This window comes from Phoenix dactylifera, chromosome 5 (assembly GCF_051530095.1).
Source record: "Phoenix dactylifera cultivar Ajwa chromosome 5, Ajwa_hap1_PhDact_Kaust_v1.1, whole genome shotgun sequence".
NCBI classification, from domain to species: Eukaryota; Viridiplantae; Streptophyta; class Magnoliopsida; order Arecales; family Arecaceae; genus Phoenix; species Phoenix dactylifera.
In genome coordinates, this window is record NC_143194.1 from 29,433,322 (window position 1) to 29,502,048 (window position 68,727).

The 68,727-nt window shown below is 42.5% G+C and overlaps 7 protein-coding genes across 21 annotated transcripts in view; 4 read left to right on the top strand and 3 right to left on the bottom strand.

Annotated features, from left to right (window-relative positions):
* Positions 1-1,250: 1,250 nt before the first annotated feature.
* On the top strand, positions 1,251-6,531 carry LOC103703381 (GDSL-like Lipase/Acylhydrolase superfamily protein). Its single transcript, XM_008786223.5, has 5 exons — positions 1,251-1,559; positions 3,591-3,721; positions 5,503-5,736; positions 5,820-6,066; positions 6,145-6,531. The coding sequence occupies exons 1-5, from the start codon at positions 1,295-1,297 to the stop codon at positions 6,333-6,335; spliced, it is 1,068 nt and encodes a 355-aa protein (XP_008784445.4). The 5' UTR covers positions 1,251-1,294; the 3' UTR covers positions 6,336-6,531.
* Positions 6,532-13,348: 6,817 nt separating this feature from the next.
* On the top strand, positions 13,349-15,887 carry LOC103703382 (rac-like GTP-binding protein 7). 2 transcript variants are annotated; one of them, XM_008786224.5, is made up of 7 exons: positions 13,349-13,594; positions 13,703-13,790; positions 14,264-14,373; positions 14,475-14,538; positions 14,951-15,015; positions 15,111-15,176; positions 15,611-15,887. In XM_008786224.5, the coding sequence occupies exons 1-7, from the start codon at positions 13,496-13,498 to the stop codon at positions 15,707-15,709; spliced, it is 591 nt and encodes a 196-aa protein (XP_008784446.1). In that variant the 5' UTR covers positions 13,349-13,495; the 3' UTR covers positions 15,710-15,887. The 2 variants fall into 2 exon arrangements, 1 of the variants encoding a protein (XP_008784446.1); XR_015987274.2 differs by having other exon boundaries at positions 14,951-15,186; positions 15,611-15,803.
* Positions 15,888-18,355: 2,468 nt separating this feature from the next.
* LOC103703429 (ras-related protein RABA1f-like) lies at positions 18,356-22,554 on the top strand. Its single transcript, XM_039129027.3, has 2 exons — positions 18,356-18,973; positions 21,749-22,554. Exons 1-2 carry the CDS (start codon positions 18,756-18,758, stop codon positions 22,179-22,181), a joined length of 651 nt encoding a protein of 216 aa, XP_038984955.1. The 5' UTR covers positions 18,356-18,755; the 3' UTR covers positions 22,182-22,554.
* A 40-nt stretch (positions 22,555-22,594) lies between these two features.
* LOC103703384 (putative E3 ubiquitin-protein ligase ZFP1) lies at positions 22,595-26,474 on the bottom strand. 2 transcript variants are annotated; one of them, XM_089930847.1, is made up of 4 exons: positions 26,270-26,474; positions 24,426-24,527; positions 23,929-24,090; positions 22,595-23,753 (listed from the first exon to the last, which is right to left on the bottom strand). In XM_089930847.1, exons 1-4 carry the CDS (start codon positions 26,357-26,359, stop codon positions 23,721-23,723), a joined length of 387 nt encoding a protein of 128 aa, XP_089786973.1. In that variant the 5' UTR covers positions 26,360-26,474; the 3' UTR covers positions 22,595-23,720. The 2 variants fall into 2 exon arrangements, with proteins under 2 accessions (XP_089786973.1, XP_088578338.1); XM_088722212.1 differs by having other exon boundaries at positions 22,595-23,828.
* Positions 26,475-48,254: 21,780 nt separating this feature from the next.
* LOC103703385 (acyl-coenzyme A oxidase 3, peroxisomal-like) lies at positions 48,255-54,503 on the top strand. Its single transcript, XM_008786229.6, has 13 exons — positions 48,255-50,188; positions 51,204-51,321; positions 51,415-51,522; positions 51,705-51,877; positions 51,967-52,066; positions 52,263-52,337; positions 52,438-52,568; positions 52,753-52,888; positions 52,969-53,088; positions 53,174-53,320; positions 53,392-53,496; positions 53,582-53,683; positions 53,925-54,503. Exons 1-13 carry the CDS (start codon positions 49,686-49,688, stop codon positions 54,174-54,176), a joined length of 2,070 nt encoding a protein of 689 aa, XP_008784451.2. The 5' UTR covers positions 48,255-49,685; the 3' UTR covers positions 54,177-54,503.
* LOC103703386 (uncharacterized) lies at positions 53,867-59,588 on the bottom strand. 12 transcript variants are annotated; one of them, XR_015987281.2, is made up of 8 exons: positions 58,983-59,588; positions 58,406-58,715; positions 58,008-58,289; positions 57,800-57,936; positions 55,882-56,002; positions 55,674-55,795; positions 55,097-55,564; positions 54,165-54,768 (listed from the first exon to the last, which is right to left on the bottom strand). XR_015987281.2 is itself a non-coding variant. In XM_088722213.1 (5 exons), the coding sequence occupies exons 1-5, from the start codon at positions 59,424-59,426 to the stop codon at positions 55,787-55,789; spliced, it is 1,032 nt and encodes a 343-aa protein (XP_088578339.1). In that variant the 5' UTR covers positions 59,427-59,588; the 3' UTR covers positions 55,672-55,786. The 12 variants fall into 12 exon arrangements, 1 of the variants encoding a protein (XP_088578339.1); XR_015987282.2 differs by lacking the exon at positions 57,800-57,936 and having other exon boundaries at positions 53,867-54,768; XR_015987277.2 differs by lacking the exon at positions 54,165-54,768 and having other exon boundaries at positions 54,851-55,564; positions 58,008-58,285; positions 58,505-58,715.
* A 1,819-nt stretch (positions 59,589-61,407) lies between these two features.
* Positions 61,408-68,727, bottom strand: part of LOC103703388 (transcription factor VOZ1-like) — an 8,516-nt gene continuing 1,196 nt past the window's right edge. Inside the window, exons 3-4 of one of the 2 annotated variants that reach the window (XM_008786231.5) lie at positions 62,848-63,373; positions 61,408-62,696 (exon numbers count right to left, since the gene is read on the bottom strand). In XM_008786231.5, coding sequence (XP_008784453.3) covers positions 62,095-62,696; positions 62,848-63,373 — 1,128 coding nt within the window. In that variant the 3' untranslated portion in view covers positions 61,408-62,094. The remainder of the gene's footprint in view (positions 62,697-62,847; positions 63,374-68,727) is intronic. The other variant, XM_008786232.5, reaches the window with a different exon arrangement.

Below are 68,727 nucleotides of genomic sequence, written 5' to 3' on the forward strand. Positions count from 1 at the left end.
CTAGAGTTCAAACTCAAGTAGTTGATCATCGATCATGTCGGAATGTTGAGCTCTCAACTGAAAAGAGTATGAAACATTTTAGCCAGGTCCTACCCAAATAAAGCTCCCACTGTTTCAAGCCAATCCAGTCACCGAGGTGTCAGATCCTACTTCGTGGCCAAAATATCCAATCCCATGTTTTACTGGATAGAACTTGGAAGCCCGCTGCCGGTCTCCTCTACTGCTTCTAGAAATACTTGCACAATATTTGCCAAAGAAGCTGGCTTATACATCCACCTTACTCCATTCAAGTGCTTCTTCCTCAAAAAGGGCAAGAAAAGTCTCCTTCTTTCACTCAAAAAGAAATGCTACCACCAGCACGTAATCATCTTAATAGTTTTTGGATTGGGGCTGTATCAACTATTAGCTCACCCTTGTGCAGGTCTCAAAGCATTCTGAACCTTCCTATTCATCCATCCATGTAGCTCTCGAAGTAGCTATTGCATGATCGAATAATTGATTCATGCAAATAAAGACGAGTTAGGAAGGATTAATCTTCCTTCGCACGAATCTATTATTGGATCGCACAATAGTTTTTCAAAATCTGTGCAGATAGCCGGATAAAGGAGTTTGGACTGCTTTGAGAGCTATGTATGTCGCGAAAGGAGATCAATATTTTTCTTTTTTTTGAGGGGGGAGGGTCAAAAAAAGGAGGGAGGAATTAACACCACCTGCGTAGCAGCCCCTACTGGGCCCCTCTTTTACCAGAAAATGTTCGATGCCGGTAGAAAATTTTTCATGCCCTTCTTACCAGCATGTGTGAATCCGCATGTGAAGTACGTCGTCCTAGCACCACCTCAGTACGAGAGGACTAATAGCGCTTCCAACGGGTAAATCAGGCGGGAGGCATCCGATCTTTACATTTAATCGACGTCCGCATATTTCAAACCTAGATTATTTTGTTGGAAACAAAGCCTTATTTTAACTGTGCTACCATCTTGGTGGTACCACAGCCCATAGTTTTCATGGTGCATGCATCCATTTTCTCTACTTCAGCGGCACTCATTGCAGCATTCGCGATTCTTCCATACTATATACACCTACGGAAGAATTAACTACACCCCAACTACTCGAAACAGTATTTCGTCCCATCCCAGTTGTCATCGGTCTATACCGGCAGCGAGGCCCACGACAGCCGTTTGGTAGTGCAAGCATTAAGTAGCACGGGCAGGGCTCCATATCCAGCCTGGGTTCTTTCTTATAAAGGCCAGCCATGGGGTAGCTTTTTCTTTTTTGGTCGAAGACGGAGTAAGAGATGATGACGAGGTCGGGAGCCATCGTGGCTGTGCTGCTGCTGGTGGCATTGCAGATGAGTGCAATGGCAGCGGGGCCGCAACCACCGAGGAGGCGGTGGAACACGACGTGCATTCTGGTGTTCGGAGACTCAACTGTGGATCCTGGAAACAACAACAGGCTGCCGACGGACTCCAAGGCCAACTTTCCGCCGTATGGCAAGGACTTCTTCCATGGCCAACCCACAGGGCGGTTCTGCGACGGCAGGCTCGCCACTGACTTCATTGGTAATTAACTTCTAGTTATATATATATATATATTTATAAGCTTCCAGCCCTCCCCCTCTCCTCATGCACCATTACCATTTTGTTTACAATATTTACGAATATCAATAATTAACATCAAGAAATTCTTATATTTGTAGAAATATCTTCTAACAAGTTTGTTAATATATATATATATATATATATATATATATATATATATATATATATATATATATATATATATTTATGCTACAATTTGAAAGTAATGTTAATATATAAATTTTTAATATATACTTTATAATTTTTGACATATCTTCAATATAAAATGTTGTTGGATTAATGATTGAGATCCATAGCCATAGTTGAGATCCCATAGCCATAATTAATCGATCCCGCACATCCTTATTTGGGATTAGAATTGAACACACAATTAATTAATGTATACTTTAAACCAGTATTTTTATTTTATTTTATAATATTTCTAACTTATTAGTGAGAAAAATAAATATAGGCTTCAGTATTAGTACTTGATTATTTATGATAAGTATTTAGTGAAGTGTTATTTCTCTCTATTTAAAAATATTAAAATAATATTGCATATTCTATGACAACGATGAGCTACAAAAACTAATACAAGCAATTTATTATGAATGCAACATAAATTTTTATTTCCCAAAAAATACTACTAAAAAAAATATTGTGCTGCAATAAAGACGGGCTATATATAGACTAATATTCAGAAATTTATTATAAATGCTGGACAAAATGTTATTTCCTGCTATTTTTTAAAAATATAATTAAAATAATATTGTGGATTCTATGATTTTTTGTAATGACCTCTTATATTAAAATGAAAAATCCAACTGAACAATAGGAAAAAAAAAAAAAGCAAAGAAAAGACCAAGACCTTTATATGCTTGGGTTTGGATTCAACGTCAATGTTTTGCTTCATGGTGGAAACTTGCTGTTTAAAAACCTTAAAGAAGAAGGGGGGGGGGGGGGGGGGGGACTACTCATGCATGAGATGTAACCGATGCATGGGACGCAATCACGACGGTCCTCGTAATGCATCATGACAGCATTTATTCTGGAAGTTAGAGTGTGGGACATGGCAATGCTAATTTTGTGCACAAATTAATGTGCTAACTAACTATGTGCAAGACGGATAGAGCGAAACATGTAGCAATTAATAAACCAATCTAACTCTTAGGACCACCTCACAATAGCTGTCACAACTCACAAGGCCCCTCATTGATGTTGATCTACTTCCCACCATCCTATCACCGGATCGCTGATAGTTAGGTGTGGCTTAACCATGTAGGACAAAAAGTCCACAAATAACAGTTCCTTAATTTCACGGCCTACATCAAGTATTAGTTAGCAGGAACTCAACATGTACTCTAACAAAAACATGAGTTTGGATCCTCTACGATGCATGATTTGTCCTGTGGAGAGCGATACAGCTCTGGATGACCGCCGCACTATTCAATCACACAAACAAATGCCTTATATGCCATACACCGTGCTCTATCTGATAGCCATCCATCTCTATGATTGGATGATGTGGTGGCCCTTCAGAGCTATAGCGCTCGCTATGATACAAAATATGGATCCAAGATCAAAATGTGGGGTGCCAAATTTTGTGGGCGTAAGGAAAACTCTTTGACATCTGGTGGTGGAGGCCGCCATGCCTTCTCAATTGTGGACATTACGGTGTAGCCGACAATTCACCAGTTGGTCAAATTTTTCTTAAGCCACAATGGCTCCTCATGGCAACCCGGAAAGAACATCATGGAAGGAAGGGAACGAAACATTGGGCACAGCATGAAAGCAGCCAGAAGAACGTAAATGAAAACCAGCCTCTACATTCCCATCAGCTCCTTCCGGGAGCTTCATTTTACTCTGTGAACAAGCAGGCAAACTCCCTTCCTCTCCAGCCAATCAAGAAAAACATATATAAGTGTAATTGCTTGATGTTCTTCCATTATAGGATTTAAGCTCACTCTGTACTTGTTCTCTGCAATGACAACTAGTGGATTTGCAATGTTGCAGCTGAGGCATTCGGCATTTCAAAGAGCGTTCCAGCTTTTTTGGACCCAAATCTCAGTCTAGAACAGCTCCAATATGGAGTTAGTTTTGCATCAGCTTCTTCCGGATATGATGAGTTTACCGCTACAACTGCAGTACGGTGCCCCACAAAAACTCTTTCCTTCTACATTTTATATGATAATATATATTACTTTTCCTTTTTTTTTGATAGAGAGATTGAGAGAGAGAGAGAGAGAGAGAGAGTCACCCTGTTCCCATTCACCGAAAATGAAGGAAACATGAGAACCCAGCTGAAGCTGAGGAACGTGAAAGTAATTATAGCTTGGGAAAATGTTTGATCAATCTTACCACAACTAGATATGAGATTGAATCCTTGACTAGCGAAATCGGTCGGATATGACATGGATATACTAAACCAAGTCATGAAAACACAAGAGCTAGGTAGTAAATTAGTAATGAGATTTTTTTTTGAGAAAAGCCAGCAATGAGAAACTCGAGATGATTTTATTACTTGTATATATTTTTAAACACATAGGTTCAATGCCAGGATCTACTTTTTGCAATAAAGATCTTTATGGTGAAATGTCCTATAAAATATTTTGAAGCTATTTCTCTAATCCATTTTCTGGATTGTAGTACCTTCAATAGTTTGAAGCTATTTCTCTAAATATTTTATCTTCTTAAAAGAAATATTTAAAGGTTTTCAAAATGATATAACAACCCGAAAATTTCACTCAAAATTTATCGCTCTTTTTGAATTGATCTCATGAAGTGCGCCACGTAACAAAGTTGAGTGAATGTTGAAAGCCACTTCAAGCGATTTTTACAAAGAGGATGGGAGTAGCTCTTCTGCATGGAAGACCATCAAGGTCTTTCTTGTACGTTGCCCGATTATATTTTGTTACACAAGATTTTGCATGATCATACAAGCTCACACTCAATCATACATCTCAAATTTTCTTCCAAGTATGATTGGATGGTCGTGCAAGCAAAAGACATTAATCGTCTTTCATACAAAAGATGGGCTAATCCCACTCCTCCATTGAGAGTCGCTCCATCTACACTAATACATAAATCTCATCCAAAATTATTTAGTTGGCTTGAACATGCACCTTTTACTTTGTCATTCAAATTTTGTTTAGATAGTTAGTATCTCTAAGCAGAGATCATAAATGGTGGCATCTCCACCATATTTCCAAAATAAAAGAGAGTAAAATAATCTTAGCTTAAAGTCGTAACTTGATTTGATAGAGATAATTTAAAAGCTTCTCTAGTGTTAACTTCTCCATTTACGTATTTATTTTCAAAAAAAGTATCATATTTATTCAATTATTCCTAATATAACCATCCAATGGTACTAACCTGCGAAACTCTTTCCTTACTACATATATGCACTTATCCTTAAACTATATAAAAGTGCCTTAATTTCTTAGTTTTTAAATTTCAAGAATAACCCTACAAAATTACTATTAAAATTTAAAATATTTCTATAACAACTCTAATGGATTTCTTTTAAAAGATTTGAAACATACTAGACTTCTCTCTCGGAAAAAAAAGGGTTTTCTAACATTAATGGACTTTGAGGAAAAATCCAATCCAATTTAATAAAAGTTTTAAGAAATATAAACTAATTAACTTCATGCCTTTTAGAATTATAAGATTTTAATTAAATTATTTAGCATTCATGCACATATAACTAAAATCAGGTTGCAGTGCGATATATCCAGAACCAAAGGGCTTAGGCTCCAATAAATTATTGCTCCTGCATAAGATGAAAAGAACAAGAAATTAGCCTTTTGTGTGGTCTAAAGAATTGCTGCACCAACTGACTATAACCATTTGAGCTTTTATTCTACAGCTAAGCATAGCGTCCTAAGGTTAATTTCTCTTGCAATTTTTCTCGCTTGGGTTGCAGAATGTGCTTCCATTTTCCAAGCAGTTGGAATATCTAATGCATTATAAGATCCATCTCAGAAGGAAGGTTGGACCTGCGAAAGCCGAGCAGACTGTCAAGAATGCCCTCTTCGTAGTGAGTGCCGGCGGCAACGATTTCATCCAAAATTACTTTTTGCTATCCAATCGGTCAGGGCAATTCACGGTGCCACAGTATGAGGACTTCTTAATCACACTCATGTCAAAGTATATCAAGGTATTCATCCCAACTATATATTTTAATCACATACTTTATTTCTTGCTCTCCATATCCTTTACTAACTTTCTCTGAAAATTCAGGAAATGCATAGACTTGGTGGAACAAAGTTTTTGGTGGTCGGTCTTCCTCCAATGGGTTGTCTCCCACTTGTCAAAACACTTATGAACACTAAAAATTGTGTTAGTAGCTACAATGATGCGGCCATATCATTCAACTCAAAGGTAGTAGCACAAGTGCATGCTCTAGAGGAGATATTAGGAGTGAAAGCTACTTATCTCGATATTTATGGAATTTTAAGTGAGGCCACAGAGAACCCCACGAAGTATGGTAAGTAATGGCTGCATATCTAAATTCTTATGCTGGTCTGGAGACTCTCATAAGTGCTTCATTTCCTTGAGATTGTAGGATTGGTAGAGACATCGAAGGGGTGCTGCGGTTCAGGAGTGGTAGAGGTGGGGGAGGCATGCCAAGGTCTAAGCACGTGTAGTAATCCGAGCAGGTACTTGTATTGGGATGCTGTTCATCTCACTGAAAGAGCGTATCAGGTTATTGCAGATGCAGCACTAGGTATTCTTGCCAAGGAGGGTTGGAGCTGAAGACATCCTATAGTTGTGTTGTAGTGGTGTAGAATATTGTACTGCTGATGCTATTGCTGCTGCTGCTGCTTTTCTCGTTCTCCTGCTTGCTTTTGCTGCCACTTAGATTACAAGCAGCATATCTATGTATGTGGATCAGATAATACTGTGTTTTCTAGGCTCTGAAATGAGCATCAAGCGCGTATCATCAAATTAAGTTGCACTGGCAGCAGCAACAAGCTGTGCATGCTTAAGTTTGCAAATAATCTTATATCATGAATCATTAGTTGAAGATGGCATGCGACATTCCATGGTAAGCACTCTTTTTCATCCTCACCTCTCACACTCTCTCACACAGCTCAAACTTTAAATTTCTTGGATAACGGTGCTGGTGCATCCAAATAGAAAACCGCAGTTATTATCCTACAGATGTAGAGAACGAAATATGTTGAAATATGTGCAGCGGCATCATTATCCATACATGGTTAAAAATTTGCACCTCGGAACAAATCAACTATGAATGGTATAACGTATTGTTTACTCACCCATATAGAGAGCATTCAGATGGGTTTTGCATGTTCCCGTAGTTACACTCAAAAGGTCCTGCTTATTACTCCCAGCTCGGGGCCCCACCAAGCCATCCATTCATTGAAGTTGTCAATAACTGTGTAACGGGAATTTTAAGTATCTAATTTCACGCCCGCAATGCGGTTCTCTTCTATGAAGTGAGGGTACGTAGTTCTCTTCTTCCTCTTCCCAAAAAAGAGGAATTCTCTTTTGGATGAACATGTCATATAGGGATTTTATAGATTCATAAAATTATCATGTTTGCTTGTGTCGCTTCTGATCTTATAGCAAAAAGGTTTTTACGGCTTGCAGCGCAACAAATATCTCCCAAGTTTGAGGTAATATTCCTAATTAAAATGGATATTATAGTTTACGGCAAACAAATTCTGAAAGCTCTTACAGTTTGCTGAAGTCTGCACTTATGAGATTTAAGAAGTTGACGAAGATGAGTAAAAAACATAAATATATAGGATTAAGATCAACAGGTGACATATTTGCTTGTGCATGTATGGTTGCATGTAAGTGTGGATTTCTTGCGAGTCCAGTTACTGCAACTAGAACATTTTTAATATTAATTTACCGTAAGTGCATGCTCCCACGAGCCAATAAACTATTATCAAGAATGTTTTCAGTGAGAAAGAAGCACAATTATTTCAAAAATATTCAGGGTATGCAATCAGAATCCTCACATTATATAGCACATTACATGGTATATAAACTAATGCGATGAAGTCCTTTGAGTAGGTAAATTGTTCCAAGATTCACAAGGAAAAGAAAATAACTCGAACATAACTTTGGAACACCTCAGCATATTGTATTAGAAACAATTTATACCTCTTTAAGCTTCTTAGCTTTGATTTCCATCTGTGCTAATAACGTAGTCTTCCAACTTTGACCATAGATAACATGGCAAAACAAAATTCTGTCTCAAATTAATGCTCACTAATAAGATGAGTTTAATTATAACACTATGTCAATGTCCAATATGACATCAAACTAATGCTCATAATTACAGTAAAGGAGCAATGAACCTAAAGTAAATAATAATAATTATTAGTACGAAGAAAACTAATACATATGCTGCAACTCCTGAATGTGCTGGAACTCCTCTCCTAGCAAGAGACCTCTCTGCTAACCCCTCCTAGTTATTCCATCTCCTTTACCATCTACGGTTGAGTATGAAAAAAAAAAAAAACGAAAAACAGAAATTAAAAGAAGAAGCCAATTAATGAGACGAACAACAATTCAATCTTTAGAAAAAAATTTACCAAGTTAAATAGGCAGCGAATTACCTCTTACATATCCTATCTTCCTGCGTTCATCTAATGATATAATGCACCGTGACCATTGTTTCCCTGTCCTCCGGGCTGGTGCATATAGATAGGAGGATGGGGATTATGGTATCCGTTGATCAAATTCCCATTGTTAATAAGAGGGTAGTTGACCATATGCTGAGGTACCACTTCAGCGAGGTGCATGGCTCCGCCGACGTCGCCGCCGTTGTTATTGATGCCTCGACGGATTAAGTTAGCACCACCGTTGTTGTTGTGATTATTGCCGTTCGCCCAAAACCGACCCGGCTGCGGAACAGGCGAACGGTAAGGCTGCGGCAGGGGCTGACGACTGCAGTGGCCGCACTCTCGGATGACGCGGCGGAGCATGGCGTTCTCCTCCTTGAGTCTTATGACCTCGTTGTAGCAGCCATTAGCAGGGTCGATACTTCTCCAGTCAGCCTCCCACATCAAGGTATCGGCGCAGCGCTCCCGTTCGGGGATGCTGTCATTGGCCTTCAACATCTTGGTGAGGTTGCTGACGCCGTAAACCTTATGCACCTGGCCGAACTCCCTCGTCCTATCGGCCGGGAAGTAGGGGGCCAGCTCGCAGCTCTCGGAACACTTCTTCCTCTGGTGCTTGCACGACGCGCATGCCTGGTGGCCGCCCTGCCCTGCGCCGGCACCAGCGACAGGGGCCGGTGCCGGGGCCGGCGCTGGCCCCACAGGAGGAGGCAGGGGTTGGAGAGGATGGGGGACGTTTCTCTGCATCCTGGAAGACTAAATCCAGGGGAATTATTCTGCTGCTCTATGCTCTATTCCAGGGCTTGGTTGCACGCAAAGGTGGTCTTCGGTAAGAGAAAAAGAGTGGGGAGTTCGTGTGAGGTTAGGACTGGGGGAAGGGCAAGGGGAAGAAAAATATGACGGTTTTTATTTGTTTAGAGGGGAGGCACGGAAAGAAGGCAAGGTGGGGGATAGAAGCGAAGCAAAGAGGATTTGGTTTTAGGGTTTTGTAGGTAGCTCACAGGAAGATTTCACAAGACGGGGATCTAGAAGCAGATTCTGAGATGGATTGCGCCTCCTCCTACCATGCAGAATTATGGTACAATTACTATAATGGAGTTTTTGGACGGTCGACATTAGTTCCTGCAGGCGGCAGGACTGCTCGATTTGGTACGACGCTACAAGAATCCTAGATTTCTAACGGTTGTGTTTACTTTATCTTTTTAATCTGGAGAACTTGATTGGGTCGATAGAGACAAGATCTAGTTCTTGCAATCTGGCTTCGTGTGGAAGGCGATTGTTGGAGTAATTCCTAACGTTTATTAATTACTAACGAAGCGATTGGTTGCGTGGTCCCGCCTGAAGTGATTTCGGCACTGCATTTAAGATATTTTCTACCAAAAAATAGAAAATATTACAGGCATTACTGACTCCAGTTCCTCTACGAAGAACTAGATGGGATGGATCGCGTGTCAAGATTCCATTAAATTACGCTTGCTTTCTTCAAAGTAATTAAATAGCCAAATCTTTAAAAAAAATAAGAGGAAAACAAGCTCACCATCTCTAGATGCTCCAACGATGAAAGTCTAGTGCATTGAACTATCTTCTTTTTTCTGTTTATTTGTTTGTTTGGATTATATATCTTTTCTATTTTTCAACGGTCCTATTTGCCAAGTTGACCAAAAAAAACATTAATAGAAGGAAAAAAAAAATCATGGTTTATGGGTGCAACATGATGCTTCTCTTATTGCCTTTGATATCGAATAAAACTTTTATCAATAAATTATGTTAAGTTTGAAGAATAATTCTGAAAATTTTCTGTTGAAATGTTAAAAAGATTCCTAATGTATATATGTGGATGCCTAAGCATAGGCCTCTCCAAAAAGGAGTCCTACAAGTATATAGGGTAATCGTATAATTTTTTTAACCAATGAATCATACCGGTATACTTGTTGGACTCTAATTGCGAGGTTGAAACACCGCACTTCTTCCAGAGTCCAAATGATATTGAACTCCGGACGCTTCGAATATAAATAAAACAAATTGGATTCAGCGGCAGAGCTTGAGATGGTGTCCAAATAAGCTTAGACTGGTCCATGCAATAAGCGGGCCATATTTCTTTTCGATCCGAGCCCGTGACCTACTATTTTTAGACCAAGCCCAACAAAGATTGAGCCCGTGACCTACTATTTCTTGACCAAGCCCAACAAAGATCTAGACCCAGCCAGGCTGGCCAACTAGCCCAACCCATCGACAGCAACGCCCTAATGACCGAAACTATCCCACTTTACCTTCATATACATATAAGCAAGTGCTGGTCGGACAAAGAAACAAGATTGAGCACACGAGCAAGGCAAATTATTAGGTGGAACAGGGTGAAATCATCCTAAATGGATTCATTTCACCTTAGGGTGAAATTATTAGGTGGATTCATTTCGCTCTAGATCAACAGTGGACCTGATCCACCTAATAATTTCTTCACGAGCAACGGCAGCCTACAACCGAGAACGACACCACCTTAATTGTATCATTCGTGATAAGTTGTAAAATAATGTGATACAGTTCATGAAGAAAAGGAGTAATTTAATCTTTCTGTGGTGTGCTAATATGTTTTGTTTTTGTAGTCCTATGATCATTTATTCTAGATGCATATAAAATGGTCTCAAAAGAAAGCATGTCTCGCAAATATACAAGCATCAACTTTTTGTTTTTCTCCTAATTATCACTTAGATGCCCATATAGATTCTAAATTTTTTGACCTGCGACAAAGATGGCTGGGAGCCTAAATGGGACCTGTTTAATTTCATGTCACCGAACAGGGAAAATGAGAGCTACTTTGATCATGTTGTTTTCTTTCTTCTTCTTAGGAACAGGGAGGTCTTTCTTCTTATGATGGGACAAGATAGGATATAAAGTTAAGAAGAAATCTTGCACAAACAAATGACTACCATCCTTGCAATCAACTGGTTCTTAAGAGTATTGAATCATATAACCCCATGCATGACTTAGCCACTGTGATGCTGTTGTACTTGTCCAATTGTGATTCATTTGTGCTACTCGGTATGGTGATGTTCCGTTCGTTATAGAGCCAAGTGTAACTCATTGATTTGAATCATGCAACATCATCGTGCCGCCTAAATGCAATCTAGCTAATTTATATGGTGCTTGCTGACCAAGTTAGGTAGGACCACATTGTGCAAGGAGATTGCTAAAGTAGGATAAAATGCATAAAAAAATTAAGAAAAAAAAACATGCTTAGCATCCAAAAGCTTTTACTTACAAGAGGGGACTTGTCACCTAATGCACATAGATCTCCCTTAAAGTAGGTGCTAAGCCGGACACTTAAAGATTATTCTTTTGCTTTCATGTTCGGTTAGGAGGTCTAACTAGCACTAATTGTTACATGTGTGGCACCATCAAAAAGGCTTAACATACTTCTGCACCTGCACCCTTTCTTTGTATAGAGTTTTAAGCTGGATGTCCTCTTATGTATTGACTTTAAATAATCTGTCCAAATTTTCTGGCGAGCCATATATTTTGCCATCCTCTTTTTTCAATCATATCAACCATGTTCACCATCTATCACACCTTCTATCGTCCTAAATAATGCGGAGAGCAACATCGGAATACCAAACAAGCAAAATATATATATTTTGAACACTTGAAATTGAACATTGCATGGAAACTTCTGCGATAGCAAACCTAATTCTCTTTCGTTTGTGGCATTCTACCTAGCATTGCACTTGTGTCTAACCATGCTATAATTCTTCTTTGTAGCCACATAGTAATTGCTTTTACTATCACCTTGCTGCATTGACATGTTGTTGTTCACAATATCATGGATATGAACGTTCTCTCTCTCACTCTCTCATGTGCGCAATACATCTGTATCGACCTATTGGATGGGTATGTGAAAACTATACTAAAACATGCCAAAATCCTCATATCCAATCAATAGATAATTATGTGCTATAATTACCTAATCCTGAGATTATGAGCAAATTGCAAATTAGTATGAAATAGAATTCATTTCAACAAAATTTATCAAATATGAAAAGAGTAACACATTAGTATCTATGCAAGGGTCTTGCCTGAAATATTGTACGAGTACAGAAAGTGTCTTGGTGGCTGGGAGTAGGTTTTTGTGTAAAGTGACATAGGTTTCGCTTACAAGTTTTATACAAAGATATATATTCATTTAGTACTAATTATACTACTCTTCTCCTTCTTCTTTTGAGAAAAGCAAAAGTTGAAATCAAATTTTAGGTTTTTGTGTAAATTGACATAGGTTTCACTTACAAGTTTTATACAAAGATATATATTCATTTAGTACTAATTATATTATTCTTCTCCTTCTTCTTTTGAGAAAAGCAAAAGTTAAAATCAAACTTTAGGTTTTTGTGTAAAGTGACATAGGTTTCGCTTACAAGTTTTATACAAAGGTATATATTCATTTAGTACTAATTATACGCTTCCTCTTCTTCTTCTTTTGAGAAAAGTAAAAGTTGAAATCAAACTTTTCCAGGCTATCAGCTAACCATGTATGAGCATGCCTTCCTCTTACTTGGACACTCATCAAATGAAGCCACCTACCTAGTCCACCAAGGAAACATTCCGATCCTACTGTTAACATTAGATAGCCAGTTTCGACAATTTAGGCCGTGCCAAGTTTGAACATCAGCCATCAAAGGGCTCTCACAGCAGCATATCTACCATAGAATACGCGATTTAGTTACTCAAATAAAATCTAGTTAAAGTTTCTTCTATCCCATTGTTCTCTCCCTTTCCCACGTTTCTATGAAATTAGCTAGAGGATGGTGGCACAATGATGGCCTCACCATCATAGTGATTTGGTAGGTAATTAATTAAGCAAAGGCTTCCCTCCTTCCCCAGATCGATCCCATCATTCCCTTCTCTCCCTTCTCCCACACTTAACCAACCAACACTCAAATGGGGGCTGATTGGTGGATTCTGGCTGTGGCCTTGCACTCAAAGCAACGCAAAATAAAAGAACATCAGATCATATAGTGCCGACCATCATTGCTCATCCCCCTAGCTCAAGAGTGTGAGGTGTGCACCCAAATGCTTGTGGGGCTACATTCACCTCATTAAAGAGACCTTTCCTCATCTTTACTCTCATTCCCCCCTCTATTCCCATTCAAAAAATTCAAACATCCCCACCACACTTAGCCACCAAAATCCCCACCATAACCTCTTGGCTCTCTTTTCCTTTTCTACTGCCTTCCCCTTTCTACTTCATGCTTTGAGTAGTATCCTTAAAGCATCTATACAAGCAGTACCAAGAGAAGGAGAGGAAGAGAAAGAGAGGGAGTCTCGAAGATGAGCACGGCGAGGTTCATCAAGTGCGTGACCGTCGGCGATGGGGCTGTCGGGAAGACATGCATGCTCATCTCCTATACCAGCAATACCTTCCCGACGGTAACACTGAAAACTCTCTTTGAGGCCAAAGGTCTCGATAGCTCAACGGCTAGTGTGGCAAGGTCCATGGTAACTCAATTTCTCTTGTTTCTCATTTGCCACTGATAGGATTATGTTCCCACTGTATTCGACAACTTCAGCGCGAACGTGGTGGTGGATGGGAGCACGGTGAACCTCGGGCTTTGGGACACTGCAGGTCAGCCTAAAACTTTTTTTCATCCCTCTAATGAAAAGCCTGAGCGAGATTTTTGCATGGTGGCCGGGTTAGAACTGAATCTATGTTCAGTGGCATCAGTAATATTTGCCTGGATTCAAATTTCCTATCAGCTTTATTTTTCCTCTGACGATGACAACGGCTAACAATTCAGTAGCTCATACTAGATTATGGTATTTGCTTAGTACGGGGGCTCACTTTTTTATGAAAAAGTTTTGTGGGGTTCACTAAAAAACGTATAAAATGGATGATGACAGTGGTCGCCAATGGATTGATTTATGTTGATGAGGTGAGGTGGAGTGGATGTGTTTATTAGAAACTCTATCTTGTTTATCGTTAAATTAACAAAAAACAATGAGGTGGAAACATTGATAGCTAACCTCATGTAGAAAGATATGCTAAAATAACAATAAGATCATCTCTACAGTTTGTTAAAATTAATTTTACAATTGCAGGGCAGGAGGACTACAATAGGCTAAGACCTCTCAGTTACAGAGGTGCTGATGTGTTCTTGTTAGCTTTCTCTCTCATTAGTAAGGCAAGCTACGAGAATATTTACAAAAAGGTTATACACTTCTACATTTCGCATGTCGTCCTCTCCTCTTTTGGATCTCCAGGGATGCAGGTTTACTTTCAATTCTTCTTGTTTCTTTGTTAATTTTACAGTGGATCCCAGAGCTAAGGCATTATGCTCCCAATGTACCAATCGTGCTAGTGGGAACTAAACTTGGTAAGTAGATCGATAGATTCACCTATATATGCATCTCTTCAAGCTTAAACAGATATATTACAGATTACTACAGATCAAATTAGATATCATTAAAAAAATATTTTGTCCATAAAAAATACACTACAATTCAAATACATCCGGCTATGGAGTAAAAAAATAAAGTATTTGTTGCGATTTACTCATCCAACATATTATATTATGGCAATCAGAGTATATACATGATTAAACTACTTCTCTCTCTCTCTCTCTCTCTCTCTCTCTCTCTCTCTCTCTTTTTCTTTAAAGAATTTCATTCTTGGATTATGCAAACATATTATTCTCTCTTGATAAACATTTTTTCCCTAAATGGGTATTTACCAGCAATATTATTACATTCCAGAAACTAATATTAGTGGTTTATATTATGGCATAGATTTACGTGACGACAAGCAATTTCTCATTGATCACCCTGGTGCCACACCAATTACAGCCTCGCAGGCAAGTCTATTTGGCAAGAACAACAAATATTATAATCGAGCTCTTTTATCATGCTCTGTGAATATTTCACAAGTTATTTCTTCTGATTGGATCAGGGAGAAGAGCTGAAAAAGTTAATAGGTGCAGCTGTTTATATAGAATGTAGTTCCAAGACTCAACAGGTACAATCAGGTTATAGTTTAAACTAAAACTGTAAACTTAGAAGAAAAATCGTAGTTCTAAAGTTGATACTGAAAATTTCTATTATTACTATATTTTTTTTGTCTCGAATATGTCTGTAAGTTTCTGATGGATATAGAATTTATACATAATAAAAGGGAAGCTGAAACCTCACTATTTTGTTAAATTATTTGTTTATTTCATATTATAATAAATATATTAGATTGCTACCTGTAGCACTTAAATGTACTTCAGTTTCCAACCATTTGTTGGAAATGTTCTCATTTTAATAAATTATGGTAAAATCTTTGAAGTATTTATGGTAGAATACTTTCAAAATATTCTTTTAATGTTTTATTAGCGTATCGTGCCTTTTACAAACCATCATATTAGTTATGATGAATATTGTAATTTTCTATATTTTTTTATTGTGCAGAATGTGAAAGCTGTGTTTGATGTTGCAATTAAGTTGGTCTTATGTCCACCAAAGCCGAAGAAAAAGAGTAGAAAGCAAAGGTCTTGTTTTATTTTATAAGTGTCATGAGTTTTGTTATAATCGATTATTGTTGATCATTTCAAGAAACAGTTGTAACTATATATCAAAGTATTAGCCTTCTTGTTTTCATTTATGATTACTTTTAGTGAATGCACTGCGCGTCGAGATCTCTAAGCTGCTTCTTATAATGTAATTTGAGTCCCATTTTCTTTTGTGACGTAATTGTTCTCCCTATGAAATCTTTCATGGGAATGGTTCACCGACAGTGATTTATGAACAAGCAAATAATTCATGTGTACATATACTTGTTATCTACAATCCTTTTGTTTTTTGTTTTTTGCTAGATACTATATACAATAACAATATGTTACGCTATTGTTATAAAATGATTATTGATCCAAAGGGAGGATAAAGCCTGTTTTTCAAGGGTACTCGTTTTATCTGAATTCATATATTTTTGTCTACAAAATTCATGGTTAGGTAAAGTTGGACTCTATCCCAGTCCAGTTGCATGATTTCATTACACTAGTGATTTCAGCTCATATTTTTGTTGATTCACCTATTGAACTTTGACCTAACTGAACTAGAACATAAAAAAGAAAAAAAAAAGATGCTTCTACTCAACTCATTGGACGAATGACTAGGTTCTGGTTATATACCCATTAAACTTTGAGGTAATTAAACTAGAACAGAAAAGAAACATGGCTCTACTCAACTATAAGATGAATGATTGGGTTTTGGTTGATTTACCATTGAACTTTGAGCTAACTGAACTAGACTAAAAAAGAAAGATAGCCCTACTAAACTCATAGGATGAACGACTGGGTTCTAGTTGAGCTGCACTAGACCAGATCAACCTACCTCAGCAAAACAAAAAGAGTTTGATTTACATTGTGAGTTCTCTTAATCTATTCTCATCTTTTTAACCACACTCCTCCCTCCAACCATAATTCGCGAGTGCATGAATTAATTCACATTTTCAACTGAATGGAATAACTGCCATTCAACTACTTTTTTTCCCTTTCCTTTTGACTCTCTCCCTCAAACACCTGCAATGCAATTGCCGGCTTCAAGGAAGCGCACCTCTCTTCATGGTCGTTCATTAGAATCACAGGATCGACCGCATTAAATATATACAAAATTAAAAGTGACGCGGTCATCGCGACGCATGCCAATCTCTTCACGTAAGCTGTCACGCGGCTCGGAAAAGCTCAGATAATTCAAAGCCGAGAAAAAAAAAAAAGTCATATCGACCAATTCCATGGCGAAGGTAATGGACTGCTTACGTGGCAACTTGATTTAAAAAAAAAAAACCACGACCACCACAGGTCCACATCACCCGCACAATGGTGGCCGTGAAGGTGCGAGTAAAAACCTTCTCCTTCTGTGATTGAGTGGGTCTGAGTGAGGAGCGCGCTGCTGAGGAAAAGCCGATGCTTCATGATATTCACTGATTACTGAAAAAGTATGACTCCTATAATTTATAGGAGGATAGACTATGCTACTGATTAGATTGTCTTTTTACTATTTATCACTTTAGAGATTTTATTTAGATAGATTCTGTATCGAAGCTTTTTTGTAGCTTTTTATCTTCTGATTTTGTTGGCCGCATTTATATTCATCAGATCGTTAAAAAAATAAATAAATAAATAAAGAATTTTTTTTGTTCTTCCAACGTTGTCCTCCGAAATCTAGAATAATATGCTATTATTCTACGAGACTTTTTAAACTGTCGCACGGAACACTCTGACCGGAAATTTTCCAGTCGCCTACATGGAGGGTGGTTCTATATACACCCCCCCTATTGCTCAGGACACCCCCCAAAAATTAAAAAAAAAATAAATACTCTCTACACCCCCCCCATTTGCTAAGGACACCCCTAAAAAATTAAAAATTTCTAAATTACCCCCCACCCTCCCCACCCCCTCACCTAAATTGCTCTCTACACCCCCCAAACCCCCCCCACCCCGCTCTTCCCCTCCAAAACACCTCGCCAACGCCCAAAACCCCCCCGTTCCCCCTTCTCCCTCTCGTCGCCGGCATTCTCCCGATCTCCGACCACCTCGCCGGCTTCTCCCGGAACCACCTCGCCGGCTTCTTCCGAATTTTTTTTTTTTTCACGGTTCGTGCTCCGTTCGGCACTGGACCGCCGAACAAAAGGCTTCTGTTCGGCTGAACAGTGCCGGACAGAAGCCTTCTGTTCGGCACTGTGCAGCCGAACAGATCTGTTCGGTTGAGGGCTGCCGAACAGAAGGCTTCTGTTCGGCACTGTTCAGCCGAACAGAAGCCTTTTGTTCGGCGGTCCAGTGCCGAACGGAGCACGAACCGTGAAAAAAAAAAATTTCGGGAGAAGCCGGCGAGGTGGTTCCGGAAGAAGCCGGCGAGGTGGTCGGAGATCGGGAGAATGCCGGCGACGAGAGGGAGAAGGGGGAACGGGGGAGGAGGGGTTTAAGGGGGGTTTGAGGGGTGTTTTTTTTTTTCTTTTCAAAACGAAACGGAGGAGGAGGAAGGGGGGTGTATGAGAAAATTTCAAGGGCAATATGGTAATTACACTAAAGGTTAGTTTGGGTATTTTTTTTTTTGGTTTTTGGGGGGTGTCCTGAGCAATAGGGGGGGGGTGTATATAGAACTACCCCTACATGGACCATCCATTGGCCTAAAAAGGACCAAAAGCTCCGTCGGAACAGCGCAAGCCAACGCTTCTTTTCGGACCCCTCGCGTGCATGACCAGAGATCGGTAGGACCCCTTCTACCGAGGATTGCCGTCTTGGAATTCCCCTCCGCTTCCTCAAGCGTGGATTGGAATCGTCCACCCCACTCTTAAAATCTTAAAATTAGAACAAACGCAGAGAGAGACTCCACCATTCTCGCTCTCCTCTTATCACCATCATCTCTCAAAGTGGAAAGCTACCCGAATAGCCAATCCTCGTATCTGCTGAGACGCGGCAGAAACCAATACACTGCTCGAAGAGAGAGAGAGAGAGAGAGAGAGAGAGAGAGAGAGAGAGAGCAGGGAGGAGGTTGGATCTGGTGACCAGAAGGAAAGCAGGAAGGGAGGAGATAGAGAGGGATAAGAGGGAGAGAGATGTCGTACAGGGCGGACGACGACTATGATTATCTGTTCAAGGTGGTGCTGATCGGGGACTCGGGGGTGGGCAAGTCGAATTTGCTGTCGCGGTTCACGCGCAACGAGTTCAGCCTCGAGTCCAAGTCCACCATCGGCGTCGAGTTCGCCACCCGCAGCATCCACGTCGACGACAAGGTCGTCAAAGCCCAGATTTGGGACACCGCCGGCCAAGAAAGGTCCGTCTTCGTTCCCTCTCTCTCTTCTCTCTTGATCTTTATCTCATAATGTTTCGTTTATATTTTTGATCCGGATCGGCTGGGCCTTGCTTTATTGATCGAATGCCTAAAATTTTGTTCCTTTTCTGTTGTTCCCTCCCTGACCGAGTATTTCCGTTCATTGCCGAGATCTGGTCGGCAATTTTCTGTGCCTCTATCTTAACTGCCATTGTTTTATATATATATAATTGAGACTTTAGTTTTAGAACATTGGTGGCATTTATTGACAAGCATGATGGATGTAATTCTCTTTGAATGAGACAAAGATATCTTGGTGTAATTATTTGCTATTTCATGGTTTTAGATCCAATTTTCATGCAATGCCTTGGTGACGGAAGTGTCCATAAGTAACTTAGATAGCTATCTCTTACTGGCAATAGCCAAAGCCACATTATAACCAATCCCATAGTTTTCATTCTTCTCTCGGTATAAGCTCAATTTATTCCAAATAAAACCTCGAAATAAATCATATATATATATATATATAAACAACTCCAAAAAACCCATTTGAATCGACGGTAAATTCTGCTACAATCCCTTGTTAGAAAACTGACCTCCCGCATCAATTTTATCCAAAGATTTTAACTACGATGCTTCAACTTGAGTACCTTTCTGGTACAAGTAATAGGATGTTGTTGATCATACGTTATTTTCATGTTACTTATGTCTCATGAGACATTTATTCGGATCCATGTTTCCTACCCATTTGCTTCTAATGGATTTTGGAGCTTCATCCTCTAGGTTGTTTTGCATCGTTTAAGAATGAAGCAGAATGTCAAATGACGGTAGAACAGATGCTTCATTCTTTCTAGTGTAGAATTTACTTTGCATGACACAGAGGCGAGAATCCAATTCGAATGCATGTGGGTTTCATTAATTTGGCAAGAGGAGATATATTAGATTCAAACAAGTAGAAAATCATTATAGTTGATAGCTTTAGATACATTGATGTTGGTAATTGTTAGAACATTCAGCTCATTTCTGTTGTATGGGAACATGTACAACTGCATATTTCGTTAAATAATCCCCTTGATTTTCATTGTAAGTTGAATGCACTCAAGAAGCTTTTAGCATCACTCTTCTGCGGTCTCTCTCAGGTTTAAAGTGTGCACTTAATATTATATGATCTTAAGTATTTGGATATATCTCTGTTGTGTTAGCCTCGTGGCTGTGACCATTGCCTGATTATGGTGAATTAGAAAAGAAAATTGGATATAGATTGATAAAAGATAAGGCTTATTTTTATGATTGTACATTTTATATATAGGAGAAACTTGAAGACCAATTCATTTTCTGAGTAGAATGAAGTATATGAAAGTTTGGTGTAAAAAACTACTCAGCGGAAGCTAGCAAAAAGGTTAGCTGATGGAAACCTAAATAAATAAATAGATAGATAGATAAGAAAAAATCTATACCAGAATCAGGACCATTTTGGAAATATCACTTTCAAATTGGGTCCAGGGATTGATACATTGGATTGGAAGCAAAAATCTTAATATAAAAGTAATTGTGATATCAGATAACAGGACAACTATTTAATCTGGAAGTGCTTGACCTTACATTATGTTCCAAGCAGTGAGGATGGCAACAAACTTTTGTCATGTTTGAGATTATTGAAATTCGTTGTGCCAATATTCGACAAAATCATTGTGCCAATACTCGACAGTTTCTGAACTTTGCACCTGAAATTGACAGTGGATTCATGTAGTAGAATCACAAATATAAATTTGTTTAACAATCAAAGCAAGTAGAATTCATCTACAGGAGATAAGTTTAGAATCAACAGTTAGATCTGCATACAAAGATCATATGTGTGTGTGTGTGTGTGTGTATTATGTGATGCATCTGCCTACTGATGCTAAATTGTGATGCCAGTATAAAAAAGTTCACAATTTAGTGACATGACAGAAACATTGGGCTGAAGCTCTCTACTGTCATGTATGTCAGAGGAGCACCCAAAGTGGTTCCTATTACATGTCTACTGTTAATTTCTTGTGAATGTTTGATCTGCATATCGTCAAGTTAACGTTTGCATCTTTCTTCGTAATGCTTTGGGAAAGCAACCAGTGTATGGCCACAATGAGGAAAAAAGTTAGATATCTGATGTTTTTTCTAGGACTAGAGCTGCTTTAGGTCCTCTATATTGATTACTAAGAAGAAGCCCCAGTCCATCTGTCATGGATTAGTAATGGACATTAATTGATTAGATTTAGAATAGTTTTATAAGCTAATAACTGCCACAACATTTCGCTGATGCTCTGATTCTGAATGTAACTACCACATTGCAATCCTGGATGACCAAGCCATGTCATGTGGGAGGTGATGCAAGCTTATTTGCTGCCAAGAGGCGACTGCTTGTCTCTTTTCCCTGACCAAATGTAGATGTCTTCCTGCACCATTTTGCACCTAGGTCACTAGATATCATCCTCAAATTATCAGCAGCTTTGTCAGACCTCGGTTAGTTACACCACTTAATGTTTTTTCCCCTCACATGGATTCTCTGTACAGTTTGATCTTTTAATGAGCCTTTTCCAAAATATGCTGCAGCTGGTTCAGTTTGTTTGGATTATAATAAAGTTGACAAATTACTTTGTTTTGGTCGTTGTCCCTCTTTAACATAGTTGGATGCTAGTTGGGCTCTCTCTGCCTTACTCTATCATTTGAAATGCCATGTAGAATTAGCTTTTGAAATTCATGCAAACTGACATGTTCTGCTTCTCCTGTTTCTTTAAAAAGATATCGCGCAATCACAAGTGCATACTACAGAGGAGCCGTTGGTGCACTTCTTGTTTATGATGTCAGTCGCCATGTCACATTTGAGAATGTGGAGAGGTGGCTGAAGGAGCTCAGAGATCACACAGATGCCAACATTGTGATCATGCTCATAGGAAACAAGGCTGACTTGCGCCACCTAAGGGCTGTCTCCACAGAGGATGCCAAGGCCTTTGCGGAGAGGGAGAACACCTTCTTCATGGAGACATCCGCTCTGGAATCAACGAATGTAGAAATTGCCTTCACTGAAGTTCTCACTCAGATCTATCATGTGGTCAGCAGGAAGGCTCTTGATATTGGCAATGATCCCACAACTTTGCCCAAGGGTCAGACTATCAATGTAGGCACCAAGGATGATGTATCAGCTGTCAAGAAAGCCGGTTGTTGCTCGACTTAGCTCCCTGAAGTAAGGCACCTCATCTTTAGGATCCTTAGCTGCCTTGAAAGTTAACAAGCTGCCTTGCATGTACGTATGAAGAAGCTTTTGGCAAGATGCTTTTCAAAGTGCATTTCCTCTTAAGAAGGTTCGCATTTTTTATGACATGAGTGTGAACATCTCTTAGGTTTTATAGATATTCAGATTACAAGTTTAAATTCGGGGTGGTTGTCATCATCTTCCAATTGATGCAAACCTTTCTTTTTATTTTTTTTTTCTTTTTTGAGCTTTGATGTGTTGTTTTAATTCATAGCCACAGCATTCTGTTATATTCTCTCTTTTTTTTATGGAATTACAGTGCATCCAATAGAAACATCTCCTTTTTTTTGGTTGTGATAGGCTAGTTCTTTTTATTTACTTTCCAATCTTCATCTCTGGGATGATCTGAGTGTTGTTAATTGATCGTTCCGGATTAATTTCCCAAATTATGAAGAAATACGTGTAGTTCATGGTATCATTTATCATAAAAATTACGCAGATAGATTGCAGTCTCAGATTTTGGCTGCTCTATTCTGGGGGCATCAAAAGAACCCTACCCTTTAAGTCCATGATGACGGCCTCCAGCTTGACAGCCCTGGTCTCGATTCGCCGATACGGCTGATTTTTGCAGTGGGGATTTTGGTTTGCAACAATGCACTTGTCATTGAATATTTTTGATGGCACACTGGACTTCGGCTGAAGCCCTACATTCTTAAGAGAGACATTAAAAATACTTGCTTTGAGGAAATCCGTCGCTGGCTAAGAAGAACAGAGATGGGAAATGACGTTGATTTAACTGAGAAATCCACATATTATTCCCCGAAGATCTGTTGTCTCATTTGAGATTTTTTTTTGTCACCATTTCTCATTTCATCGATATCTGTTTCTGGGTCCTGCATCCGTAGTGGAGCCACAGAAGTTTAAAGCCATAAATTTCACAAGCAAACAGAATCAAACAAGAACAAACGAATCCACCTCAGTACAAATTCTCTGGTTCTAGGTCAGATTGATTCATGGTCTGACCATAAGTTCAGACAGAGAAAAATTCAGTGCAGCATTCAGATAAATCCATGATGGAAGGAGGGAAGAAGAAACAGAAATAGGAATCCTACCTACAAATCAGCCTCAAAACACATGAATCATCATAAGATCAAACACCAAAGGGAAACCATGAAAAGAATTACATAAACTGCAATCATAAAACAATGACAGACATTAAGCATCTCAGAAAATATTCTCATTCAAATTAAGCATTGAAGGCATCAATGAGTATCATTTGGCCTTAATAAATAAAAAGAACAATCAACATCAGGGATATGTTGAGGTGCTGAAATCATGCTGCTTAGAACTTCCATAGATTAGAAATCTGGGTGAGAGTTAATGAGAGGAAGAGAGGGAATAGAAGACTTGAATGAATGCTTGACCACCAGAACCCTTGTCGAAAACCAGAACAGGACATTATGGTGATATTGGCCATTGTTGAGTTCACAGAGGCCCGCTTGCAGACCAGCATCTGGGTGCTCACCAGAAATTAGCCGTATTGTCAGACCTGGGCTGCTGGTCCCCATGCATACAAAAAGGCTTAATACCGGTCAAAGAGGTGAGAAGCAAACCTCTTCCATCAGCCTCCTTTAAGATAGGTTAGAGAAAAATTGGCATTTATATCACCAAACAAGAGGAACTTAAGCTGATCAAAGCAGTCCCACTACAAATCTTTAAGAAACAATACCTGGCAGACAATGCAAATTCCATTCTCTGATTGGGACGGTGAACCCAATGATGAGGATGTTGATTGCTGGACATGCATACTTGTCCTATAATTCTTCAAGATGAATTCTTCTGACAAACCACTTTTGACATCTCCAATATTTTCTTCTAGGTCCATAAGTTCCTGTGGTGGTCAAAGTAGATAACTTTGATTACAGATTCTCAAAACCACCAAAAGCTAAAATTTTCTGATGTCCTAAATTGCTAGAATCTCAAAATTCAGAGGCCAAAAGGGTTAATATTAATGTTCCCCTCTGGGAATTGTCAATTATGTGGATGACTGTAAGAAATCTGCTGAAAATCTTAACAGAACAAGAGCATGCACTGTGAAAGTAAATGGCTATAACATGAAAAGAGCAATAAAGACAACAAAAAACCCCAGCATTTCTTCAATGGTTTTATCCAAAAAAATAAATGAATAAAGAAATGAGCCGTAATATCGTATGAATATATCGTTACCTCATATGACATGTCATCTATATCCCTTCTCATGTCACTGTACTGGTCAAAATCATCCTCAAAACCATTGAACTGTGCAGTCTCCATGAGCTCAGCAGCGTCCTGCATGCAGAGAAGTTATCAACTACCATTATACAAATCAAAAAGGCTAGATATATTGTTGGGAAAATAATAAAATACGTTACCATGCATGAAAAGAAAAAGCAGATGCTAAAAGATAATTTCTTAATTCACAATAATGAAATTGATTGTTCAAAGCTTATAGCATTGTCAGCTAATTGATATGTATATGCATGTGCAGAAGAGCAAAAGATAATAGGTCGCAAACATACAGTCGCCACACAGATTATATAACAAAAATACATCCACTGCATCTACTCATTAAGTTCTGGTTACCATTTGTTCTTCTGCAGTTCAAGTATATGGATTTGCTTATGGCGTATATGGATCACGAAGGTCTGGGTCACGCTCACGAACGTCAGAATCAGGCCTAATCTAGAGTTTCTAGAGCAAGGCATGCCGTGCTATACCAAACTGCACAATACGGAGCATACCGAACCAAGCAGTACATGATAAACCGTACTGTACCGATTCAATATCGGTATACGGTACAGGGGACGTACTGATACTTAGTATGCCGAACCAGCCCCCGTACCAGGCATACCGATATAGTAACAAGGTGGCACCAATATGAGCTTCGGTACCAAGATATTGTACCTTATTCTAGAATTTTGATGTTAGAGTCACTTCCACCCTGCACCTGAATCCTTGTGACTCAAATTTAGAAAAATACAACCATGTAACACTTTGAATTATGCTTCTTGCTGGGTTTAAATGTCTAGCTTTAACACCTGCACCATCCTCACCTCCGCCCCCCCCCCCCCCCCCCCCCCTTCCCCCCCCCTTCTCTTCTCATGCACAAACAAACAAAAAAAGCACCACAACCCCCTTCTGCTACTAGAGACAAATATCTTGTTCTCTTTCACGTCATAAAAATATCAATATGGAATGCATAAAATAATAAGGTTCACCATCTTGATACCGTCCTTTGCAAATTAAAGTGGGCTTGATTCAAAAATTACTAACTCCCCCTTGCCCATACTTTGATGCTGACAATTATCTAGTTTACTACTTGGTTAGCCTCCTCCACGACAGTGTGACTCTTCACATTTTTATATGTCAATCCAATTTCTAATTAGGCACTCAAAAAGATCTAATTTTAATAAGAAATAAATATTTCCATTCTTCTCCAAACAGGTTTATTCATTAATGCATATTATCTTCTAATAATTCCTGTGATCCCAATCAACTAGATGTGACTTTCAGCTAGACATTTAGCAAAGTACTCCTTCCCATCCTATTCCAACAGGAACAGATCAAGGAAGTTACCGAGGCAGAAAAGGGAAGTTACACAACAGTCAATAGGAGAAGACATAGAATAATGAGAAAACCACAAATTTTAAGTAAACAGAGTTATATAAGTAAAAAATGGTGTCACATAAGTCAGGAAGATCCAGATTTTCAGCACAACTTGATAAAACTCCAATATATTTTTAACATTGCAAAGAATTCAGGGAAAAAATCCCCTAGAAAAAGGACCATTCAATTGTGATAATATTAAAATTCAAAATTTTTATAATTTTGAGCAGACATGGAAATACTAATTTATTTATAGAACAGCATTCCACCATATAGGAATAACTAGAGGACCATTTCAATGACTCACTTTTCTAAGTTTGGTGCCTATAAACTAAGGAAAGAACCCAAAATATGTAGGTCAATAGTTTCATGTGTGCTATTTTTAGCATGAGAGAGAGAGAGAGAGAGATTAAAAAATAATTTACATCGAATGGGGGATTTCTAGGATCATAGCTAATTCCTGGAACTGCCTCAAAGATCGGAGGAATGTACATCAGTCCGGATGTGGATGGCATGAGCCCTACAAATCTGAAAACTGATCTTTGATCATCACTCAGAGGATATAAATAGTTTGTATGCAAATTGTCGAGTGGATGCCAGTAAGGTGGTGCAGGTATTTGAGTGTCATGGCTGTAAACACCGACTCGCAAGTTTTGCACAGGTGAATAATTTTGATAAGCATTAGAAAAGGATGGATGATGCATATTAAATGCAGTACATCTGTTGGATGAGTTGCCCTGACATCCTTGTATGCCCATATCTGCAACTTCTTGAGGCCCTGAATTTAGGCATGTCCCTGATAGAAGCCAAAGACCTTTCAATCAGCAGTCCATCTTTCACAATAATAAAAGCATAGCTGAAATTATAAATAGGAGACTAGCAAATCGTGAGGATTTCCTTTCTTTTTTCTTTTCTTTCTTTGTATGGGCTCTAATAAGTTGCGGCTGTAACTTGAGAATCTATATGAGGGAGCAAAAGCTCAATGTTACAAAATAATCATTGCTACAAAATGGATCATGGAATTTTCTTTTAAAAAGTTACTTCCTATATGGTAGGTCAACATTAGCTGCTTTAAGTAAGTTGAGCAGAAAAAAGCTTTCAGGAAATCTAGAATATAACAATCTTTCCTCAAATATCTGTTGTTTACCGTGCATATAAGTTGTTGCATCAGTGTAATTCTGATTACAATATCCCCCATCACCAACATAATTTCCAAACAGCTCCATGAAAGCATTTCTTGAAGGTTGAAGGGACTGATCCATTTGATTTCTTTGAAGGAAATAGTTATAATGGTATGAAAAAGGAGGCACAGGCTGAAATCTGATGGCACTAGATCTGACTTCTACTGGTCCATTTAAAGATGAAGACATGTGAGGCTCATAGAAGTTTGCTGGAGCAACCTCACTTACATAATCCCTTGAGACAGACCAGCGATATTGCATTCCATTAAAGTGACTTCCATGGACACAATTTGTTCCAAGTGAAAATCTACTCTTGCACAAGGCTGTCTTAGGGAACTTTTCAATAGCAGGATGGATAGTGAAGTCAATAACATCAACCCTTATCATGCATTTTATGAGAATGGTAGCTAGTAAGGTACATGTTTCTTAAACACACACACACACACAAAAATCTTCCTTTATTTCTTCTTTTTTTTAAAAAAATAATTGTTGCTTGTTTCATTTACATGGACTTCAAATTTTTTTTTATTAACTTTTCTTCTACACAGAACTAATTAATGGGACATGATAAATAGTATTAGTCGAATTCCTCCTTCACGATTCATGAACCAAAAGCCTGTCAAAAGTTTTGTTCCATATTTTTTCCCCTTCTAATTCGTCATCTTTTCAACAAGAGCAATGTTGCACTATTTTTTTGTTCTATATCTTTTCCGTTATTCCTTCTGCAATTTAATCTTATGGGTTTTCTTCTTATGAACAACTGCATCGATTTTCCTCATCTAGTTGGTCTATTAGAAGCACACTAAGTGATTCTTTTTTAATGACAACATTAATCAAAAATTCAACAAGAACAAAAAAAACTTGAATTTTATCGCATCAAAATAGAACTGACATGAAAAAAGAGAAAAAGAAAGCACTACCTTGTATCATTCAGCGGTAAAACCACCACCACAACCACCACAACCACCACAAGAAAGTAGGCAATCCCTCTTCTCCCTTCTCTTGCGGCCCAAGAACATAAGAAGGCTATCAACAGAGCACCAACAAAGAGACCATCACCGGAGAGAAATAAAGAAAGAAAGAAATAAATAAAGAAGGAAATAGCTGAAAACTATGAAGCCAGATCGGCGGCGAGTGAGGGGTACGATTAGTACCGAGACCAAGAGGGCTACTAGCCGACTTCAAAGGAGAGAACAGGAAGAGAAGCGAAGGGCGGTGCTTCGCTTTCCCCTCGTATAAAAGCGTTTGCAATTGGAATCATAAAAACTTGTAATTGTATGCGGTACGCGAGAAATTTTGGAAAACGGATTTCCGGACAGGTCGGGTGGATGCACGCAGCCCGCAGAGGCTTCGAAAAAATGAAATGCGGGACAGGACTAGGGGTTGGAATGCGTTAGGTTGGATTAGATCATAAATAATCTCGATCCAATTCAGCTATTTATTTAAATTTTAATTTTAGATCCAAACTCAATTCAATATAAGATTGAATTGGATCAGATCGGATTTACTATTATAATTTTTGACTCAATGGATTATTTGGATCAAGTTTGGTCCATGTATAACTTGAACTCAATCCAAAGAATTCAGATCCGGTTCGAATCGGATCTTCCTTTTATATACACCGAATATCTAATTTTTCATGCTATAAGCAAAGTACATGTAGCTTGATCTGCAATTTACAAAAATCTAGCTTTATTTCTTAGAGATTCAGAAATCAAAATAGATAAATGATAACCAAGTGGTTCAAAGTCATGTAAGAACGTTGATCATAGCTTGGCGTGGAGAGTACATGACCTCCAACGGGACGGCCTTGGGCACGAGCAATCTGGAGCCTTCACCAATGTCCATCTTTTCTTTGCCAACTCTCTTCCACTCAAAGCAGTGGATCAATATCCCAAGTGCTAGCCCAACTTCTCTTATTGCAAGCCCTTCTCTTGGGCACCTCCTCCTCTCCATTCCAAATGGGATCATCCACTTCCCTTCCCCTTTCCCATTCTCAAATCTTTTTAGCTTGAATTTCGTGAGCTCCTCCCACGTCTTGGCGTCTCTATCGATATAGTACGCCTTCACTAGCAACATTGTTCCTTGCGGAATACTGTAACCTCCCACAGCATATTCACTAGATGGATCTAGCAACATTGAAATCTGCGACCAGCGGCCCAAATAATTTTATAGATTTGGATCGAATCAGGTTAGGGCGGGTCGTAGAATTGAAAATCCAAAATTATTCAAATTTCAAATGAGTCGGGTCGGATCGAGTCGGGTCTGAATTCAGTAAATCCAAACTCGGCCTGAAAAATGGAACAGGTTTAATTTTAGGACCTAACCCGGCCTAACAAGTCCTCTAAAACGGGTAGGGTCGGGTCTAAACGGGTCGGATCACGGGTCAACTCGACCCATTTGCAGCCTTAGTTCCACCCGACCGTCCATGCTGGTAACGGATCCTAGTTTTTATTAGGCTTGGTTTGGGTTTTCTTAAAAAAGAAGATGATATGATGCTGGCTGGTGCTGATTGGAGGTTCTAGCAATCCACTGTTGTTGGCACTATCTTTCTAAATTACTTAGAAGGAACTATGAGAACTTTTGTTTTAGGACTGTAGGGGGTGAGGGTTGCTTACCTTGCCTACCACATCTAGCTGGACAGGAATGCTCGGATCTTTGAGAATAGAAGGTAACACCCAAGGCTAGTGGTCGATAGAGCCTTACTTCAGGTGGCCGACTTCTCTCAGTTGTCTTCTGTTGGAGATGCCATGATTGCGAGGGACATCTAGGACTCCTATTCAGATCTTGCAGCAACCCAAATGGTATTCATCCGATGGGAGCTCCCACCCCCGAGCTTTCTCAAGGTAAATTTAGATGGCAGCATATCTGAGGACGGTAGCAGAGTTGGAGCTGGATTTATGATCAGATGTCCGGACTTTAGATTACTTGTTGCTGGGGGTAGCCATATTTTTGATGTCACTATTCCTGGTGTGGAGTTGAGGGCAGCCTGGGAGGGTCTTACCTATGTCAGGCGCTCCCTGAGAGCGTATCACATCATATTAAAAGTGACTCTACTATGGTGATTCAATGGATCCGGGGTTATTGTAGGATGCTGTGTGGGCACCCTCTGCTACAGGACGTCGTCAGGCTGACTAGGGATTGTAGTACATTTCAAGCTTTTCATGTCTATAGGGAGGCGAATAGAGCAGCAGACTGGATTGCCTCTTTTATTGCTCGGCATTCGGATGGCATTCTTTGACGCGATTATGAAACTATACCTTCTCTAAATTCTCTTTTGCTTTCTGATCTTATGGGATGTATTTATACTAGACATGTATGATCCCTCCGACTTATCAAATAAAAAAAATAAAAAAACGAAGATGATATGGGCCCATGCTGGTTTGGCACCAAGCCCAACTCTCTCTTGGGGTCGCATATGAATCCCCTTATGCAAGTTAGATATGTAAGAAAGCAACAGTGGACATTATGGCATCCAAAACTGTGCTATGGGTTTGATTTTGCTCAAGTAATTCTAATACAGGGTACTCCTTTCTATGGTCAAAAAAAAAGTCCATGATTTTTTTTTTAATTTATTTGTCGGTCTCTCTTCCTATATTGATATTTTAATTTCTGAAATTTCGTAGTTTATTATTTAAATTTTTTGCATGGATACCCTTCTAAATATCGAATTTTACGTGAATATCCTTTTAAAACTGATATTTACATGTATACCCTCGTAAAATTCTATTATTGTACAAATATTCCTAATATAATGATTGTTCTAACCGTATTAAAAAATTATATTTATATTAATTAAAAATAAAATAAAAATTTGAAATAACGTTATTATTCTTACACTTTTCTCTCCTCTTTCTTCCCTCCCCACAACCCCACCCCACACACCCACCCCCCGTGCCTTCCTCTTCCCTCCCCTCCCCTCCCCTCCCCTCCCCTCCCCATCCCGGTTTCAGCACACCCCCCCCGCCCCCCCCCCCCGGTGCCCGGCTTCCCCCTCGCCCCCCGCGTATCGGGACCCCGATCGCGGGCGTTCCACACAGTTGTTTTTGTGCCGGAAGAAGAAAAGAAGCCAGGAGCTCCACACAGCTGTGCTCTGCTTCAGAATCTCTTGGGCCCAGAAGAGAGAGAGAGAGAGAGAGAGAGAGAGGACTGCTGGTTTGAGTTGGAAAGAAGGTGGCTTGTCTAAGGACCAGAAGTGATGCTAAGTAGGTTGCTTTAACAGCGCTGAGTTGGTGGTAATGGAGACAGAAAAAGAGAAACAATATCAGGATAAAGGCTGCACAACGCCACCGAAAATCCAGCAAAAGCTCAGAGAAATGAGTTTGCTTTGTGATAACAAGCAAGAGAGTCTCTTCTTTTTCTTGTGTGTGGGTGGTGGTATTATTGGTCGTTTTTAAGTGAATTTATGGCGGGTTTTCAAGGCAGACAGGAAGGAGATATGGGTTTCTTAGGAGCTTGTTAGCTTGCTCCCATGGCCTTATTATTCTCTAAAGGGATGGGAAATGCCAGTCAATGAGGAGGAAAAGCCCTAAGGGGAGTGGGGTTCAAGTGTGGAAGGATAGCAACAACCATAGGTTCACAGAATCCAAAGGAACTGTTGGGGGGAATAAAGTTTCCCCCCAAATGACATAAATGCCCCTAAGAAGCCGTACAACCTCCGACCCCGGACAGCCGAAGTCAGCGTCCGACCTCGGAACGCTCGGCCACAAGACGACCGACCCCGAAACCTCCGACCTAAGAGAAACCCCGATGTCCGAGGACCGTACTCTAACACCCCTCCGGCATTTACTGCGCATGGCCGCTGTAATCTTCCGGCACACCCAATAATAAATGCGGATCTCCGACTTACTCCACAATAAATGCGCATGGCTCCTGACATCTACGGATCCCCAGCTCTCCACGGCAAATCGACCCAGCAGGGTCTAGTCGACTATGATAAGTCTCTGATCTCGGCCATACCGCCGACATCAGTGCAATGATTCGCCTGACCGAGCGCCGACCTGAACAACATGCCAAGCCGTACTACGGCCTCGCCCTGTTACATCACAGGTAAACCGACCCCCGCATATAAAAGGGAGCCTTGGCCTCTCAAGATTGGATGGGAACATTCATACACCAAAAAAAAATCACTGTTTATCTCCTTCTCCCCACTATTTGCCCCCTCCCTGACTTGAGCGTCGGAGGGCCGGCGCCGGAGAACCCGGCCACCGGTTCGTGTGCAGGCACCCGGACGGAGGACGCCGCCAGCCAACGGATCGCCGCCCCGTTGCGAGGACCTGCTGTTCCTTCTCTCCGACCGCCCCGGACGGAGGACGCCGCCCGCCGACAGACCGTCGCCCCGCCGTGAGGACTAACAGTCGCTCCCTCTCCTCGACCGAAGATTGCCCCCGGGTCCAATTTCCAGCAACAGTTGGCGCTAGAGGAAGGGCCCGAGTAGCAGTCATGAAGTTGAGAAGTAAGGGAGCCTCTAACGTCTCCCGACGTCCCCCGCAAAGTCCTGGACACTCCGTCCAGAATTCTCCAACTCCGGCTGACCCAGCTCCTCAGGTCCAGCCGGAACAGTTCAATGCCCTGGTACAGCAAGTCCAGGCCCTGGCCGCCGCCGTTCAGGGCCTGCGGCGCGTAGAGGCTTTACCGGCACTTCCCCCGCAGGCCCAGGCCCCACCGGAGTGTCTCCCCAACGGCCCGGTTCTCCCCAGCCAAAATTTGCATGGCTCCTCCAGAGCCAACAATGGAGAACGAGCTTCTCCCCGGAGAGAGTTACCGGGAGAAGGTTTCGACCGGAGACCCCAACTTTCTGAGGCGGAGTCAGCCCCGGATCACCGTGAGCTGGCGCAAACCACAGCGACAATCCCACGGGTGGGGGAGCTCGACCGAAAAGTCGAGCATCTGGAGCGCCAGATTGCGGCACTCTACAGCAAGAAGGCAAGACAGGAAGGGGACTTTGAGTTCACTACCAAGTCCCCCTTCTCCCGCCAGATCGAGGACGAGCCAGTTCCCGCGAGGTTCAAAATGCCTCAGGTGGAGCCCTACAGCGGAATCACCGACCCCCTCGACCACTTGGAGAGTTATCGGGCCCTCATGGCCCTACAAGGGTCCTCGGAGGCCATACTCTGCAAGGCCTTCCCAGCAACCCTCCGAGGGACCGCTCGGCTTTGGTTCTCTGGTCTGAAGCCGAACACGGTGTCCTCTTTTGAGCAGCTCGGCAGGCAGTTCGCCACCAACTTTGCTGCCAGCCGGCGCCAGCGACGGACATCAGACTCCCTCCTGGACATCAAGCAGAAGGAGGGGGAGTCCCTCAAAGAGTACCTGGACCGCTTTACCGCCGCCACATGGGAGGTTCGCGAGCTAGACCAGTCGATAGCCATGTCGGCTCTGAAGACTGGGGTCCGCTCCTACCGATTCCTCTTCTCCATCGAGAAGAGCTTCCCGGCCGACTTCACCGAAATGCTGGCCCGAGCCCGGAAGTACGCCAAGGCCGAGGAGGCAGTCGCCTCCAGGCGGGGGGCAATCGAGCCCACCTCGAAGAAGCGGAAGAAGCGCCGCGAGGAGCGCGGTCGACAAAGGAGCCAGTCTCCCCGCCGAGAGAAGAATCTCCCCAGACTGAGGAGCCCGCCCCGTCAGCAGGGGCGACCTCAGCAGAGGACACCTCCTCGTCCGAGGTCTCCACCACGGCCCCGGACGTACCAGGCGAGGTACGAGAACTATACACCCGTCAATGCTCCTCGGGCCGAGATCCTGATGGAAATTGAGGGTCGGGACTTCTTCCGACCTCCGCCTCCTATGCGAGACACGGGATTTCCCCGAAATTCCAGGAAGTACTGCCGCTTCCACCGAGATCGCGGGCACGACACGGAGGACTGCTTCCAACTCCGGGACGAGATAGAAGCGCTCATCAGACGGGGAGTACTGAACCGGTTCGTGAGGAACCGACATGAGGAAAGGAGGCCGGCGGAGAATGTCGCACCAACCGAAAATTCTGGCGGCAACAGGCCTATCGCCGGCACCATCAACATGATTGGGCGGACCTCGGCAGGAACAGCCGCCCAGGGAGCACCCCCGAAGCGCCCACGCACTGATGAAGTCATCTCGTTCTCGGACGAGGACTTAGAAGGGGTCGAGACCCCTCACGATGACGCTGTGGTCATCTCAATGATTGTAAATAGGTTTGATGTAAAGCGTGTCCTAGTTGACAATGGAAGCTCAGCCAACATTTTGTACTACCATGCCTACCAAAAAATGGGGTTGACAGAAGGACACCTCCGGAGAATCAATGCCCCGCTGGTCGGGTTTACCGGAGATGCGGTCCCGGTTGAAGGTGAGGCTAGCTTCCTTGTCACAGTTGGCCTCGCCCCCCGGGAGAGCACTGTGAGGATGGACTTCCTGGTGGTCCGTCTGCCCTCGGTCTACAACGCCATCCTTGGGCGCCCAGGGTTAAACGCCCTTCGAGCCGTGGTTTCAACTCGCCATTTGCTCATGCGGTTCCCCACCGGCCAAGGAGTGGGCGAGGTCCGCGGAGACCAACTGGTCGCCAAGCAATGCTACATGGCGGCCCACACAGTAAAGCAACCAGCCGAGGCACCAGACCGCCCGATGGGCCCTTCACTGCCCATAGAAACCCTCGATGCGAGGGACACCCTCTGGAAGAAGCAAGTAGAGCCCGGTGAGCTCCTTATTCAAATCCCACTACAAAAAAATTTTTCCGAGCTAACCGTGCAGGTTGGCTCCGGCCTCGGCGCCCATGAAAGGAATCGCCTCGTCAGCTTCCTGCGGGACAACGCTGACGTCTTCGCCTGGTCGCCCGCGGACGCGCCAGGAATTGACCCCGAGGTCATGGTCCACCGACTCTAGGTGAGGCCAACCAGCAGGCCTGTAAAGCAGAAGAAAAGAGGCTCCGCCCCTGAGCGACAACGAGCTGCGGCCGAGGAGGTGGACAAACTCCTCGGAGCCGGCTTCATCCGAGAGGTCTCCTACCCGGATTGGCTCGCCAACGTAGTCCTCATAAAGAAGGCCAACGGAAAATGGCGTATGTGCGTGGACTACACCGACCTGAACAAGGCCTGCCCAAAAGACAGCTTCCCTCTCCCGAGCATCGACCAACTCGTCGACTCCACTTCAGGACACCAACTGCTAACTTTTATGGACGCCTTTTCAGGATACAACCAAATCCGAATGGCGCCAGAAGACGAGGAGAAGACGGCCTTCATCACCGACAAGGGCACCTACTGCTACAAGGTGATGCCCTTTGGCCTGAAAAACGCTGGGGCCACCTATCAGAGACTGGTCAGCCAAATCTTTAAAGACCAGATCGGCCGGAACATGGAAGTCTATGTGGACGACATGCTGGTAAAGAGCCAAGCGGCGGAACACCACATAGCCGATCTCAACGAGACATTCGCCAAGCTCAGAAAATACCAAATGAAACTCAATCCGGCGAAGTGCGCGTTCGGAGTCACCTCGGGCAAGTTCCTGGGTTTCATAGTGACCCAACGCGGAATTGAAGCCAACCCGGAGAAAATCCGGGCACTGCAAGAGATGTCGCCTCCAAAGACAGTTAAGGAGGTGCAGCGGCTCGCGGGGCGGGTAGCTGCCCTGGGAAGGTTTGTTTCTCGATCAGCCGAGCGTTGCCTCCCCTTCTTCAAGAGCCTCAAACGGCCGAAAGACTTCCGGTGGACAGAAGAATGCCAGCAAGCCTTTGAAGAGCTTCGGAGCCTTCTGGCCTCTCCCCCGCTGCTCACCAAGCCCCAGAAGGGCGAAATTCTTTACTTATATCTGGCCGTCTCCCCAGCTGCAGTAAGCTCGGTCCTCGTCCGGGAAGAAGACAAGCTCCAAAAGCCGGTCTATTACACCAGCCGGGTTCTCAGGGATGCTGAGACCCGATATTCTAAACTTGAGAAGACCATCTTCGCTCTCATCATCTCGGCTCGGAGACTCAGGCCTTACTTCCAAGCCCACACGATAGCTATATTAACCGACCAGCCTATGAAGCAGATATTGCAGAGGTCGGATCGTGCGGGGAGGATCGCCAAATGGGCGGTCGAGCTCGGGGAATTCGACCTAGAATATCGGCCCAGGCCGGCTATCAAAGCTCAGATACTCGCCGACTTCATCGTGGAGTGCACCCTTCCGGACGACCCCGAGCCGCCATCTGAGTCCGTGGAGGAGACCCCGAAGCAGCCATGGGTCCTGCACTCGGATGGGTCTTCGACCCCGGGGGGCAGCGGGGCCGGACTTATCCTCACCAGTCCAGATGGAGTGGTGGCCGAGCAAGCTCTGCGCCTCGAGTTCCCGGCCTCGAACAATGAGGCCGAGTATGAGGCTCTCATCGCCGGGCTCAAGCTGGCGAAAGAACTAAAAGTGAGAGACCCGACGGCCTTCAGCGACTCCCAGCTGGTGGTGAACCAGGTCCAAGGAGATTTTGAAGCTAAAGAGCCATCCATGCAAAAGTATCTCCAAAAGGTGCGGGAACTCACATCTGCCCTGAATTCTTTCAATATTCAGTATATTCCCAGAGCGGAAAACCTCAGGGCAGACCAGCTATCCAAACTGGCCACTTCCCGCATGAGCGAGCTTCCCAAGGGAACAGCGCTCGAGTATCTTCGGGTCCCCAGCACGGAGGAACCCGAGCCCACTATGTGCATCGACTCCGAGCCAAGCTGGATCGACGGGCTCGTCTGCTATCTTCAGGACGGAACTCTACCTCATGACGAGACGGAGGCTCGCCGAATCAAGCGCCAGGCTCCCCGATGCCTCCGCCCCTCCGAGGCGGACTACGCCCTCCGAGAGGTCCATGAAGGGATCTGCGGAAATCACCTGGGGGGTCGAGCCTTGGCCCATAAGATCCTGCGGCAGGGATACTACTGGCCCACACTCCAGAAGGACGCAACAGATTTCGTCCGCAAGTGCGATCGGTGCCAACGAAACGCCAATATCCAGCGCCGACCTTCAGCTCTGCTGACCTCCATCATCGCCCCCTGGCCGTTTGCCCAATGGGGGATCGACATCCTGGGGCCCTTTCCCCTGGCCACCGGACAGAGAAAGTTCCTGGTCGTCTCCATCGACTACTTCACCAAATGGGTCGAGGCCGAACCTGTTGCCCGGATCACCGAGCAAAAGATGCGGGACTTCGTGTGGAAGTCTATAATCTGCCGATTCGGACTACCCCGTATCCTTATATCTGACACTGGTCGACAATTTGACAATGTTCATTTCAGGGAGTTTTGCTCTGAGCTCGGCATTGATCATCGCTTCACCTCGGTTGCTCATCCCCAGACAAACGGGGAAACTAAGGTAACTAACCGAACTATTTTGCAGGGACTCAAAGCTAGGCTTGATCGGTCCAAAGGACAGTGGGTCGAGGACTTGTACAATGTCCTTTGGGCGTACCGGACCACGTTCCGACTGCCCACGGGAGAGACCCCCTTCAACCTAGCATACGGCACTGAGGCCGTCATCCCATTGGAGATCGGCTTGCCTTCTCCGAGGGTGGAGCATTACGACCCCGATACCAATTCCTCCCAGCTCAGGAGCAATTTGGGCCTCGTCGAAGAGACAAGAGAGGTCGCCCGGGTGCGCATGGCGAGATATCAACAGCGAACGGCCCAATACTACAACTCCAGAGTTAAGCCCAAGCTCTTCAAAGTAGGGGACCTCGTCCTCAGGAAAGCCGAGGCTTCTCAACCAACCGAGCAAGGAAAGCTCGCCCCAAACTGGGAAGGATCGTATCAAATCGCCCGGGTACAACGGCCAGGGCGTACAAATTGAAGTCCCTGGAAGGGACTCTGATCCCACGAAGCTGGAACTCCGAGAATTTACGAATGTATTACCAGTGAAACCCCAAGGGGTTCAAGATAATCAGGATAATGGACTCAGCTCCTTTTTCTGCAAATATTTCTCTCATTTTGATGACTGTAATCCTCTTCTAATATTGGGTCGTCTGTGATCCTCAGATTCCCCGGCCAAAATCGGGATGCCTCGAGGCTCGACCGTAGAGTCCCAAACTCCCTCGACCTCGGAAAGAATCGCAGGACGGTGAAACGTCGACTGGTGCAAGATTTCTCGACTAAGGTCGAGATGCCCCGAGTGTCGACAGTGCGTGCCCAGACCCCTCGACACTTCGGGAAGACGGGGTAGTACCTTCGCAGTCCCCCGTGGCGCTCAACACCAACAACGGGGTAGTACCTTCGCGGCCCCCCATAGCGCCTCCTCGACTAAGGTCGGGATGCCCCGAGGGTCGACCGTAGAGAACCAGACTCCCTCGACCTCGGGAAGGCGCCGTGAGGGGTGGAAAGGGTGGCTCCACCCGGGGCGCCACAAATTGGACCCCCGGGAGCGGTCGACGATCCCCGATCCCCGAAGCGAGCGATCCCTCGACTAAGGTCGGGATGCCCCGAGGGTCGACCGTAGAGAACCAGACTCCCTCGACCTCGGGAAGCGTCGCCGGTCGGTAGAGCGTGCCCGGACCAGCCGACCTGACGAACGATCCCTCGACTAAGGTCGGGATGCCCCGAGGGTCGACCGTAGAGAACCAGACTCCCTCGACCTCGGGAAGGCGCCGTGAGGGGTGGAAAGGGTGGCTCCACCCGGGGCGCCACAAAGTGGACCCCCGGGAGCGGTCGACGATCCCCGATCCCCGAAGCGAGCGATCCCTCGACTAAGGTCGGGATGCCCCGAGGGTCGACCGTAGAGAACCAGACTCCCTCGACCTCGGGAAGCGTCGCCGGTCGGTAGAGCGTGCCCGGACCAGCCGACCTGGCGAACGATCCCTCGACTAAGGTCGGGATGCCCCGAGGGTCGACCGTAGAGAACCAGACTCCCTCGACCTCGGGAAGGCGCCGTGAGGGGTGGAAAGGGTGGCTCCACCCGGGGCGCCACAAAGTGGACCCCCGGGAGCGGTCGACGATCCCCGATCCCCGAAGCGAGCGATCCCTCGACTAAGGTCGGGATGCCCCGAGGGTCGACCGTAGAGAACCAGACTCCCTCGACCTCGGGAGGTATCACAGGTCAGCAAAGCGTCCACGAACCCGCCGACCTGACGTGGGATCCCTCGACCAAGGTTGAGGCGCTCCGAGGTCCGACCATAGGGTCTTAAGCCCCCTCGATCTCAAAAAGGGCTACAAATCAACAGAGCCTCCCCAGATCCTCTCAACTCCGGCAGGAGTCGCCGGGTCCATGGGAAGCCCGAGCCCCTTTTACAAGTCAAAAATGACTCCGGAGGTCGACGAGGAAGGGAAGCGACCTACTCCACCATGCGAAGCATGACCCCGAGAATGCAAGAGGTACACCCAACTAGACGCCCTCCTTGTCAAATTTTATCTACATATTGCCGAGCGGGATCTCGTCCAATGTTGGAGTCTTATTTTGCCCCAAAGCCGGGCTTCTTCGCTGGGTCGGCTTAAGACCGACCTCCCAACTTCATTATGCCTGCTCTGTTCATCAAGTCTCCGCAATCCGTACTAAGGCTTCATAAAGTAGGGCCCAACTCGGCTCTTCTAAGTAAACTCCGACGTCCAGCTGAGAAAGTGGTCCCGGCCACGAATGTACCAGCCAAGCACAGGTACCAAGGCAATCTTTGGAAATCCCAGCCTTGTTCACCGAAATCTCGGCAGGGTCCGAGAACGATAACTATGAAAACCTTCGGCAATAACTTGTTTATTAGCCCGCGCTCCCTATGAGAGGTTCGGAGTTGAGTTCGGAAACCCGACTAAACTCTCCGAATAGCGGCACGAATAGACCTATTCCGGTCCCACTTGAAGGGCTAAGGCCCGACCTCGGTGCCTTAAGATTTTCCTAAAGGCCAAACGTGGCAACTCCCACGACTCTAAGATCCGAGTTATAGGACTTAGAGAAATTTTCTAGAAACCTAAGCTCGGAGCTCCCTTTGGTCGAGACGACTGGAATCCGAGAAGGCTAAGATATAGCCAGGGAAAAGGGCAGCTTCGTTAAGCAGCCCAAAGATTAAAATACGAAGTTAGAGGTCGTCGAGGCGGTTAGCTAAGATTCTAGCCTCATCCACGACAACAGAGGGAAAGATGAACACAGAATGACAAAAACATTTCTTCATTAACAAAGGGCCGGAAGGCCAATTACAAAATTGGAAGTCGGCCACTCAAGGGCCGACCCCGGATACAATGGAAAAGAAAAGAAAAATATGCTAAGTCCTAAGCGGCGGGAGCCACATCCGGGGGGTCATCCGGCACATTGATGACCTCATGATCTTCCTCCGGAACAGGCTCGGGGCCGGGAGCAGGAGCTTCGGGCGCCGCCTCCGGGACAGCGTCGATCTCGGCCGCCGGGGCCGCCTCCATGACACCGACCGCCTCGGCTACCCCCGTCGAAGGCTCGGCGGGGTCCTGCTCGTATATTCCCGCCTCGGACGTCAGGATGGCAGGAAGGGCTTGCACGTCGGACCCCCAGCCCCGGTCCTCCCTCGGACGGACCGTCGAGAAGTCGTACTGAGGGCAGTACCGACGCACCTGCTCCCGGAAGTTCTCGAAGCCTCGAAGGAAACCGTCGACCGTCTCCTCCTCCAACATGTCGCGGAACTCTTGCGACTCTTTGAAGAGTTCCACAGCATGCTCGGCTCGTTCGAGGGCCCTCCTCTCCCGGGCCTCAAGTTGCCCGAGTCGGAGGCGCAAGACCCCCTCCTCATACTCGAGGGCCGCGACCCTGGCCTGGACCTCCCCTAAGCGCGCCTCCGTGCCGCGCATGGTTGCCCTGGTCAGGGCATGAGCCGCCTTCTCCTCCTCGAGCGCCCCCACCATGGCAAGGCGCTCAGCCTCGGTGGCTGTCCACCAAGCCTCGGCCGCGGCCAACGCCGCCTCCAGCTCGGCGACTCTTTTCTTGGCCGGCTCCAGTTGCTGGCCGAGCTGTTGAACTTCTTCCCGATACCCATGGGCGATGAACGCCATGGTGTCGAGCTCGAGAATATGCTGAAAAGAAAGAAACGAGGGTATTGTGAGTTGAAAAGCACATATGTACGCTAAAAACTCGGGGAAATTAAGAAGGAAGCTTACCCGGGCAGTGTTGCAGTAAGCACTGCCGACGACCTCCTCCAGCGAAATATCCCGGAACACGGCCCGGTCCGCTGGAAGCACCGCACGCCGCAACATGGAGCGTGCGACCTCGGCATCTTGAAAGGCCGAGCGCCCCTCGGGAATAGAAGAGTCCGGCTCGACCGACTCTTCTCGGAAAGCCCGGGAAGAGCTCGGCACGATCGAACCCGAGGTCCCGGAGCCGCTCGCCTCGGTGCCTCGGGTAAGCCCGGGTCCTGGCTGCTGCGGCCGGACCACGGACGGCTCCCCCCGCTGGGCAAGGGGGATAGGGCAAGGAGGGGCCGACGGGCCCGCATCACCAACAACCCGCTCCCGCCTCGGGTCGGCTGCAGGGGCCCCCGCCTCGGGGCCACTCGTCCCGGCCGACGAAGAAGCGCCGTCCGTCCTCGCCCCCTTCCGAGGCTGGGGCACAGCACCCCCGGCCTCGGCCTCTCGCCTCCTCAGGCGAGAGAAAAGTGATGTGTTGCTGGTCGGCATGCGTGGAATATCTGAAATCAAGAATTTTGTTAAGAGTCAGACCCGTGACCGTAAAGACGGAGAACAAGAAATAAATAAATAGAATAATGCAATCGCCCTTACCCTCGGGACGCGTCGAGCTCAGACCCACGCTCGCCAGGGCGTCCTCCCACAGGAGCTCGGTCAGGTCGTTGCCCCTCCCGAGGGCTCGCAAAGAGTCCAGGGTCCTCAGCTCCCTCCCCGTGGGCTCGGAGAGTTTGTTGAGGGCCTTCAGCCGAGGGTGTCCCCACCTTGGCTCGAACCCCCAAGGCGCCGCAGACGCCAGAAAGAAAAACTTCCTCTTCCACTCGTGAATCGAGGAAGGGGCGCCCCGGAAGAGTGACATACCGCCCCGAAAGGCGAAATACAACCACCCTACGTCCGCCGGGTTTTTCTTTAACAGAAAACACCGGCGAAAAAGGCCTACCGAAATCGGGATCCCGTGCCCGAGGCACAGGGATAAAAACCCGATTATGGTCCTCCATGAGTTCGGAGCCAACTGCGCCGGGACGAGCTGGTACTCGGCCAGCAAGTTGCTCACGAACTCATGGGCGGGAAAACGCAGGCCCGCCCAAAGTGTCTCGCGGTAAACCGCGATCCGACCTGGGGGCGGCTGCGTCACCCTGTCTTCCGGCCCTGCGGTTTCAAGGCGAAACCCGGGCTGGAAGAAGAAACGGGAGCGGATTAACTCCAGCTCCTCTTCCGACAGACTCGACCCAACCTCTTCGGGACCGGAACCCATTCTCACGGAAGAGTGGAGCAAAAGTTAAGAGTAGAAAATGGAAGTTGACGAGGAGGAGAAAAGAGGAAACCCTAGTGAAAACAGGAAGAAAACCTACTGGACATTGCCGGAAATCGCTCCGGGCACCACCAGCAAGATTCAGCTGAGGGAGGAAGCAGGGGGGAAAGACGACGAAAATAAGAGGCAGCCAAACAAGACCTTTAGGGCAGACTTGTGGGGTTTATATAGACCCCCCTGACGGCCCAGATCGACAGGGTCGGTTCCCATCCCCCCGACCGAGTTGCGCCACGTGTCGACCTCGGAAGCCGAGGCACCGTATTCACTCCGGTTTAATAAATCGGATACGAAATCGAAGCGTTGTCCCATCGGATCTCGGGGCCTCATCGTGGGTCCACAGAATCAAATCGTCTTGAGGAACGAGCGGACGTAACCCCCGCTCCCCTCGTTTAATAAGAGCTGGGACACGTGGAGCCCCGATGAGGCCTCCACTTCTTCGGAATTATGATCCAGTAACATGAAATCAAAAGCGTCCGACCTCGGGTCGCGCCGCGTGTCCGTTTCAAACCCCGTAACGGCACACTCATTAATGAGCAAGAAACGTCGATTACGGAATCGAGACACCGCCTCGACGAGCTCGAGGTCCCCCGTCATTAATCCGCCGTAAAATGATCCTGGCGATTCAAGAAGCATGATGATACGAGCTCCATCATTAGCTCACCGAATAAAGCAGCCTCGAGACGCCAAAGGGCGCGTATCTCACCATGAAAGCTCCGGAAAGCACAAGGGGGCGGGCGAGACCTTCCCCCCAACCTTAGTGACAGACTTTACTTCCCACGTCCGAGCCCCATAAGCCGCTCGAACTCGGAAGTCGGGGGGTAGTGTTGGGGGGAATAAAGTTTCCCCCCAAATGACATAAATGCCCCTAAGAAGCCGTACAACCTCCGACCCCGGACAGCCGAAGTCAGCGTCCGACCTCGGAACGCTCGGCCACAAGACGACCGACCCCGAAACCTCCGACCTAAGAGAAACCCCGATGTCCGAGGACCGTACTCTAACACCCCTCCGGCATTTACTGCGCATGGCCGCTGTAATCTTCCGGCACACCCAATAATAAATGCGGATCTCCGACTTACTCCACAATAAATGCGCATGGCTCCTGACATCTACGGATCCCCAGCTCTCCACGGCAAATCGACCCAGCAGGGTCTAGTCGACTATGATAAGTCTCTGATCTCGGCCATACCGCCGACATCAGTGCAATGATTCGCCTGACCGAGCGCCGACCTGAACAACATGCCAAGCCGTACTACGGCCTCGCCCTGTTACATCATAGGTAAACCGACCCCCACATATAAAAGGGAGCCTTGGCCTCTCAAGATTGGATGGGAACATTCATACACCCAAAAAAAATCAATGTTTATCTCCTTCTCCCCACTATTTGCCCCCTCCCTGACTTGAGCGTCGGAGGGCCGGCGCCGGAGAACCCGGCCACCGGTTCGTGTGCAGGCACCCGGACGGAGGACGCCGCCAGCCAACGGATCGCCGCCCCGTTGCGAGGACCTGCTGTTCCTTCTCTCCGACCGCCCCGGACGGAGGACGCCGCCCGCCGACAGACCGTCGCCCCGCCGTGAGGACTAACAGTCGCTCCCTCTCCTCGACCGAAGATTGCCCCCGGGTCCAATTTCCAGCAACAGGAACCTCCGCCCGTCAGTATTCTCCCTCGATCTATTACACTGTTGATACCTTTGGTGTCTCGGTAGCTGGCTCTTTTTTTTTTTTTTCCTTTTATTTTTTGGTTTTTGTTTCTTTTAACTTTTGAAGGGAGAGAGGGAACACTGAAGGGAAATTGCAAATCTTTCGAGTCATGGGTCGCCCAGCAACCCATAATTATGATAGGATTAATTAGATTTGCCCAAATTCTTATCCAAAAGCATGGTAAAGTTTTCATTTACTTGTATATCCTTATAAAAATTTCTAGTTGCACGCCTATCCATTAAGGATATTTTAGTCATTTTAATTTAAAACCGTTAATTTTTTAACGGTATTAGATGGCATGGGTACCTATGCAAAAATAAGAATAAAAAAGAGTATAATAGCAAAACAAATATTTTATGAGGGTATACATGAAAATATCAATTTTGGAAGGGTATTCACGCAAAATCCGATATTTAGAAGGGTATTCATGCAAAAAATCCTTATTATTTTTACATCCATAGTGGTAATTTCATATATTCTAGGTATTTTTGCTTTCAGCCTAAGACAAAAACAATCTTTTAACCCATGCTTTTCATCCCTAGCAGCCAAGTCTTGAGCTAGAAAAGGGCGAAGTGAGCGAGATGTGACCGAATTTTGAGCCTTATTTACTCTCAAGATAAACATTTTTATCTTTATGTAATCCTAGTCAACCTTAACCAGGATTTAATTAATGAAAACTAGCTAAATGATTAATTTGTACAAATAGAAAATTTTACAAAATTTTTTTATGTAAATGAAAGATAATATGGATTGATTTACCAAAAATATATATTATGGCACCCTTAGTCTGTCTTTTCTTCCTCCACGGGTCCATATGATCACAAATTATAGAGCTCTACAGCTATCGGAATTGTTGGGTCCATTGACTTGACACGGCTTAAAGCAAGGAGATCTTATTTGGGTCCTAGCTAGGATGCATGAATTTTGGGTTAAATGACTCATCCAACCGTCTCATGATTTTAGACGTTTATATTCTAATGACCAAGGTACTTGATTGAGCCGATTTAAGTTCGTAATAACAAACTAATTAGCCTCTTCTATCCCTAAAACCAACCAGCTGAAGTGGGCGAAGATCAGAGAATATTCCAAGACCACCACCACTACCTCCTCCTCCATCTTTTCTTAGTACAATTATTTGTTCTTAACATCCATCTCTTACCATAACATAGCTGACTAGTGCAGGACTCTTCTACTTCTCTCTTGTAATATTTCTTCTCAATAAAACATTCTCTCAAAAGAATTCTGAATCCGCTTGTATAGAGGCCTCTCGATGGAAGGCAAAAGAAGGCCTGGCAGGTTAGCTTACGATACATCATAAGTAGTCTTAAAGTAATCTTTTATACTTTATATATATACATGCACGCATGCATGCATGTATTTGCGTAGATATGGACAGCTCTTATGGTCACATTTTCTTCTTTAAACCACCAAATGCTCTCATAAAATTATATTTTTCATCTCCCCAAATAAAAGAGAACGGCAAGATAGAGCATGCCAACATATAAAATCGAAGACAACAAGGGTGAAGGGGCCAACCCAGGCTTTCTTTTTTTTTTTTGATGGGTACGTAGCGGCCAACCCACGCTTTACTTCGCTTGTTTGTTTCGTATAATATATTGCTTGTGATGATGAACCAACAAGACGCTTTAATTCAATTACCCTCTAGTCCTGCTATTGGACAATAACTAGCGTGGCTAGAATTCCCAGCAAATATCTGTATGATCACCATGCATCTATTTATTTTGCAAGTTTCTCTCTCTTCTTCTTGTTAGTTTAGGACTAAAAACCATATCTTTTGTTCCCTTCATGAGCTCACTAGTCTCATGTAGTGTCATAGCCTCATAGGTTTCCTTCAGCTTTGTCTATCCTCTTTCTCCGACCCAACACATGCACTACGTAAACAATGCCTTATCGTAATCTGTACACAGCCGCTTTATCAACAAAGTTATGGGTCGTTCTACCTCCCCTCTTGTCAAAAAAAAAAAAGAAAAAAAAGAGATGGTACATTCATGTGCAATGAAGAACGAAGGGTGAGAGTTGTAAAGGTATGATAACTCCCGGGGGAAAGTTGTAATGGTGAATTGATGAGTTCAGCATGCAACGAACTAGACGTTGAGATGATTGCAAGGCAGAATAATAGGTCTTCCTGGCCACGTCAATTTTGCTAGGTGTTGGTATTAAGGTAGAATAGTGGTTACCCCCACTGTGTAGCCCGAGCGGGTTTTGGTGAACCAACAGGAAGCCCCTTTTAAACCGCCAACCAGCCATGTACAGGGACACCTAACTCGGTTTGTACCTGGACACCTTAGGGTGTATGTATATATATATATATATATATATAGCATTACTTTTAAGGATACACTTCCAACAAAGTTCATAACAATCAAGTGTTATATTTTTAACTATTACAATTTGAATTTTAGAGATGCATCGTTTTGTCTTGCTTTCCACTCCATTGGGGATCCTTAAAGACTCCACCCCTCAGCATATATATAGTGGGAGGAGTCAAGCCAACATGAGTTTTTTGACATGATTAGTAGCACATAGACGTCGCTAAATAGTCTGTGATGGTCATGAATGACAAAGCAAATATGAGCAGACATGGAGAAAAGGCAACAAGGCTCGATTCTTGGACCTTTTGAAGGTGACGGTTCCCTCTAACTCTTTTCTATACTTCTTGGGTGGCCATAACGCTCTGTACATTTCAATTGGTGCCTCGCTTCCCTCTGATTCTCTCCGAATGCTTGTTATACATTTATGTACTGTTGGCTAGAATGATCTTACATTGTTTGGGACTAAGCTCAAGTGATCGGTATCCCTCCTATGTAGGGCTTGTTTGAATATTTCTATAGAATTGAACTGAAAATTCTATAGAAATTGGGCCTATTGGTCTATTGAACTTATATTTTCTAACAACCTGTCCAAACTCGATCTAAATTCTAGTTTTTGAGATGCAGATATATATATATATATATATATATATATATATATATATATATATATATATATATATATATATATATATATATATATATATATATATATATATAGTTTATTCAAAACAATGTTTAAATTGAAGGCTACATTCATGAATCTTATAGAATTTTCAATCGATCATGTAGGAATAGCCAAACATTACCTTATAAATTATCATGAGATCCATATCTTCTAGAGATGTTTTAGAGCGTGGTAGATGCTTCTCTGATGCTTAAATGCAACATCAAAGGTCCATGGAACTAAACAGTGCAATAACAAAAAAATATAACATTACATAGGGAATTAATTTTGAAAGATGCATGGTTTTGGTCTTTTGGGTTCTTGAACTTCTGGTACAACGAGGATGTGTGCAGGATGCATGGCATGTGGAGCAAATGAAGCTATATAATTAGTGCAATTTATGGACGGTTGAGATGATGGTGCAGTATATAAGAAAAGCATGGAATCAATTGTTATTGTCGGCACAATGTTGTCTGTATAGAAAGATTTTCCTTTTTTCGTATGTCTTTACCATCGGATCATCATCCGGTCGCTTTGAGATCTATGTAGGCACATAAATACTAAAGTTTAAAGTACTTTGAGCTTTATACGGTGGATGATCCAACAATGGATACGTGCAAAATAAATAAATAAATAAATATCCTGCAAAAGATGTAACCACGATCTTCGGTGTGATACATATTATGTATATTTCACCCTATTTGTTGCGTGCAATCCAATTGGCTCGACTGAAGAACATAAATTATCCTATGTTTTTTTCCTCGCAATGTAACAGAGGCGGCTCAATACATTTGGGGGCCTAAAACGAATCCAATAAATGAGGCTTTTTTTAATAATAATTTTTAATAAATATAAAATATTTAAAAAATGATATGAAAATGGATAGCTATCAAGTACACTATTTCAATAAAGATACATGAATCTAATAAAGGTAGGCAAAATTTTTTTTAAATTTAATATTATTTTTGAATGGAAGTGCAGAAAAGTAATTATTCTAAAAGAAGGACCATAAAACTGATTAAATAACTGAGATAATGCTTGGCAATATTGTTTATCACGTCACTTCATGGTCGAGGTATAGGAAAGAATTTGTCCAGAAGGAGCGTCTCTATAAGAGAAAGTAGGGGTATTATGAGAAATTAACTCCATCTAATTAATAAAAGTCCCATCCCACCATCTTCCCTTCAAGTGAGTACCCAAGCAGCAACTGCAACGTCACAGCACAGCAGCCATTCAACCCCCTCCCTCCTTCTCTCTCTACCACCCAAGAGGGGAGAAGAAACCGAGAGGAGAAAATTAAAAGAATCTCCACCCTTCAAGAAGTCCATTTCCAATCCCCCTTTCTTCCTGATGGCCCAGCTGGATCAGGAGTAATGTGAGGGAAGGAAAACCAAGACCAAAACCAAATAAGAGAAGGGATGAAAGATAAGAGTGTCTTCAGGGGTGTATCAAGCCAACCAAATCCCCCCCCCCCCCCCCCCCCCCCCTCTCTCTCTCCATCCAAAACAAAACTACCGTCCCCAACTTCCTAAATTTCCCCTCTGCAGGCTAGGAAACTCTCCACCTCCCTTCCATCAAGGGGGAAGACTCGTAGCCAGCTCCTATTCCCATTTTATATGGGGCTTTTGCTTCCTTTTGGTCACGGTCAGACCCAAGAAACTTCCCTCCCTCCCTCCCTCCCTCTCTCTCTCTCTCTCTCTCCACCTCCCGGGGGCCTTAGGCGACCTCGGTCGCCTAAGGCTCGGGCCGGCCCTGCAATGTAATGCATAATATTTTTGCCATCTTATCATTCAATCATCAACAAAATGACTACTACATAAGGTCAGATCAGCTTATCATAATCACATGTCCTTGGAAAATTTTTTCTTTTCCGGCCTAATTTATCTCCAAATCAGAAAGGCATTTAGTGCTTTAAGTGCTTCTACGAATCTCATTGGCTTCTAACACCGACTTCCCCACGCAAAGATATTAAGTGCTTTATCCCTTGCAAACTTCCCAACTCCCAAAGTGTTTCCCTTCTAGAAATCAGCCGGGACCGAGGGGTAGGGTTTGCTGGTCCACCGGATATTGGATTGGAATGGAATGAATTTTATCCGATCTATTTAAATGCCGAGACCGGTATGAATACCCGATAAAATATTCGAGCCGATATAATCTTAATTTTAATTTTTTTCTTTCCAAATTATACTTATTTTAGAATGTTTGCACGACGAGCTTTTTATCTGTTTTATAAAATTTTTAATTATGAGAAGGGTACGGAAACTAGCCGATCAGAGCCGCTAATCTTTTGGAAACGTTCCCATCTGATTCGCCAACCTTGGGCCATTTATTTTCCTCCCATCATTCATACGATCATACTCCTTCGTGACGTCAGCTCTAGCGGCGCGGCAGCGTGACGACTATTGCGCGCGAACTTTATCATGGTGAGTATATCAAAATCTGGTCAACGTTACGTAAACGAGCACCCCTGCGAAGGGTTGGTTAGGCTCCGATCGCCAGGCTACCTACCTTCTTCTTCCCCTTCCTCGCAAGAACTCCTCTCCTCTTCTCTCCTCTTCTTTTCCTCTAGTCTCGCTCTTCCCCACGTCAAAGCCCTAATCCTAATCCCTCCGTTTTCATGGATCCATCCGCGTCCTCCTCCTCCGCCGCTGATCAGGTCGTCCGGCGGGCCGCCGTCATCGCCCGGCACCTGCGGGAGCACGCCGGCGGGACGCCATCCGCTTCCCCCTTTCTCGTGCCTGCCGCCTGCCTCTGCTACTCTCCTCCCGAGGTCTCGGAGAAGGCGGCCTTCGACTCGCGCGAGATGCGGCGGCTCATGGACGACCACGATCTGGAGGCAAGGGACTGGCTGTTCCGGGTGATGGAGGAGAACCGTCTGTTCTGCCCCCGTCGGCGGGGCGGGGAGAAGGCCTTCGTCGCGCCGGACTACAACCAGACCAAGGAGCAGCAGCGCGAGGCGACGATGCGCCGGATCGAGTACCTGTTGGGCCGCGGCGTGTTCGAAGGGTGGCTCACCGGCCGGGGACTCGAGGCCGAGATGAGAAAGTTTGCGCTTTTCGAGTGTGTCGGGATCTATGATCACTCCATCGCCATCAAGCTCGGAGTTCAGTTCTTTCTCTGGTGAGAGAAGCGCCAGCTCCTGCCTTCTTGTTCTTTCTTTTTAATCTCTTAAATGAAACGTCTTTTTTTGACTCTGATTATATGCTAGTTCTGTTAGAAATACAGTTGTAATTTGGAGGGATTGTTGAAAAACGAGGAATTTTGGTGAAAGATTTGATTGATATCATTAAAGATTTTTTCTTCGCATGATGTGATAATTTAGAAAATAAGCAGACAATAGCATGACGAAACAATATGTTATGCTTTCTAGTGAAATAAGTACACATAGCAGTGATGGTTCAAAAGGGAATTGGTTTCGTCTTGCTTCAATCTAATTGTCATCATTAGGGGGAAGAGTGTCGCAATGTTCTGGGCATATGTCTGAATCTAAATGTCATCTTTTTGGAAATTCAGTAATGATTTTCACTACCAATGGCCGTTTGTTGTTAAACTGTCAATATCTATAAAATGTTTTATTTTTTCCATTTCTCATTCTGTTTATTGCATAGTTTAGATAAGTTTCAGCAACTGGACAAAGATACATCCTCCAACAAGCGGCACCCTACAAGAAGTGGATTAAATATTTTTTGATGCCAACAAGCTGTTCGCTCAGCTGATTGAAACCCTTCTCTTCATAAGGAGAGAGGTCTCAGATTCAAACCTGAGTTGGGTCAACGAACACCTTATTCCTCGAAAAATTAAAAAAAAAAAAGTTTGTTGATACTTAGGAGAAAATTATGTTTATGGAACTGTGTCACCCAGTAATAAATGTGTGAAACTGTTCCCCAGTTGTTATGACATGGGCCCAAGAATTGTGCAAGGTGTCTGTCAGTATGCAGGTTGGTTTTTTCCATTTAATTTCCATTATCACCAATTTCATATCCCTGCCAATGGTATAGTGGGGTAACTACTTAGCTATTCATGTGCCATGGTGATACTTTTGACGTGCAAAACGCTCTGCCCTCTACTGACATAGAATATGGCTATGATATGCAAATTAGCAGTTGGCTGTAATTATTTTCCTGAAAAATTACAGGGGAGGTGCAATCCAGTTTTTGGGCACGAAGCGGCATCATGATAAGTGGTTGAAGGACACTGAAAATTATGTTGTCAAGGGTTGTTTTGCAATGACCGAGTTGGGGCATGGGAGCAATGTATGTGGAAATAGTGCCACTTGAATTACTTGCTTCAAGTTTGTATGGTTATTTTCTTGGTTTCTCTAATTAACTGATGGCTAATCTTTCAAGGTTCGTGGAATCGAGACAATAGCCACTTATGATTCAAACACTGAAGAATTTGTTATAAGCACTCCTTGTGAATCAGCTCAGAAGTATTGGATTGGAGGAGCTGCTAAAGTAAGAAAATATTTTTGATTGATTTTCTTTTCTTGGTGTCTGGGTTAAAGAGGCAGCCATGTAGTTCTTGAGAGCTTCACATATGTGCTGCTGCTTGATCTTCTTTTTGTGTGTGTGCGCGCGTATATAAAGAGAGAGAGAGAGAGAGAGATTCTGATATTGTCATCCATTTTTGTTATCAGCATGCTACACATACTATAATCTTCTCTCAGCTCCATATTAATGGAACTAGTCAAGGGGTCCATGCATTCATAGCCCAGATCAGAGATGCAGATGGAAATATATGCCCCAACATACGCATAGCTGACTGTGGTCACAAGATTGGGTTGAATGGAGTTGACAATGGCCGGATATGGTGAGAGGCTAATTTTCTGAAGCTACCATATGTAACTTTGCTTGAAAAATTAAGGTCATTTGACAAGTTTGATCCCTTAATTTTTTCAGGTTTGATAATCTCCGGGTCCCTCGAGAGAACTTGCTAAACTCAGTTGCTGATGTATTGCCAGATGGGCAATATGTTAGCTCAATAAAAGACCCAGATCAGGTGTCGTTAACTTCTAGGATTACCTTACAATGTTAGCTTGTGTTCTTTGGTTATCAGTCTCCATCTGAACTAAGTAATCTCAATTCTCAACTCATGCTTACTGAACATGAAACAATTTTTGGTTAAGATTCTGATGTTGGAATCTATGATTGACCTGCTTGATAATTATGTAATTTATTCACTTATGATGTTGCAGAGATTTGCAGCTTTTCTGGCCCCACTGACTTCTGGCCGTATAAATATTGCAGTTAGTTCAGTTTATATGTCAAAGGTATTGCTTTTGATACAGATCTCTTTGGATCATTTTCCATATTTTGGAAAGTGCTTGTTACTTATGACCTGTACTGGTTGCTAACTTGTTCTGCTTCCAGGTAGGTTTAGCGATTGCAATGAGATATTCTCTTACAAGGCGAGCTTTCTCTATCTCACCAAATGGCCCAGAAGTTCTATTGCTTGACTATCCTAGTCATCAACGACGTCTTTTACCCCTAATTGCAAAGACGTAATAAGCTGTGCCTATTTTGACTGCAGAGCTTTGTATGACTTATTTTGCATGAATGACTGATTGTCGGATACCTTGAACTTAAGAATTTTGTGCATGGATATGGGTTCGTCTTGCTCTTTGTTTTCATGAAGAGATTATAAATTTATTGTTATATTTTTTTTTCTTTCCTTTTTTCCTACAGATGTGCCATGAGTTGTGCAGCGAACTTTCTGAAGAGTATGTTTGTAAGAAGGACTCCAGAGGCAAACAAAACCATACACATTTACTCCAGTGCTCTTAAAGCTACATTAACCTGGCAGAACATGAGAACACTTCAGGTCACATATACATTATCTAGAAAGTTACCTATTTCTGCATTAATATTTTTCCTAACTCAAGACATGATTCTCTGTTTCAGGAGTGCCGTGAAGCCTGTGGGGGACAAGGCTTAAAGACAGAGAACCGTATTGGGATTCTGAAAGGGGAATATGATGTGCAGTCCACCTTTGAGGGAGATAATAATGTACTGATGCAACAGGTACAAGTTTATAAATTCTTTGCTGGATATGTTTTCTTTTATTAGTTGAACATACAAGGATTAGCAATTGGATACATTGAATCAGGTTAGCAAAGCACTTCTTGGAGAATATATTGCAGTTCAGAAGAGGAAGAAACCATTTAAGGGGTTGGGATTGGAACACATGAATGATCCTAGCCCTGTTGTTCCAGCTAATCTGACAAGCTGTACTCTTAGAAGCATAATGTTCCAGGTAGTTAATTTTAGCCTTGTTATCTATTTCATTATTAGATGACAACTCAGGCATAATTTTCCATCTTCCAGACTGACCTGTTCTGCTTGCGAGAGCGAGATTTGCTAAACCGCTTTGCCAGTGAAGTATCTCAGTATCAAAATCATGGTGAAAGCAAAGTGAATGCCGTCAACCTAGTAAGTTTCCTTAATAGCTTTCTCTAATGTGTTACTTTTCAAATTTCACTCGAATTTATACAATTTTGGGCCTCAATATTTCCAGAGTTATCAGCTTGCTGAAGAACTAGCTCGAGCATTTACTGAGCGCAGAATATTACAAACTTTCATGGACACTGAGATGACCTTGCCTGCAGGTGCACTGAAGGTAAATCCATGAATTAGTTTGCATTTCCTGATTCTGTTGGTGTGAATTTTTAATCTCCCCGATGGGCACTAATGATTGGCCTTTTCTTCTCACAAAGAAAAAATAAAGAAAATAAACGTTTTCACTCATAAGTGCCGCATTCTTCTTCTACTTTCAAAACAATATTCAAAACTCGCTCAGCACTACTAAACTGAAAACATTGTTAGATGTATCATCTCAAACATGAAATTACCATTTGCAGGATGTTTTTGGATTGTTGAGGTCCATGTATGCCTTGGTTTGTGTGGAAGAAGATGCATCTTTCCTCCGATATGGGTACTTGTCACTTGGCAATGCTGCTGCTGTGAGGAAAGAAGTGATGAAGCTGTGCGCCGATCTGAGGCCTCATGTACTCGCAGTGGTCAGCTCCTTTGGGATCCCTGATGCTTTCCTGAGCCCAATAGCTTTTGACTGGATTGAGGCAAACTCGTGGTCTTTCTTGAACACCGATTGAGATTATCGTCTCTGACTTCCAGGGTCCGAATCTGGCAGCCACCCCCCGTTGCGTTGGATTTCATACTGTCAATAAAGAGACAAAGTTCTCCTGTAACATGCATAATAAATGATAATAAAAAAAAGACATGCATAATAAATCACCCGACGCCTCAGCTGCTGTTGTGGTTTTGGGCATGCACATAGGGAGAAGTTTAAGTTGAGGCCTTGTTATTAATAGTTTGGGAACCCCCAGCAATCGTTGTTGCTGAAGTCAGATGATGAATTGCACATTTATATTTCTTCCATGTATAATGCAAGATCTCGTGTACTTGACTCCTCCTTAAAATCATTTGAGTTTGAGGCCTTGTATTTATTTTAAAAATTCTATCCGCGTACATGTGGACCCGACATTCCAACCTCAAGGCAGCCTTGAGTCTTGTTTTAATCCAACGGAAAGTGGTCGTGTTCTTACCTGATTTTTAAGAACTCACAGCACATGCGTAGCACCTACCAGTTACCATTGTGAAGATAACCCGATTACCGGCTCTAGTAGTGATTGTTGCGATGCCGTAACAACTTGCATTTGTTAGCCAATCTATGGTTTCATTGTCCTGCATTAATAAATTCGAGATAATAAGAAACCGTACTCAAAATTAATGATAGACGCCATCATGCCACACAACAAGAAGAAGATTGCCAGCAAAAATAGTTGCAAATTCAGAACATAAATGCATAGATCTCAAATATAGATGTTCTGCACAGGCATTGTTCATAAATCATTTGATGAAGTACAAATTAATACAGTCTGGAACCAGGACCAGCTAGAAGTTAAAACAAGTTAGTAACAGCCATGAATAGCAAATTTTAAGTCCACGGCATACACTTTTGTGACTGGTGAATCAAAATTTGACCAGTAAAAATTGTTATTATAAACATAACTCAGCATTCTGCCACAATTGGCAAAGTCCAAAATGCTTTTGCTCATTATTGCTGTTGGTCAGCTTGTCCTTTGGAGATGCAGCTCCACTGCAGAACATGGGTTTCACCAGTTTAGTCTTTACCTCAACCCTTTAGATGGTCCATCCAGCAAAATGTAGTGGGTGCAAATGTCAGAAGCCCTTATCTATGGTGAGATGATGCCATTATCATAAAACGAGTCAACTGCAATAGCACCATCCATCACCAATGTCTGATTTGAATGACACAAGGTAACCATCGCTTCCAATAAAACTGCAAGAACCAAGAGCATGAGACCGTGATCTGGCTCCACGCGAAATCATTGAAAACAGCTCTTCGTTTCCTTTGAACTTAAATAACAGAGTGTACCGCCTATTTTATACACCAAACGAGCTACCTTCAGTTAGTAGTGCCAGCTGTTGGATACCAAATAAATATAAATTACAGTGCCTGCAAATAAAGGTGCAGTTAGAAGCCTAGATTAGAAATGGATTACAAAGAAGTTTAAATATCTGAACTCAGAGAAGGTAAATTTTGGGAGAAAGGAGGGTAGGTTTACATAGCACGATTGCTCAGTTGGCCTTGCCAATGCAAATGAGGATTCCGGATTAACTGACATCAGCAACTCCATCAGAACAACCTCATGTCGATAAGGAATTCTGAGGGTTGGCTCTAAAAGTCCTGCCCAGAAAAATCCAGTGTAAAAATAAAAGAAATCTGCCTTACCTTTTATGCAGAATAAAATGCTAGTTCATGGTTGAGCTTACCAGGGGAAAGCTTTCATCCCCCGTACAATACCTTTGCTAGGGGATTGGAGGCCCAATGGTTTACAGCTACACGGCTCGTTGGCTGAAACCCAATCATCTTTCCATCTCCTGACAAGACCACCTAAATAAGCACAGGGAAATGTAACATAGCAACATGAGAAAAAACATAACAAAATGTAATTGAACAAGTTTAACAAAATGCAAAACAGTTTGTAGATTATAATCATTTATCTTAACAACAACAGCCATGACTAGCTGGACTATATTGAGCACTTCTTGCTCGAAGGAGCACATAGAGACCAAAGCAAAGAACATATACTCAGATATATTCAAACTAGATTGATACTATTTTTTAACTTTGTAAAAAATAAATATAATACATTAAAGATAGTAATAAGAAAAATAATGACAGTAATATTTTTTGGATAGGTAATAAAATATTAATAACAATAACAACTAACAAGTAGTGTTTATTGCCTAGTGCCCCATACCTAATAGCAATTATTATAAAATAATCAATATCTTAATATTATTAATATCCGTATCTGGCCCTCTGAAACCAGCATCAAACATAATTATCAGCTTGATGCTACCTCACCTGCATGGTCCCACCTAAGAGTGCTTTGTATATGTGGTTCCAAAATATTAGGCAGGTTCAAATATTAGCTGCACAAAACTAAACAGGCTGCATAAGTGGCTGCGCAATGCTAAGTGGATCGCCTTTTTGGTCTAGTTATAGTATGACCACATATACTAACTGCATATAGGCAATGCCATGCAGTCAAGGGACCGATAACCAAATGCATATGTGGCAATATGCATCCCATTTTACAACCCTAACTACGGCTATGGTATAAAGATCTGATAGTCAACCAAATCTTGTTTCTAATAGAAAACTACATAATAGCATTTGAAGAAAGGTCAAGAGAAGAGCAAAGTGTTTGAAATTTAAAGGACCGAACCTACAGCTATAATCTGTGCAGGGGAAGTGTTCTTCAACTTATCTTTCACAACTGTGAATCATGGAGTTCCTCATTGTGATGATGCTCCATAACAACAAACGTTACAAAGCAGGTCTTTTAGGAAAAGAAACTAGCTCCATAACAACAAAAGTAACAAAGCAGATCTTTTACAAAAAGACAAAGGAGGAGGAGGCTCAATAAAAGGTGATATTGATTTTTAATGACAAACACACGAAGATGATAGGGCAGCCTTGGTGTGACAGCAAAGTTGCTCCAGTTGACACTCCCCATACTCTGCAGTGGCAAGAGCCTCATATACCAGGACACCCTATTTTAACTCACATAAGAAGATAAGCGGATGTTCCCCACAACTAAAGCCAGAAAACATCAAAAATTTTGACATCATCAATAGAAAGCATGATATTCAAGATGATTAAGATTGGTTACGAGTCAAGAAAGCTTAATGGAACCGAATGATGCAGACGACGGAAGTGAGCGAACTAAAGATATTCAATCACCTCAGTAATGAATTAGGAAGTTCAGTAAAAATGCCATTACTTTTCAAGTACGTAAGATGAAATGACTTGATTGATGTCATGGCTAATGTAATTCAAGGATTTGAATTTTAGCGTGGTTGCTTCTGCTTTCTCTAAGTATACTGATGCTATTAACTTGTACATGGGGAATAAAAGAGAACCTTTAGAACTTTAAAAGAGAGACAATATAAGTGAACAAACAAACAAAAAATTCCGTACAGTTTTCACCAATAATCATCCGATAGATCTGAAAGTCTGCATACAGTTTTCATTAATAATCATTTGATTGATTTGATATTCAGAGTTTCAAGTCAGGAATAAGTCTACCAAACTAGCTAAAATCAAGGTTCGTAATACCAGTTTCGGTACATGTACTACTACCATATTGGTACAGTGTCGATAGAGGTTGGTTCAGCGTACCAACATTTGGTGCGCATCCTGGCTGCCCCCCCCTCCACCACCACTTAAGTTCTGGTACCATAGATTTATCAAGGATGCCAATATTGCAATATTATTGGACAAATCATATCAATCTGAGTTTTTGCCTTCAGCTCAAACTGCACCACAGTTACACTCTGTTTTAATTATTTTATGGAAAAAGGAGAAATAGAATATAAAAATATGATACCTGAAAACTAGCAATATCCTGTACAGGCGACTGAGCGTCCATGTTAATTGTCTCTGAAGAAGATATACTGGAAGATAATTCTGCATTAGTTTGTACATCACCAGAACAATTTGTAGCATCTTCTTCACTACCAGAAATGGCATGCAAAATGAGATTCTTATTCCTCAAGCAATGAGGAAGTTTTCCGGTCCATGCACCAACATCTGCATCAAACATTATATCCCCAGGCCAACCAAGTGCATCCCTGATCTCCTTTACAACTGATTTGCACAAAGCTTCTAGCTATCCACCAAAGATTTGGAATCAGAACAAAAATCTGGCTAACTGAGAACATAAATACAAGAAATGAACCTTTAGAAAAACTACATGGTAAAACAGAACATGCATAAGAGATGTACTGATGCAAAAGCTGCGCTTCAGTTTCCTTTCTCTATCTACAGACCCCTTTGCCAGATTAAGTTTGTCCACATGTTGCCTTGCATTTCTCACTATCTTACCTTCGGAAATTCTATATACATAAATTGACGAATCAACTGAGCAGTTCTTTTGAGGCTTCTGAAGCCAACCAAATATATTATTTGAAGGCAAATCACCCACATTTCCAAGGTAATTTCGCTCACTGTCCTCGAGAGTGTAAGAACAAATGGCCTCAGCAAGAGCTGAATGAAACCTTTCATCTGAAGAACTCACAGTAATGTCTGCTGTATCCTGCCATACGGGATGAGAAAGTCAATTGACAATACTAAACCAGAAGGGAAACATAGAGTAAAATTACAGAAGCTAGTTATGACCTCTAGATAACATGGTTATGTATAAAAATCCAGCCAACTTATAATTTTCAAGAACTTTTTTCTAAGGTACTTATATCAAGAAATTTTCAAAACAAAATCTGAGATTATAATCACAAAAAGTTTTAAATTTCGACCGGCTTTTGCAAGGAGTTGAGATCAAAATCAATTGCGTAATCGAACTGACCAGCCTGGTGGAGACCGTGCTGTGCTCGTCGGAGCCACCGGGGAACACCGTCTCGACGACCATGGTGGAGGTGCCAGAAGAGAGGTGCTCGTCGGCGGCATCGCCGCCATCGGCAGCGGCGGCGGTGAGGGCCTGGTCATAGCTGACGGCCCCAACGAGGGTGAGGCGGGCGAGGTCGCCCTCGTAGGACCGAACGGCCGGCAGGTGAGTCCTAGCCTCATCGCCGGCGCCGTCGGCCGACCCGGCGAGGCCCTGGAGGAGCTCCTGATCGGTGGCGGGGAGGACGGCTGAAGGCCGGCGGCGGAGGCGAAAGAAGGGCGGCCGGCGGATGTGGGTTTGAGGGTAGAAGAAGGCGGAGTCTGGGAGAAAGGAGGGGGGTCGAGGGAGGAAAGGGAAGGAGGGGAGGCGGAGAAGGAGAGGAGATTGGAGGGAGGAGACTGACATGGGGCGCGGATTTGGGTGCGGGAGGTGGTCAGGGATTTCTTTAATTGGGTTTGGGTTTCGGGAAACCCTTTTCTTTTCTTTTCTTTTCTTTTCTTTTCTTCCCTCTTTTGCTTCTCTTTTGCTTTACGCTTTGCCTGTTAAAAAAAATCTTCCTTCCCCACCGTGGAATCGACAAATTAATTTTTCTGCCCGACGCCTCAATGAACTACTACAAAAATCACCGTATGCAAATGTAGACCCTATTTTTCTCTCGAGATTTAGTGAAGAGAGCTAGAAGATCGTATGGTCCGGAAACATTTTAAATAGCAGCCATGATAGATCCGGAAACATTTTACATTGGAGTTGTATCAGATCGTGATGCATGGCTCCCAATATTTTTGGATCATGTAAAATTGTCTGATAAACTCCCCTCAATAAATTAAAACGGAAAATGCCTAACGCAAACCTTCTGCAGTTTTGCCGCACTGCCAATAGCTATTAGCTTAATTGATTGCACCCAAATTCTGATAAAAAGACTTCCCTGTTCAGAAGCGGTTCCACTTTCCAGGCAAGTTTAATTCCGAGTAGCGGCAAAAATGACCACTGTATTGCTGGGAAAAAAAAAGGAGGAGAAAGTCTATTGAACTATTGGTAAGATGGCGAAGGTTCTAAGCGTTGGGCCATTGCACCAAATATAGCAAAACCGAAAAAGAAAGCGATAATTTAAGAAAGTAATAGAAAGATGTTTCTTGAGAAGAAATTGTTATAATGTTGAAAATCTAGAAGATAAACTATCGTGACCAACGTTCGGATCCTTTGTGGTGCATATTTTGGACCATCATCCGATCTTAAAGATAAATTAACGCCAGACTGGTGGCAGCAATGGGGTGACGGATCTTCGACATGTCCGTGGTGTGCACCGAGCTCCGTGCAGCATGAAAAAATATCACCTATATGCAATGGGTGTTGGGCACGGACTGCATCCTCTTGAAAGAAGACTCGACTACAATCATTGAGTGGGTCTGGGGTCAAGAATGCGCGACTGAGGAGCGGCTGTTGCTTCACAACATCCGCCACCTATTAGGGGAGTGTTGCTCCTACCTGACCACACATATTTATTGGGAGACAAATGGTGCTGCTTACTGAGTTACCTCCTTCGTTGCTCATCACTCGGAAGGTTCATCTGGATGGATCAAGTCTGCGCCAGAGCTTTTTTATAGCTTTTTGTTTTCTAATTTTATTAACCGCATTCACACCTGTTGGGTGTGGGCCGCTGTTGTACCAAAAAAAAAAAAAAGAAAAGAAAAGAAGAAGAAGAGAAAGAGGTTATCATGTAGAACTCTTAAAGATGAATGGCTATCATGTAGAACACAATAAGTCATGCCTTGTCCGCCATGTGCGGATAATTAACAGCCATCTTCCTCCATAATCACATGATGTGAGGGTGACGAAGGGTTGTAGAACTCTGTACCTGCTTAACTCTCGGCATTGCAAAACACACTCTGCAGAGGTCTGGCATTTTTTATAAGATTGTATAATGCCCAATTGAGGAGTCATGATACATGTCATTCAGACATTCTCGAAAGTTCAAGAATGTTAAGGATGGAGGTGTTGTTCTACCCCTTAAAAAAAGGATGGAGGTGTTGGGTTGGATTTTAGTGAGAATAAAATCAATGAGAAACAGAATCTATCTACAAAAGGATTACAATAAGACAATCAATTCCATAAATAATTGTATGGAGCATGACAATGCAATAGAAAAACATTTTCTTTTTCTCAAAGATAAGCATGCCATATAACCAAGAAAATAAGCACAGCCAGTGCTGTATACTGCAATTAATAGCAATTATGGATCAAGTAGCAGCAAGACAGATGTTGCCGGGGGGTCATTTCTTATGCAAGCATGGTGCAATAGCATTGTATATCCATTAAATACTTGCTCTTATAGCCAAAAAAAGAGAATCTGAAACACGTTGATGTATTTCTAAGTTGAAACTGAGCATATAAAATTTTTACTCTCTTATAGTAAAACCACCAGTTTATATAACATACATAAACATCAATGTAGAAAAACCAAAATAAGTGTTTAAAAGCATACACACAATACACAATACTTTAGAAGGCTAACTCATGAAGAAGGCCAGTCAATAGCCCTTTGATCTGAGAACAGACAAATCTGCTACATGTGATTGACAGGCATTGCATGAGAAACTAGCAATTGGATGCCGATTGCATCTGTTAGATGCATTCAAAAAGATCTTTCCAAACTCCTAAAAGCAAGCCAAAATCTATACAACTAAGATATGAGAGATATTATAAGCATGTGATGCTACAAATAACTTAGCATCTTCACCTATACAGTTCTGGTGAGAGCATGCTGCTAGATGCTTGTCTTTGTCCATCTTGGAAAAGAGACTGTAGATGCTCTAATAGAACCGCTGTCAATCATTATTCATCAATTACTACCACATAATACCGTTGCCAAGGATACATATTACTTTCTGCATATGATAGCGACCTAAATATCAGGAGCCCCATTTAGAGTAACTAATGAAACTGGCCTGAAAGTAAAGCAGGGTATATCAGGAAGTTGGAGCCATTTGGTTGTCTTCGTTGAGCGAAACAATCAGTTACTAAATTCATTCTTGCAAGATGACAACCATTCATCTTGCTGCTCATGTCTCCTGACTTATGTTCCGTAATAGTTTTTCAAGTTATCAACAGAGTAAGCATATGGCATGCTTGGTCCATAACCAAGGTTTTCATCTATAGGAGCTTTCTGATCCAAAGTTGAGTATAGCTTTTGGGAATGTTCCCTTTGATTGACCATGTTTGAAGCCAAACAAGCATTTTCATCAGCATCCTTTTGTTTAACTTTCACCCTGCCCTTGATATACTGCTTGTTATCCAAAGGATTCTCGGCATTGAGCCTTCCCATCTGCTGCTGCAGATCAACAAGTGAATCGGTCATTACTTTTCCTTTGGCACTCTTGTTTGGATCAACAAGCTTGAATTCCAGCCTGTATAAGGCACAAGAATCACAGTAATTGATCTCGTATTCATACAGATGCCACTCATAATGGTTCAGGGGTTGAGGATCCATGTAGTAGGACCTCTTCAATCCTCCAAACTCCTTCATCACCTGCTTCCTAGATTCATGCCAACCACGCCCATTGTAATCAGGCAGTGACCTTTGTTTCCTGTTCCCACTCTCAAATGCCCTTCGAGGCTTATCAAAGAAGAGCCATTCTCTAAGTGATTCACCATTGAGAACTAGAAGATCAAAGAGCTCTGCAAAATCATGAAAGTTCCTGTCATACTAAATGCACAACAAAACTTAAAGTCATTATATTACACTTTTCTGAAATGGCTTCATAAAACAAGACAACTATGTCAACTAAGAGTACACATGGCATGCCTACAAATATCAATAGACACATACCAGGTGCATTCCAAGGAGACTTAGCAGTTGCCGCCCCTTCACATTCTGGTATACCAACATTCTTTCCTTGTGTCTTGGCAGTCAGAGCAGCAAAAAGTGGACCATCCTTCAAATCAATCCCACCAGGACGCAGCACAGGAGTCATACCAGGAGGTCCTTCATGTAATGCTAGAGTAGCATGAAAGCTGCTGCAATAATCTTGGTACCATTCTGCTCCTCGAGCAGGCCTAGGACAGTCCCAGAGTGCACATTTTGGCATTAAGAAAGCAGAAGGTGGAGGGCATATTGCTGGAATAAATTCAGAGATGAGTGGTACAACAGCCCCTCCATTCTTCCTGCTATCATCAAAACCAATAAATACATTGTGATGTAATTCCTGATGCAGACTGAACTGCTGATAGTCAGAATTAGTATTCCCTTCCAGATAATTTAAGGCAGCCTGTTGCACTCCTGTTGAAAGAGAGCTTTTATATTGCTCAGCCCCTAGACATCCATGTTCAGGTAGTTCCTGAGACACAAAATATTCCTGCATGACAAATCGTCAAACTTTTGACACTTAACAAAAGAACACTTTAACAAGATTTAAACACCATTAAGCTGTTAAACATAGAAAGGAAACTTGAAATAAATTCAACTTCCACAATATATAATGATAACCGTACAGAAAAAGAGAATGCAAAAAGTGATTCTATTACTGGGACTACATGAAAAATAAAAGAAGATTACATAGGTAACATCAATTTTCACAGTGCAATGTGTTTTTGTATGGCTCAATAGAATAATCACATACTATTACTCAATAAAGTTGAAGATAAATTCACTTAAAATAAAGAAGGGGCACAACAATATAGCAATAGGAAGTTCTATCCTTTTTTTGAGAAAAGGATAGTGATGCAGCATGAAGAATAAAGAGCAACATGATCCATGGATCAACACATAAATTGAAAGCAAACTAGATTGAAGAACCCTTCATTTGATGAAGAAAGTTCTTGCCGAGAACTTTTATCAATATGTGGAAGGCCAACCATTTATACAATGTATTAGAAGCATATATAGAACATGAACCTAGTTTGAGCATTAAACCCGCTACAAATCAAACTAGAAATGACTCAATAATAAGAAAACATGCTACAATTATTCAGCTACAAATATAGAAATCCAGCTAAAATTTGACACTGTCTTCAATGAAAAAATTATAGGAAAATCTGGCAAATATCTCCAAATCTGCTGGCTCCAGTGAAGCATGTGATGGTCCAACTGGTCGTAGTATCTAATAGCTGCACCCTGAGATGCATCATATAGGATATAAAGAAGGCTCTATAAACAAGCAAGGATGCAAGACAATTACAAGGAACCAAGCCCAAAATGCACAAGTAGGTTACATCACAATTGTTGCCACCATACAAAAAGAAGAAGAGGCAAAAAGGAAAAGATAACATTCAAGATGATGAAACTCATGCTTTGACTATATATTGTATGTGGTCCAATTATCTCTCTCTCTCTCTCTCTCTCTCTCTCTCTCTCTCTCTCTCTGCCCCAACCCCCCTCCAGAAAGAAAAAAAAAACTTCCACCAAGGTTTCAGTCTTGGTACCCAAGCCCATGTCAATACCTTACCAGTATCGGTCAGGTTGGTACTATATGTACCCATACCACTACATGGTACACTATTAGAGTCTGAACAAAAGTTGTATCATGTCTTTGTATCGGGCATATTAAGCCCCCATACCATACCGATACTACGCCAGGACGGTATGGTACACACATATTGTTCGATATACATCGATATAGAAAACCTTTTTTTTCCACCATAAAGGCTAGCAACAGGTTAGTGTTGGGTCATGTCCAGTTATATGCATATGATTACACGCATTGGACTTGATGTTGAACCCAATTTACTATACCAAATCTATACCTATTCATGGATCCATAATAATTGGGCTCCAATTAGTTCTCATGTATTTGTTGGGCTGTTGCAAGCGTGGAGAGAGAGAGGGGCAGGGTCCTCCCTTTTAAAAATCAAATGAAAGAAAGTTAACTCATTGCCCTTCAGACTGACCAAATTTGGGAAATATTTGCAGAGAAGAATAGCAGACTTCATCCTCTTTAAAAATTTACCAATATCATTAATAAAACAGAATCAAAATATATCCACTTCAGCAGCTTCCTGCCTGCCATACTAAAAATAAGATTCTTCACTTCTCCCTTCTTGAACTAACTCTACCAACTCTTTCCTTCAGAAGGAATCCACATTTTTCAAACTTACTCATATGGATTTGAGTCTCTACTTCTCTCGCCCGCCAAGAAAAAAGATCCTTGACTCCAAATTCCTTCTAAATTTACTTTTTGCAAGTCAATTTCTCAGCAAAGCTTTGCTCTTGATTCTCTAAATTCATCAAGGAGACTACCAGATCTGGATGTCTCTAACTAGGGCTGAAAACGGATCGAATACGGATCGGATATTGATATATCTATATTTGTATCTATATTTTTCAACAAATACAGATACGAATACAGATATTAAACAGATATCAAAATTAGTATCCATATTTGTTCTAAATGGATACGGATACAAATTAGATATTAAACATATCCATATTTTCTTATCCGAATACGGATATAAATCGGATACTTTTTGAATATTAATTAAATTTGAGCAAAATTCAATGATGAAAACTAGCATAAAGACATGATCACACAAAAAAAGATTCAATTAAAAAAATATAATTTAACAAGCATTTATCAATAATAAAAACTAACAACTTCATAAAGGATAAAGGTTGCTTGTCACCGAAGTAGACGAAATCTATGGTACCTCCAAAGCATCTCACAACTGTAGCCGGTTGCAATCGCCAGGTGAAAACTAGAAAATAGATGAAGCTTTCGAAACTCTAGTTGCTTGAAGACGACGAAGAGGAAAGAGGGACGAAACAGATGAACGAGACGTTTGAGCCTTTCAGGCATGCAGGATGATTCGAAGAATTTTATTTGAATTGGGTATTCCATATTTGGGTTGCTATCTTACGTGATGGTCATCCAATATCTGAATTTTTTTAATTTAGATTTGATTAATCACTTAATTGGTTTTCTGATTTAATTTAACTTAAATATTTTATTTTCACTTGCACTTGTTATATGGATATCCGAATCTGGATCCGAATCCGAAAAAATCATGTGTATCTGTATCCGTATCCAGAAGATTTTTGAACTGACTATCCGAATCCGGATCCGGATCCGATCGGACCAAAAAAATAGTATCCGAATCCGATCCGAATCGAATATAGAAACGGATACGGTTGGATATAATCCAACCCACTTTCAGCCCTATCTCTAAATCAACAGTTTTTCCCTTTTAGAGATTAAAACAAGAGTGGTCAAACTTACAAAAAGAAATGCATTGTTACTTGGTTAAGCATGTTCTGACTTTCCATTAAACCAATATCAGCAGTATCAAAACTAGTGTGAACAGCTTCAGCCCCTAACTCTGCCTTTAAATATATAGCTGAAGAAGTTGATGGTTTTCAAGAAATCTCCTTTTAGCTGATTATCAATGTACTACCACTAATCTCCTTAATAGTCTTAGACCTTCACTAGAATGAATCATTTTATGGTGTAAAACTTTTTGCTGAAGCGATTTAAACTACCAGAGCTACAGACCTTTACTGCATAACATGGAAGAGATAACATTTTGCTACACAAGTAACACCATGCATCAGCATTCAATAATGCCTTTTTCTTTTTCTTTTTTCTTTATTCTCCTAGAGGGAGCTGGGATGAAATATCCAAAGTAATATGCTGTAATCGTTCAAGTAATATGTACCAAAAATTAAAAGAACAAAATTTTTCACATATCAGCAGGCATCAGAATAGAATAATAAACAAATCCTAACAATTATGCTCGACAATGTATCACATATGGCAGGAAAAATCTTTCTTTTACATAACCTCTTTTATATAGCTCTATAGCTATGAAAGGACATATTTAATACATGCTCAAATGCTATGAATCCTCTAATATATGCATTGCTTCTTTAAATATCATCAGAATATGACACTTTTAATTGGATATGCAAGCTTCTGCTAGAGTAACATGTTTAACCAAATTTAATAAAGCAGCCAAAAAATCTTGAAAAAATACGTTAAACAAAAAAAAAGAGAGAGAAAAATTTAATATCAGCTGTGACTCTAGAAGAAAGGGGGAAAAGACATGTCTATGCACCATATCAATAATAATCATGTTTAGTATTTATAACTTTTAGTCTCGGATAAGATTCTAGTAACTCAAGTATATTTTTCCCCCAATTTACAGTATGAGTTGTATAACATGTTAATTTAAACAAAGTTAAGTGTTCAGGAAAAAGGGCCAATTTATCTTATAATTTTTGGAAAGCTAAAAAGGTCAAAATCAAAAATTCATGAAAAGTTTTGAAGACTATGCATTCAAAATATAGTCCAACTATACTTAACAAATTTAGTACTCAAGGAAAGAAATTTGATTTTCTTTTAAAAAATAAAAACTGAAAATTTTCTTTTTTGCAACAGTTAGCCAGTCATCTATGGTTAAAATGTTTATTTTGCACAGATAGCATGTAAAAAAACAGATAATAACTTGCTTGGTGATGGATTTACCTAGAGCCAACAAAAAAAGGGCTAAAACCCATGCCCACCAGAGCATTTAAAATTTTTAACCTCTCCCCCTTCCCACCTCAAAGAGAAGTTTTAAAAAAAAAATGTTGTTGACAACAATGAGAAAGAAGATGAACTGCAACCATGATAGCTGTTTTGTATTTATCTTTTTTTTCAACCAGTTAATGCCTAAATAAATATACCAGAATAATCAGGAGCAGTATAGAATTTCCTTTTTTTAGCACACTTTAATGTTCAAAAAAGAACTCGCGGATTTTTAGTTAATAAGTAATTAATAAGTGCAAGGAATGTGGAACTAAATAAAATAAGTGTACCTATTCATCTTTCTACATATGTAATAGAAAGTTCAAAACTTCTTAGCCACTTGTTATTGATAGAGTGAATAGATCTGCCATTTCTTGAAATCTCTCTTCTGATTCAAAATCGTGGTGTAACGTGTATCCCCCTTTGTTCCGGTCATGACAAACAAAAACCAGGACAATATTATTCAGAAAAGAAAATCTCACAAAAAGAGTAAATTTTCAAAATACTATAGGATAACAACTGGTTGCCTTTGTTATTTGCTACACCTTTTTTTGTTTGCTACAAAAAATGTTGGCCTTGTTGATTTGTTTCACGATGCATCATTGATCACAGCATAATGGGCAATAAGCGCTAAACAACGATTAAAATCAACAAAGAGAACATAAAAGGAAAAGGAAGAAAAGTGGGGAAGAAGCCTCCCTCCTTCCCTTTTCCAGCGGTGTGGGTATGTGCATCATGGCAGCAAGTGAGGCCCTGAAAAATTATTAGGTGTCGTAGTATACAATACGACACAAGTCGAAAAATTTTTTTAAAAAATAAAATAAGAATTAAAACTTGAAATATCCGTCAGAATTTCTTCATATTAAAATAATCTTGAACTTATACCGTACATTACACAAAAGAAGACATAGTTGGGAAATTGCACCAGAGTTCTCCAAATATTTACAACCGATCTTTAATTAGCACTTGGAATGGTTAGGAGTGATCAGATTTGCACTACTGTCATAGAATCTGTCTGGTGCTTGAATTCAGTGCATCGAGGAGAATTGTGTGGGGTCAAAACCCTTCCCATGACATGACATCCCTTGCTTCCTAGCAATCACCGGCACCACCTAAGAACTGCTTCTTTGCTCTAGAAGTTACAGCAATTAATTTCCATAAAGATTCCCATCCTATATAGTTCGTTCTTATATATATAAGGTGCGCCTCAG

What these genes read in the sequence shown, in the direction of transcription:
- LOC103703385 (XM_008786229.6), top strand. Translation starts at nt 49,686, where the DNA reads ATGGATCCATCCGCGTCCTCCTCCTCCGCCGCTGATCAGGTCGTCCGG. An exon ending in GTTGACAATGGCCGGATATG is followed by an intron (nt 51,878 to 51,966) that starts GTGAGAGGCTAA and finishes TAATTTTTTCAG; the next exon opens with GTTTGATAATCTCCGGGTCC. An exon ending in TTAGAAGCATAATGTTCCAG is followed by an intron (nt 53,321 to 53,391) that starts GTAGTTAATTTT and finishes TCCATCTTCCAG; the next exon opens with ACTGACCTGTTCTGCTTGCG.
- LOC103703429 (XM_039129027.3), top strand. Translation starts at nt 18,756, where the DNA reads ATGTCGTACAGGGCGGACGACGACTATGATTATCTGTTCAAGGTGGTG. An exon ending in GACACCGCCGGCCAAGAAAG is followed by an intron (nt 18,974 to 21,748) that starts GTCCGTCTTCGT and finishes TTCTTTAAAAAG; the next exon opens with ATATCGCGCAATCACAAGTG.
- LOC103703384 (XM_088722212.1), bottom strand. Translation starts at nt 26,359, where the DNA reads ATGCCATCCACATCCGGACTGATGTACATTCCTCCGATCTTTGAGGCA. An exon ending in TAGATGACATGTCATATGAG is followed by an intron (nt 24,091 to 24,425) that starts GTAACGATATAT and finishes TGACCACCACAG; the next exon opens with GAACTTATGGACCTAGAAGA. An exon ending in GAATTTGCATTGTCTGCCAG is followed by an intron (nt 23,829 to 23,928) that starts GTATTGTTTCTT and finishes CCTATCTTAAAG; the next exon opens with GAGGCTGATGGAAGAGGTTT.
- LOC103703382 (XM_008786224.5), top strand. Translation starts at nt 13,496, where the DNA reads ATGAGCACGGCGAGGTTCATCAAGTGCGTGACCGTCGGCGATGGGGCT. An exon ending in ACGAGAATATTTACAAAAAG is followed by an intron (nt 14,374 to 14,474) that starts GTTATACACTTC and finishes TTAATTTTACAG; the next exon opens with TGGATCCCAGAGCTAAGGCA. An exon ending in CACCAATTACAGCCTCGCAG is followed by an intron (nt 15,016 to 15,110) that starts GCAAGTCTATTT and finishes TGATTGGATCAG; the next exon opens with GGAGAAGAGCTGAAAAAGTT.
- LOC103703386 (XM_088722213.1), bottom strand. Translation starts at nt 59,426, where the DNA reads ATGTCAGTCTCCTCCCTCCAATCTCCTCTCCTTCTCCGCCTCCCCTCC. An exon ending in GCACGGTCTCCACCAGGCTG is followed by an intron (nt 58,716 to 58,982) that starts GTCAGTTCGATT and finishes CCCGTATGGCAG; the next exon opens with GATACAGCAGACATTACTGT. An exon ending in TGTATATAGAATTTCCGAAG is followed by an intron (nt 58,286 to 58,504) that starts GTAAGATAGTGA and finishes GTGGATAGCTAG; the next exon opens with AAGCTTTGTGCAAATCAGTT.
- LOC103703381 (XM_008786223.5), top strand. Translation starts at nt 1,295, where the DNA reads ATGATGACGAGGTCGGGAGCCATCGTGGCTGTGCTGCTGCTGGTGGCA. An exon ending in GCTCGCCACTGACTTCATTG is followed by an intron (nt 1,560 to 3,590) that starts GTAATTAACTTC and finishes GCAATGTTGCAG; the next exon opens with CTGAGGCATTCGGCATTTCA. An exon ending in AGAGAACCCCACGAAGTATG is followed by an intron (nt 6,067 to 6,144) that starts GTAAGTAATGGC and finishes TTGAGATTGTAG; the next exon opens with GATTGGTAGAGACATCGAAG.